This window comes from Apteryx rowi, unplaced genomic scaffold (genome assembly GCF_003343035.1).
Source record: "Apteryx rowi isolate R43461 unplaced genomic scaffold, aptRow1 scaffold_1364, whole genome shotgun sequence".
Classification (NCBI taxonomy): domain Eukaryota; kingdom Metazoa; phylum Chordata; class Aves; order Apterygiformes; family Apterygidae; genus Apteryx; species Apteryx rowi.
In genome coordinates, this window is record NW_020447602.1 from 6323 (window position 1) to 63125 (window position 56803).

The window sequence follows — 56803 nt, forward strand, 5'->3', positions numbered from 1 at the left end:
ACTTCTTGACACAGGTGGTGGAGGAGCCAACAAGGAGACGTGTGCTGCTAGACCTCGTACTAACAAACAAAGAAGGACTGGTKGRARATGTGAAGGYYRKGGRMAGCCTAGGCTGCAGTGACCATGAGATGGTGGAGTTCAGGATCCTGTGAGGAGACAGAAGGGCAGTAGGTAGGATCGCAACCCTGGACTTGAGGAGAGCAAACTTTGGCCTCTTCAGGGACYGACTTGGAGGAATCCCATGGGATAGGGCCCTAGAAGGAAGCGGGGTCCAAGAGAGCTGGTTAATATTCAAACATCACTTCCTCCAAGCTCAAGAGTGGTGCATCCCTGTGAGTAAGAAGTCAAGCAAAGGGAGCAGGAGACCTGCATGGATGAACAAGGAGCTCCAGGCAAAACTCAAACAGAAGAAGGAAGTATACCTTATGTGGAAAGGGGRACAGGCCACTTGGGAGGAATATAGGAACATTGTCAGAGTATGCAGGGATGGGGCTGGGAAGGCCAAGGCCCATCTGGAGTTGAATCTGGCAAGGGATGTCAAGGACACCAAGAAGGGCTTCTTTAAAAGCATCAGTAACAAAAGGAAAACTAGGGAAAATGGGGGCCCACTACTGAATGGGGCAGGGGCCCTGGCGACGAAGGGAACAGAGAAGGCAGAGATACTGAATGCCTTCTTTGCTTCAGTCCTTACTGCTAAGACCAGCCCTCAGGAATCCCAGGCCCCGGAGACCAGGGAGAAARTCTGGAGAAAGGAAGACTTTCCCTTGGTGGAGGAGGAGAAGAACTGGGCTAGGGATTACTGAAGGACTGGAAGAAAGCAAATCTGTCACCGCAGTCTTCAAAAAGGGCAAGAAGGAGGACCCAGGGAACTACAGGCCAGTCAGCCTCACCTCCATCCCTGGAAAGGTGATGGAGCAGCTCATGCTGGAGKCCATCTCTAAGCATGTGAAGGATAAGAAAGTGATCGGGAGTAGTCAGCATGGCTTCACCAAGGGGAAATCATGCTTAACCAACCTGATAGCCTTCTATGATGGAATGCCTGCTTGTGTAGATGAGGGGAGAGCAGTGGATGTTGTCTGCCTTGACTTCAGCAAGGCTTTTGACACTGTCTCCCATAACATCCTCATAGGCAAGCTGAGGAAGTGTGGGTTAGATGAGTGGACAGTGAGGTGGAYTGAGAACTGGCTGAATGGCAGAGCTCGGAGGGTTGTGATCAGCAGTGCAGTCTAGTTGGAGGCCTGTAGCTAGTGGTGTCCCCCAGGGGTCAGGACTGTGTCCAGTCTTGTTCAACTTCTTCATCAATGACCTGGATGAAGGCCCAGAGTGCACCCTCAGCAAGTTTGCAGATGATACAGAACTGGGAGGAGTGGCAGATACGCCAGAGGGCTGTGCTGCCATTCAGAGAGACCCGGACAGGCTGGAGAGGTGGGCAGAGAGGAACCTCATGAAGTTCAACAAAGGCAAGTCCAGAGTTCTGCACCTAGGGAGGCATAACCCCATGCACCAGTACAGGTTGGGGGTTGACCTGCTGGAAAGCAGCTCTGCGGAGAAGGACCTGGGAGTGCTGGTGGACACAAAGGTAAGCATGAGGCAGCAATGTGCCCTTGTGGCCAAGAAGGCCAATGGTATCCTGGGATGCATCAGGAAATGTTGCCAGCAGGTCGAGGGAGGTGATCCTCCCCCTCTACTCAGCCCTGGTGAGGCCCCATCTGGAGTACTGTGTCCAGTTCTGGGTTCCTCAATACAAGAGAGACATGGCACTACTGGAGCAAGTCCAGCGGAGGGCTACAAAGATGATTAGGGAACAGGAGCATCTCTCTTATGAGGAAAGGCTGAGAGAGCTGGGCCTGTTTAGCCTGGAGAAGAGAGGACTGAGAGGGGATCTTATTAATGTCTACAAGTATCTGAAGGGAGGGTGTCAAGAGGGTGGAGACAGACTCTTTTCAGTGGTGCCCAGCGACAGGACGCGAGGCAATGGGCACAAACTGAAACACAGGAAGTTCCATCTGAACATGAGGAAATACTTCTTCACTGTGAGGGTGACAGAGCACTGGAACAGGTTGCCCAGAGAAGTTGTGGAGTCTCCTTCTCTGGAGATATTCCAAACCTGCCTGGACGCGATCCTGTGCAACGTGCTCTAGGTGACCCTGCTTGAGCAGGGGGTTTGGACTTAAACGATCTCCCGAGGTCCCTTCCAACCTCAACCATTCTGTGATTCTGTGATTGTTCCAAGGACTGCTTGAACAATTCTCTATGGGCCATAAAGAAAACATGATGTTTAGGTGACCATAGAGACATCTTCATATTGGACATGAAAATTCAGATGAGATAACTCTAACACTGTAATACTGAGGTGATTAAAGTTCAGGGTGGGGAATTCATACAGCTATTAGACTAAAATGTTCATATTTAATGTTCATTTAGACACCTGCTACATATCATTAAAGGTTGATTTTTTTTTTCTTATTTTGAATTGAAAAAACATTTATTCATGCTATTTTTCTCCCAGGTACAACTGAGATCAGACTGGAGAAATCAGTCCTCAGTCTCTGAGTTTATCCTCCTGGGATTTGTGAAAAAGCTTGAACTCAGAATCTTCTCTTCCTGCTGTTCTTGATTATTTACTTTGCAACTGTCACTGGAAACATGCTAACTGTTGTGCTGGTGGTGGCTGATCAGCACCTCCRTAACCCTATGTACTTTTTCCTGGGCAACTTGTTCTGCTTGGAAACCTGCTACAGCATCACCATCCTTCCCAGAGTGCTCACTAGTCTCTTCACTGGGAAAAGAAGCATTTATGTTGGGGGCTGCTTCAAACTATTATTTCTTTGGTGTCTTGACAGCCATAGAATGCTGCCTTTTAGCTGTGGTGTCTTGTGATCAGTATTTAGCAATTTGTGAGACGCTCCAATATATCACCCTGATGAATAGCCAAGTGTGCGTGCACCTTGCTGCCTATTCATGGTCAGCAGGCTTTCTGGGCAGCACCCTTTAAATTATTTTAATTTCCAAGCGAAAACTTTGTAAGTCCAATCAAACTGACCATTTCTTCCGTGATTTAGCTCCAATTGTGAAACTCTCCTGTAGTGACACTCACCTTGTTTTCATACTCTCTAACATTGCACCACTGATCCCATTCATTTTAACACTGTCATCCTACATCTGCATCATCAGAAACATCCTGAGCATTCATTCTGCCACAAGAAGGCAGAACGCCTTCTCCACTTGCTCTTCCCACCTCATGCTGGTAATAGTATTCTATGAGACATGGCTCACCACATGCATGGTCCCATCTAACCACATTTCAAAAGAGTTACATAAAGTTTTCTTTCTGTTTTACACTATCTTGATTTCACTGGTCAACCCCCTCACCTGCAGCCTGAGGAACAGAGAAATCAAAGAGACCCTGAGAAAAGCTGTCAAAAATGTGATGGGTATTTCTGAGGCGTCTGTTAGGTAATGAAATGGTACTTTCTGTATCTAATAAGCTGCAAGAGATCTTGTTATTCAAAGAATGTTAAAAAAAAAATGCAGTCTCATACTTCACAAAATCAATGTTCAGTAGGACACCTGAACTTTGGGAGAACTCTTCTGTGCATCTGGACTGGGAAGGTTCTTATTCATCCCTCCTTCATTTCAGTGAGCTGTCAAAGTTTGTGTTATGGTGATCAAATCTTCCAGCATGATTCCTGGCCTTTGGTGTCAGATTCTTAATTACATTTATTTTACATAACCCTGCCTGCCTAAAGCTAAGGTGTCAAATCTAAACTGGTTAGCCTAGTACTAATATCTGGTACTTCCAGAGGGGAATTGGTTCCCTGATGAAATGAACCTGACGGTCAGCCCCTGGATTTGATGAGGAGTGATTCAATGAACAGAGAAGTCAATCTCTGTTGACAGAGGGAACCAGAAAATAAGATCCTTCTCATCCACCTTCAAGCATCTTTTTTTTTTTGAAGATCTCTACATGAGCAAATAATCTAGATACTGCTTATGAGCAATGGAGATAAAAAGGCATTTGTAGGACATCATTCGTGCCACGCTAAGCTGGATACCTTAATTAAATCAGAAGAAATGGTTTCTTGGATTTCCTACAATTATCTCTTAACCGAAAAAAGACAGAGATTTAGATTTCAGCTTAACTGAGAAAAATCCCACTTCTGGTAAGTAACTTACACTTGGACAACTGGGATGGAATTCAGTTGCTTAAACATGGATGTCCAATGACATTTATACAACATTGAGTATCCAGGACATCCACAAAGTGCTGGCAGATTTGACATGTACTTATGGGACCCTTCAACCTACTAGAGCAGCAGCTGGAGACCAGGCAGGACATCATAAAGCATCTAAAGTGCCACTGAATTATTCTACTGACTTTTAAATATTTATAGAAGGATTCACTTGACTTCCTAGAGTATTGAGACATCAACAGGGAACTGGCAGATACAACACAGGAATTATGGAAGACCCTTGCCCTTTTGGAGCTTAATGTGAGGTTGCTCAGGTTACTCCAGAGCATTTCAAAAAGAACTAGACACCAATATGAAAGGAACCAAATCAAGGAGGTTTTCATATGGACAGGTCACTGTGACATGTCTTGTAAGTGCTTTGAGGTACATAAGAAGTCAAATCTTATTTTGTGACATTTCAAGTCTTAGCTTCTTACAAAAATAGCCTGTATCCCAGATGTCACAAGAGCTACATCAAAAATATCTATAGCGTGTAGGCTGGCTAATAATATCTACAGCCTGCCTTTGCAAGTGCAGTGTATACTACTAAAAGGCTCAACACTGACTGCCTAAGAGGAGGGGGAAAAAAAGAAAGAAAGAAAAAAAGACCCCCCCCAACATTTAATGCAGTTATCATTGCTTCTATTTTTGCATGTCCTTTAAGGGATGCTGGTCTAGCTTTTTCTCAGAACTCTTCTTGTGTCATTCATTACATCAGTGCTATTTAATTTGGTTTATTATAGTTCTCTCCCTTCTCAAAATGACTTGTGATAATCTCCTTAGAAAGATCTTTTGTGGTCTTCTGGGAAATTATTATTTATCACAGAAATACCTTTTCCTTGGCTTAGTCAATTGACTGGACTTATGGTTCAGACAAAAAAGTCAAAATTTTAGACACCACTGGGAATGATTTATTTTATGTAACTTTGATATCTGCACTGGGGGTGGGGGGCTGATTCTGTTCCCTACGCATAGATACCTAATGATAATTTATATTTTAAGGTATTCAGGCTTCTGTTGCACTTACAAAAGGTTACAAGAATCTCAGCCAAAGTCCACAGATACATTCTATGTTACTTGTGTTGTCAACACCAACAGCTAGATGCTGAAATAAAACCCGCTAAGGACAAGATTCATCTCACTTGATGGTCTAAGTCCATGATAGTGGTTCAGGCACTGTTTTCAGTCAAGAGAGGAAGACTGGGCCCTCAAAAGGGTGATTCATCCCAATAATTTTAGTCATCAGTCTTAAGAAAACTAAACCACATTCCATATCCTTATTGGCCATTGGGCAAGCAACTGAAACTTAGAAGTGTAAGTCAGAGGCTACAAAAACGTAACAACATTTATGCCATCCTCGGAGTATTATTTCTTGGCTTCATATAAGTGTTGTGTTCTTTGGAAATGATGCTGACCCTTAATGCTCAGCCAATGGGTGATGGGTACATGAAGCACCTACATAAGCCATTGTAATTTGCAGAGGGTGATAATCAACTCCAGATATAGACACCTGGATTTAGTACTGGGCAGCTGTGTCCCTGTTAGGTGGGTGTCTCAACACGTGATATTGCCAATGCAGATCCACTCAGTAAAGTCAATTAAGCCAGTACAGAAATTAATCTGATCAAATGTAGATCTCCTTTAAAGTGACATAAAACACTCTCTTCTCCTCACTGGCTGTACTGACCCGTTCTGATTATGATCAGAACTCAGGCACTCAGCAAACACAGGAACAGCAACATGGAAGACATCAGAGGTAGGAGTAGTCAGTTGCCTGAATATTGACATCTAGTGACATTTTGAACACTCATGGATCCCACCTGCCCTCCAAATACTGCTTCAGAGTGTGAGAAGCTGAGACCATCCTGCAAGATGGGTCAGATCTTCTGTCCCATCTGAAAGTCTTGAATATCCTAGGGAATCTCAAATGCCATTAGACATTTCTGTTAAGGCAATTTAGTCCCACCTGTGGAGTGTGTCCTTGCTGCCAGTTTGGGTCACTCCCTTTTCACTGTAGAATTCTCTGACTCTCCACTTTGCTGGATAATTAGATGGTTCTCAGGATCCATTTTGCAGCAAAATACAAGGCAATTCTCAAGATGAAGTCTTGGAGTGTTTTAGTGGTTTGATTAGTCTCAATGACTGCTCAAAGAGAATGAATGGATGAAGCCATTCCAGGGTTGTTTTCTACATCCATTTAGAAAGTTCTTCAGCTGTCTCAAAGCCAAGGAAGGCCAAAGAGGACCCAGAGGAAAGCTAGACCAAGCCGATAGTGTCCCTCAAATTTTTCTAGTCTCAGAGAATTCATACCTTCAGAAAAGCCCTTGATCCTCCAGGCATGTGGAAGGGACCTTTACAGTGCATAATTATAGCATAGTGCTGAGCAGTGCCTTTGGATTTAAAAAAAAAATACTTTGGAGTAAACTATGTTAAGTCCCAAGATTGCCATGAGGTAACAGATGAGGAGAAATACCTGACCATGCATGTGATGACTGAAAGGTACATGAAGAAATACAAAGACCTGCAGGATTAGTACCAACCAGAGATTGCTAGAAGCACTGTACATATTTCATGTTACTAGACCTATCCAGTGGAGGGTATTCATGAGCAGATGGCTGAGAGAAGCAGTAAACATCTGAAACCACATCAAGGAATATTGTGCAGATGTAGCTTTAGGCTAGGGGAAAGCTTGGAGAGTTTGACCRTTCAATGTAAATGTGGAACTGCAGGGACTTGCTTCAGGTGGCTCAGGGTTTAGCCTAGTCTGGCCTTGAAAACCTCCAAGGACCTCTCTGGATAACTCATTCCAATGACTGATTGTTCTCAAGGTGAAAAAGGCTTCCCTTAAATATAGTCTTGTTTAAATTTATGCATGTTGTCTCCCATTCTCCCACCTTGTGCAACTATGAAGAGCCTCATTCCATCTTTTTGATAACATCCCTGTGGGTACTGCATGGCTGCTATTAGGTTTCTCTGAAGATTCCTTTTCTGCAGGATCAGTAAGCCCACCTCCCTCAGCCTCTCTTCACAAGACACATGCTAAAGCCTCCAACCATCTTGCTGCCCGCCCTGTGAACTTGCTCCCGTCTACTCATGTCTTTCCTAAATTGGGGGGGGGGGGGRAACTGGATTAAATAGTCTAGATGTGGCCTAAATAGTCTAGATGTGGCCTAATGAGCGCCAACTAGAGGGAGACAATCACTTCCCTTGATCTATTAGCTATGCTCCTGTTAGCAAAGCCCAGGATGCTCTTGGCATTTTTGCTGTTGAATTCCTTGCAGTTCCTGTTGGCCTGTTCCTCCTGCTTGTCCTTACCGGCAAACCTGCCTTTGAGCATATTGACTGGTCCCCTCAATTTGATTTAATTTGAAAAATTGACAAGAACATGCTCCATTGACTCTCCTTCAGTTCATAAAGATGTTTAAAAGGACATGTCCTAGCACAGGCCCCTGCAGCACTCCACCTATTATTGGCCTGCAGATAGAGTACAAATGATTAATCACTACCTTCTGAGCAAAGCCATCCAACCAGTTTTTACCCATATACTTGTCCACCCATCCAGACCATAGCATCTTAACTTGGATATAAGAATTTTGTGAGAGACAATGTTGAAAGTCTTTAAGGTAAATGACATCCAGTACTCTCTCCTGGTCCACAAATCCATTCATTTTATCATGGAAGGCAATCAAGTTGGTCAAGCATTATTACCCTTGGCAAATCCAGTCTGACTGTTCCAAATTACATTCTTTTCTTTCATGTGGCCATACATGTGTTCCAAGAGGACTCACTTCTTTATTTTCACAGGAATCTAGTGTCATTTGAGATGGCAAAGGGTATATGAGGAATCAATACAAGACTGGTAGCTACAGTGCAGGACCCAGAAGAAATAACCTTTTTGGAGTGGCAAGGTATGACATGCTGGGATACCTTGGAGCATTCCCAATTGCCATACACATCTCTGTGAACAAGAAAATTGAGATCCTAAAGCTAGGTAGGATGGATTACACGGTAAGTGTTCAGTATTGCACTTCCTTTATTCTTTTAGGACAATGTTGAAGTCCCAAACTTCATATTTCTTCAGCTGAAGAGTACTAAATACGACTTGTGAAGCAGGAATCAAGACACATTGAAAAGTTTACAGTAGTGTTCATATAGCTAAGGCTGCAGAGAGGTGAGTAGAGGACTGTGAGCTCATCTGGTGTATCCAAGTTGTATGACACACAAGTGCTTTTGAGATCCTGGCTAACACTTCTCATGGCCTTCTAGACCCTCAAAAGTCCCTGCACACACAGAGAATTGGGAATTCTTAGTGAGATCATCTGCCTGATTTACTTGAAAACGTCAAAGTAGAGCACATGAACATTTTCTGCTTTATATGTTATGAGTACAGTAGAATTTTGCTCTGAATCTCTGCTTGTGAGTAGTGCACAGTTCCAGAGAATGTTTTGAACTAAACCTTAGAAAGCAAGCCTCCCATTTCATGCCTGAAACCCAAGAAGCTGAACATACACTGTTCATTTAAAGAAAAATTCAGTCTGAATCTTACTCTTTCAGTTCAGACTGAAAAGGAAAAGTGGGGGATTTGAGCTATCTCCCTTGTCCTGTAGGCAGCACCGTGAGAAGAGAAAGGAAAGTCAGATCAACAGAAGACAGGAGCCATGAATACTGATGCTGGAGAACACAATACATGTGAAAGGAAGACAAGGGTGTAAAGACCAGCTCAGTAAGTTCCTTGTTTATTTAACTAAACCTATTTGAAGAACTTCCTGAAGAAGTTCAAAGGCAGACAGAACATGAGATGCAGAACTTCAGTGCTTCCAGTAATAAGGGCTGGAATACACATCCTCTTCCCACTGGGGTTGATGTCAACTGATCTAGCATTGAGTGAGCGTCTCAGGTTGTGCAAGATGAGCTCTGCAAGAAACATTTGAATGTTATTTTAAAATTGATCTCACCTGACTGCTGATATTTACTATGCCAGTGTCAAAATGTGACCCACTAACCCTTAAACTGTCTCCATTGTCAATGGTGAACAGCACTGGACTGTCCTTAGCACCTGTTTTTCTTTTTCTTTCTTTCTTTTTTTTTTTTGGTGCAGTTCATGTCTTTTGGATACTTCTGTTCTTTTGTGTTGCAATAAAAGGAGTTTAAGACAGTTGGCTCAGATCTGGACACCTGGCATTTTGAACCCTTTTGTAGGGATGAGGAGACCCTCCCAGAACCTTTGAACAGATAAGAATGACCAGAAAAAAATATATCCTCAAAAAATTGTACCTTTCGGAGTGAAGCTGTCCTAAACCACCTCCGTAATGAGAACAGCCACCCCATCTCAGAAATGCTGGAGCTTTTTCCCATGATCATAAGCCTTGGGTAGCTCGATCCATTTCCTCACTTAAGCACCAACTTTTTGGTAGGGTGCACGCTGCCTGTTAGCTCAGGACAGGATGTGGGTGGGGGAATAAGGGCAAAGAACGCAAAGTAGAAGACATGAAGGAAAGTGCTTCAGCCTCTTTCTTGGGTCAGTCCATTAGGGCATCTTTAGCTGGGCACAAAGAAACTAAACAAGTATATGCATAACTTAAAGTATGAAGCAATTATTTTGGTCTAGTGCACATAAAAGATAGCTAGGATGTAATAACTTGTTACTCTTGTGTGTTGTGTTTATGCCCCTGATAAGGCAATCCAAAAAGCCTGTGCTGGCCAAATAAGCATCAGTCAGAAGGAGCAGAATCAGCCTCCAAGGCTTCTTGGAATGGATTCTAAGGGCAGAGCAACAGAGATACACTCATGGCCCTTACACTTAGTGCTGCAGAGTTGTTGTCTGCCACCATCTCTATCAACAGTGATGACACTAATGACTGGACTGAATGAACTGATGATTCCTGACTAGCCCCTGACTAGCCTGACAAACCTCCCCGTTTATTTTCCTTTAAGATTTTGTACCTTTCATATTGTTTTCCCTCTTGAATCCTTGAGCTACCAATGATCCTATCTCAACAATCCCACTTCTGTCTGTAATCAGACAATCCCAACTTTCTTCTGTCTCTATAGACTTTCTCACAGCCATGGTTATGCAGCTGTGTCATAACAGACTGGAGTCTCGAATCTTTGAAACACTAGCAGCTGAATCCTGTGTAGGGTGGGAGCATACAGCCGAGTCTACAAACACAGGGTTACAGATCCCTCTCTTGATGGCCCAGTATCTTGGATCAATAATGCTATCACTTGTGTTTGTTATTAGAGTCTGGTATCAGGCTGAACCTCTTGTTACACCTTTACTTGGCAGGTTGCAGTGACCAGAAGACCTAAGCTCTTCTTAATGGTAGTGTTCATAAGTAAACCCTGTGTTACCCTTGCTCACATGATTCATTCATGATGTCATTCTGCTGTGTATCAAGGGCTTGAGCTGTGATATTTTAGCTTTATTAAACAAGCCAGCCATATTAGCAAACATTTGACAATATTATGAGGATTATTATTTTGATACATTAAAAATTAATTTGTGAGAAGCTATCTCTAGTATGCATACTATAAAACAGTGTATCATACAATAATTTTAATTACAGAAAAACACTGTTGCTAAATGCTTGGTCTTCAATGACAGTAACATTTGCATTTGCATATGCATATGATGTTCTAATACCTACATAAAATACATTTGTCATCTCTTGTTGCAAAACATCAGTGACCTGTACAAATATCAGTATTTTGTAATAATAATGTTATCAGGGTTTCTTTTCTATTTATTGAGTAGTTTGTCTTACTAAAAGTTATTTCATACAGCAAAGAAAACCTCTCATTCTATCTTTTTTGTTAGCTAATATTCCAGCAAATATCCTACAGCTTTCTGCAATCTTCTGTTCATTGCCACTTTGCTAACTATCCATTGGTTTCATCTTTTCTTTCTGTCAAATAAATAAACTTTATATTTAGCATAAATAAGCAATCATTACTCCTAAGGTAGCATTCTAATATAGCAGACATAGAATACTGAGTTCTAAAGCCACTATATTTTCTTGGCAAGAACAATCTTATTGCTGCGAATTGTTAATATTAGTTCTGTAATGCTTTGTTACAGCTCATAAGAAAATTTTGCTATTTGGGTGGTCAGTGCAATTTGTATGTTCATGGATATCTTTACCATTCTTGTTTTTAACTTAATGGAAATGCTGGTTTTAACACTAAACAATTTTACCAATTAAAATTGTGCATGCCTAGATTTTGGAAACATTACATGCTGTGGTTAAGCTCTTGTTGCTTGACAGTTGTAAATATCCTTCAATACTTATTTATACACCCTTCTATCAGTGTTTCCTAGTATCCTAGTTCAGTTATTTTATTATTCATTATTCACTTGTCCTATATTTCTTCTATACCTATAAACTTGCTCGAAAAGGGCATTATTGAAATCAACAGTATTACCACTAGGTCTACCTGTTTCTCCTAAAGTTACTTTTACTGAGTGGATCACCCAATAAAACAAACCAAAAAAGACTTACCAGGGCTATTGGGTAACTATAATTTTCACGCACTTGTACCAAAGTTTTAATCATAACCAACACAATCAGTTTTTCTGCATTCATATAATGTTTCACGATCAATCCACTGTTGTTAAGGCACCCTTTTTAAGTGCTCTTATTGTCTAAGTTGTTCTCACAGCCAGCCACTTCCTATGTGAGGAGGCAAACCCTGTACTGCAGGAACACAATATATAGATATGAGAATGTTTGGGATATTCAGGAGTCTGGGCATGAACTTGCTTCAGCTGTTGAAGTGCTCCTATCTGTTGTCATCTCCATTGCCATGATCTGTTCTTCTTGGGCAACTTAGTAGCTTAACCATTCTGAGGCAATTTTTGCTATGATTTTTAGATTCCTGACTGTGGGTCAGAGATTCTTCTCTGCTTTCTTTGGATTCTTATACTGCCTTTGTGCTGATGAATTTGGACATTTTATCAATACCTAAGCATGATTTTTTTGTACATTCTATTTTTCTTTTTCTTTTTTTTTGGAGGGGAAGCAGACCTTTGGGAAGTTCCAGATCCACTTATCTGGAGTCTCAAAATGCTGTTTAAGAGATGGCTTGATAGTAGCACATCAGTGTATTGCTGGATTTGTCTGCTCCTCTCCTGCACAGCCAGACTGATGCCAGATAAAACTCTGCTAAATCCAGAATCAAAACACTTTTAAAAATGAAATTCATGCCTAAAATACCCTTCTTCTATTCAGGACTCTCTTCCTGTTAAACAAAATATGTCTCAGCAGTTATCTGAGTACAAATCAATTCTAAAATCTTTGTTTCTTCTTTGTAGTCRATGTAAGAGACAAACTGTATTGTTTGGCGACTGTCTAGGGTCTTCTCTAGGAACCAAGAATCTTGCAGTACAGTAAGTGAGGCCCCTCCTAGTGAGAATTACAGAAGGAAATAGACTCTTCTAAGAGTCTGTAATAGTTTACTTCAATCATGTCCAGGGTTTGAACTTCACATTTGTGAGCTGATACAGAGATCCTAAGCATTGGCAGATGCTTCTCAAAGGAAGTGACAAGTGCTGTTAAATGACTCCTTTGTGCCTGTGTTGCAATACAGCACATGACCTTTCTTATGGGTGTAATCATAAAATCAAGTTTTTTGCTACAGTGGAAGCACTCTTCACTTAATACATGATTTCTTCAGTGACCTGTCTGGCCATCAGAAAATAGTGCCCACTGGGGGTCTTTTCATGACTCTTACACCTCCTCTTAAGACTTGAATGCTTTTGGGGAGGAGATACATGGACGGGTCAGTTGTGACCAATACATAATCTCTTTCCTTTCCTCTGCAGCCATTGTACAATGGATGGAGAAGGAAAATATTCAACTAAGCCACCTCAACTGAATTCCTCCTTCTGGGATTGTCACTCAGGAGTTGCAGGTAACACATTCCATTATTTCCTAATTGCATACCTGGAAGCTCTGATGGGAACCTTCTTGTCATCCTGGTTATAGGCTATAGTCACCATCTCAACACACTCAAATACTTCTTTCTGATGAATCTGTCTATTCTTGATATTGGCTCCATCTCAGTCACCATCCCAAAATTCATAGATAATTCCCTTCTGAACACTGCTTCCATTTCATATTTTGGTTGTATCACAAGTCTTTGTTTTCCGTGCTGCAGCCAACTTAGCCTTGCTCACCATAATGGCCTGTGACCACTATGTCACTATCTGCAAACCGCTGCACTCTGAGACAGTCATAAACAGGACAGCTTGCATGCAAATGGTTGTCAGTGCATGAATTACTGCTCTTTTCTACTCTGCACTGCACACCAGTAATACCTTTTGCTTACCCTTCTGCCAGTCCAGCTCTCTCAATCGATTCTGTGAAATCCCACAGCTCCTTAAGTTCACTTGCTCTGACTCCTACAACAGTGAAGTCTGGGTTCTCATAATTAGCATGTATTTTATTTTAGGGTGTGTAGCTTTCACCATTGCATTGTATGCTTTAATTTTTGCTATGGTGTTTCAGATTCCTTCTGAGGCAGGTCAGCATAAAGCCTTCTCCCCCTGCATCCTCATATCATTGTGATCTCCTTGTTCTTTAGAACTAGCATCTTTGCCTACATGAAACCCATATCCAGTTCTTCCTCAGCCCTTGATCTCTTGATAGCTATTCCATATGCCATAATGACTCCACTAATTAATCCAGTTATTTACAGTATGAGGAACAAGAAGATCAAAGCTGCATGGAGAAAACTGATCCAATAGACTCTGTTCACCAATAAAAAGACCTTTCCACATGATTTTGGTTGAACTGCACAGGCCTTTGCAAAAGCTGTTGATTAACCACATTCTCTGATCACTTCTTTCCCCACTCTGTGGTTATATAGTTCATCAGTTCTGTGTATACATCAGAACAGGTATATATTCATGTGTGGATTACAGCTCCATTGAAATCTTTATAGTTTCTATAAATTTATGCAACTGTAATGAAGRTTAAAATGTCTCTCTTGTCTCACAATATGTATGATTCTCAGTCTTCCCTAGATATTCTGTGAACCTTCCACAGAAAGAATATATAGCCTTTTCCAAAGTCTTATATTGAATATACAAGCTTCTTGCTCTTTTCTCTTCCAGTGACCTGGGAATCTGTTGGAGTTTTGCTTTCTATTGTAATTTTTCTTATGAATATGTTCATTCATTTCATGTGTGGAAATCATTTCATGACTTCAAGGATGCATTTCATTTGAAGCTGGGTTCTGTAATATTGATGTATCCATATGAGCTATGTCTCTAAGCTTCAATTATACTCACTGGAGAGCAACATAATGAAAGGACTTTAGAGAACCATTCAGATTAGCATGAGCACCTATATTTGATCAGCTGAATCACTTCTGTGGCTCAGTTGACTGTACTGAGAGTTTAGATGCCTGACTCACAGGTCAATACCAGGATTTGGGTGCCCGTATTCAGGTCTTTTAAGTTCTCCTCAGATCAGCTATGAGTCCACCCAGAACATCCATACAAGGTCAGATTGAAGTTTCATCTTGCTCAATAATCTTCTTCATAGAATAACCAAGAGTGTGCATGTTAGAAGTTGTGTGTGAAGACTTTGGGGAATGGTCTTCAGTTCTCAGATTAAGACATCAAAAAGTAGGTGTTGCCGTGGGTGTCTGAACTCCTGCCCAAGGTGCAATTCAGTTTCTGTCACATAAGAATCTTGTATCTTTCAAATGCTCTATAGTATCTTGTGTGGCATTCAGCTGCTGCTGTAGAATGTTGCAGGTTTTCCATAAATCCTGTATAACATTTGTTTGCTGCTTGCAGACGTGGTAGCTACCTAAGGGCACTTCTAATGGCTCAGACACCTGTATCTGGACTTGAGAGAATACAGTTGGTGGCTACACTAGATTCCTGCAACTGTATTGACTGGACCTCCAGGGATAATAATGAAGATTTAAATGCCTAACTTACATCTTCATTTAGATGTCTAAAATCAAGTATCTTCAGACTCACCTGAATCATGCCCATGCTGGCTGCAGAGCCGACTCACACTGTCCCCAGTGATGTCAAGTTCTCCATTGACAGTAATGGAACAGCACATATTGGAAAATGAGTCAAGTGCCAAAACTTCTAAAAAAAAAAAAAGAAATCTGTTGCCATTGGAGTTGCCTTGTGATATCACATTTGGCCCCTAGATGCTACTCCAGAACAACAAAAGTCTTCTCTCTGCTCCTACTGGTCCAGACCCATTGGGATGTGTCAGATACCCTAAGATATCTCAAAGGGTGCCAGGCACCTCTCTGTAGGAAACTGAAAACCTCATGTAGAGCCTAGACAGCTCACTCTGAAGTAGAAACCTACCTGCCAATCAGACAAATCATGCCTGAAACTCTGATGGCTATGTTGACTGGGTCTCCATTGACTATATGGACATCCAACTTACATGGAAATGTGTGTATAGATGTCTTAATGTAGATTTTTTTAATCTTGAGCTAAATCCTGCCCTTAGAGATCAGATGAATTCCATTCCTTCTGAACTTCAAAGAGTGCTGCAGGTCCCCAAATACAATCTGAACATTGCACCTGGCAAAGACATCAGTGTAGACCCTAGGAGACAAGCAAACATTTTCCATTGGGTCCAAAAGTAAATCAGAAACTGAACACAGAAAAATGTAAAAGGCAGTTTCCCTGTTTTTACCCACCAATGATAAGAGACACTTCAGCATAAAAGACAAGCAATTTATAAATATCTTGTCCCATATGTAGTTAGCCTTCATCATCTCAAGTGCACACTGCTGAGACATGTTCAACATCTGGTTCACCAGGCCACCAGCCTGTCCTGTGGAGTGGGGTTATTTTGTTCCCTGTGCAGAACTTTGCATTTGTCTTTGCTGAAGGTCATGATGTTCTGGCAGAACTTCACCCGTGCTAGTTCGTAGATAGATCCCAGACCTTCCACCACATGGAATGGACTCAGTCCTGGTTTACATTACATCAGGAAGAGGAGAATAGAGCCCATGACTTCATATGACTAACTATACTGAAATAACAATAGGCTCTTGTATGGCTAAAACACTCTAAAAAAGGCTTTTGGTGGATTTCAACTGAATCTCTTAAGTTCACCCAAAATAAACCCTCAAGTCCAAGCAGGCTGTATAGGGTCTCTCAAAAGTGAGTCTACTGAGAATAGCATGACTGGAGTCTTGTGCACCCTTCTTAGAAAGGTGATTGCATGCAATCCCAGGGTAAAGAGAGCTACTGTAGTTCATGACTGAAATGGGTACAGATACCCAAAACAAAATGTTATGAACACTTTAATAATAAAAGCAAGAAATAAGCAATAAACTTTAAAAGAAAATATGACTTCACCCCCCCCTTTTTTTTATTTTATCCACATATTTCTAACTTTAAAAAGTGTTGCTATTTACACCTTTCTATTTTTCTATTGTTTATTTCATGGTCATGTTTTTGTTTTGTTTTGGTGGTAATGGTTCTGAGCTTCCTTTTGGCTGTAAATGGGATATGAGTTTTAAATGAATAGTTCCAACAGTTGGTTTGACATTTCCAAAAAAACCCTCATTCCACTTTTATCAGCTGAATCCATTGTTCATGTCTGAAACTTTTTGTTACAATTTCTCAGTCTCTTATCCTGGAAATGTTGAAAAATGTTGTTAATTTTGGAGGAAAACATCCATCCCAAGTAAATACTCCTATACATAGCTGTATCGCATTAACTCTTTAATTCCTGAACTAGTCAAACAAGTTGATAGCCGATTGCCTTTTCCATTTGCTAAATTATCTCACAAGTCAATGATCTAGCTGGATATTTTCCTTCTATACAAACATTCAGTTTCTCTTAATCTAATTCTGTTCATTCTGTTGTTTAGGCATTTTTCAGACTAATTACCCCTGAAAATTTCTATTACCTATTCATGTCTCCATTGATCCAGCTGTTTTCAAGGTTCGTTTTCTGAGGAAACTGGACTTTGCTGGGACCAAAGTTAAAGACATGACATTATATTTTGTTATAATTAATATATGTCCTCCTTTCAGCAAAACAGGCCATGAGGTTTTTTTTGTTTGGTTTTTTTTTGGTAATTATGATAAATATTCCTGCTGCTTTTGTGCATAGTTAGTACAACATATAAAATCAGTGGTAATTAGAGCAGGTGAAGACTTTGCAAACTAACTGGGACACTTCTGTGCGGTGCAGTGGCAAGAGACTGGACTAAAAAGAACTATATCATTGGATCAAAGGGTGTCTCTGTCCACTCACTGCTTGATCATAAAGTTGCTCTTCTTCTCTTTCATTCCCACCAGAACATGAGCCAAACTAATTTCCTTTCAAAATATCTTTATTTCCATTCTTCCTGTAGTACCTAATTAAAACAAGTGACAAATGAAAATTACATTTTACATGTTCATTGAAACACATCTGAGAGCTCTCTAGTTCACTACACAACACACAACTCTATAGGGAGAGGCAAAACACCAAACACAGAGCTCATTATGGCTGCCAGCACTTTAATAAGTCTCCCGAGGAATCTGGTGCTGCCTCCCTGTTACTTTGCAACTGTGTCAAAATCTGGCAAGGCGCCTGAAGAAATGACTGGCAGAAGCAGAAAGAAAATTTACCTGGAGTTTTAATGGATCCCAGAGTAAGAAGCAAAACTGGAAGCTGAGTCAGACAACATGTTCCCATGGGGGCTCATTAGTGCAGAAACTCACAGGCTTTGATTACAGGCAGAGAACAGAAAGTTCTCCTGTAGCAAGCTTCCTCTCAGTATGTTCTGTCAAAAACCAGAAGTCAAACACTAATCTTCAGGTACTGGGAAAGGTGATCCTTTCAGTCATCCCCACATGCGAATGTGGAAAGGAAACTCCACAGATCTTCCTTTCCAAACCTGAGCTCTCATGAGACTGGTAGAGGCAGCTACCTGCTCTCTAGGCCTCTGATAACGATCAGGCAAGATACTGTAACTGAAACATGCTTCCTGACATGGTCATCAACCACAGCCCTGCTGACAGGCTCCGTCCTAGCTCACAGGTCCCTGCCGTCCACTCCAATCCAGGTCATTCCTGAATTTAAACACATATAGACTGAAATATTGCATGTCAACCCCGGTCCATTGTAACCCTAACCCTTGAATACCTCCAGCTCCGCTCAATGCAATCAAAACTATGGGATTAATGGTTTTTCTTGATGTCTATGTATCCCAATACTTCTTGCCAAAGCTCTGCTGGTGCCTCTCCCAGTTCTCACTTGCTGGTGTGAGTAGGAAACCCCAATACTCCACCTCAAGACTGATATAATGACATATTCCAACCATAAACAACTGATGCTCATTATCTTCTTGTTACAAAGGAGAAAAAAACAGACCCAACAAATGACCCCTTGGCACTGTCCCTCTGATTCCAAAGTTCTGCTCCCTGCCACTCCCTGAGCACACTCACACATGATTACCATCACTGAATCAGAGTTTATTCACTCTTTTGGAGAGAAAACTCAAGTTCAGCCCACAACAAAACCAGAATACAGGCTTGGACATAGTTTGAGATGCCCTGGAGTACCCCACCTGGTATCCAATCGTCTATCCAGAAGAGTGTGGGTTTCTTATAGGTCCTATATCATATTTACCAGCCTGATGAGAATGTCTAGGTACCCTATGGCACCTCAAATGGCACCAGATATATTTGGGAATCTGAAGTGAACTTTGTAAGCCTGCATTAGACAACACAAAGACAGGTGTAATGATTTTCACTCTTTGAATTCCAGGTGCTAAACACTGTTCATTCCATTCTGACGCTTGTAATAGTCACAACTAGATCAGGAGAATTGGCATAAGATATATCTTTTCCATCTACAGTATTACAAAGATGATATATGTCTAGAATAGTTATGCTGGCTCCAGCTMTAGTATTGGTGAGAGAGTGCCACCTCCAGAAGACAACTCATTCCACGTCTTTGAAAAAATCTGTTACCACTACACTAGAGCTGGACACCCTGTTCTCTACTACACTTCTAGATTTGTGGGACTGATATTATTCAGCTGCACTGAGGCTGACCTTTACTTGTCGCATTGCAGAGTTCCTCTAGATACAGTGGGTGCAACCACATGGTGAGGTAAATTATTTTTACTTCATTCTTGGATTCTAAATTCTGATTGTCCACAGTGAGTCAAAGTTCATTCGCTTCTGGACTTCAACAAACCCACAGATTCCCTCTGTGTTGTGGTGGGACTCTTGGGATTGCGTGTTCCAGGGACCATCGTTATAGGCAATAGGGACAAGACTGCCTCATTTGGCTCCCTCTAGTTATCCATCACTATCCCATCAAGTGTTGTAAATTCAGGTACCCCTGTTCACATATTGTAATGGCTGTAGCACAGACTCCTGTCATTATTGTACAAAAGTCTCACTCTAATGGACTGCAATACAATCCTCACATGTTTTCAGATAATTTTAACTTGGGGCAGGGGAATATCTTTGGGCCCTCTGGGCCAGACCAGGACAAAAGGTTGTGCAACATGAATGCCGCAAAACTCTCTGAAGCAGTCCAGCTGCAAGGAGTGTGAATACTTTGGCTTGGGGGCCACATCCTACATGTATGACATGTATGACTTCAGCAGGGACGCTACAGCTAGTATTCCTAGCACAATGAGCAGCACGTGAAGGCCTCCTTGCTGTCCCAGAACACAAGACATAGACCATGAATCTCAGGGAATAAGATCTGCTGGACTAGGCTGTTGGTAGAAGGGGTGGGATTCATCTCTACCTGTGGGAGAGCCCAGTGACCAAAGTGAGGCTCTGTCCTGTAGTTCCTCAGGTTGACTTTTGGGTTTTTTTGAAGTTGGGTGCAACATTTGCCTTTCTCCAGTCATCAAGGATCCCCCAGATTTCCACAGCCTTTCAAATATAAATGAGAGTAGCCTTGCAAGAATGCCAATCAGTTCTATCAGCACCCTTAGATGCAGCCTTCTGGGTCCCATGGACTTGCAGGGCCAAGTGCTCTCAAGCAATCCCTGACTGGATCCTTATGCACTGCTGATAGTTCTTGTCCTCCTTGAACTCCTTCATAGAGGCCTGGAAGACCCTGTTCATGAGGACAGAGACAAACAAGGCATTGAGTACCTCAGTCTTCTCTGTGCCCAGTGTCCCACCCACTCCATTTAGCAGTGGTCCCACATTTTCCATGTTTATCCTTTTACTACTAATGTTGTGGTAGATGCTCTTAGTGCTCCTAAGAGACTTGCAAATCTCAGCTTGAGGTAAGCTTTGGTTTTCCTGACACCATCCCTACATGCCCCGACAATGTTTCTAAATCTTTTTTTGTAGCCTGTTCCTGCTTCCACCACTTGTATGTTGCCTTTTTTTTGTACTGGAGCTCTGTCATGAATGCCTTGCCAGTCTCCTGATAAATCTCCTTGTTTTCCTGAGTATCAGGATGAACTAGTCTTGCACTTGGGGGATACTCTTCATAAAGAACTACCAGGTTTCCTGAACAGTGCCAGTATCAGCTACATGCTACATATCAGAATGGAGGTATCTCTGCCTGGAACAGCTCTGTGGAAAAATGACTAGTGCACTGAATATGAATATTTCTTCTCATTAAAAGCAGTGAGCTTAGGCAAAGCACTCAGGGAACCATTCAGAAGCCTRTACATAAGGGTCTAGTACCAACTTAGACACCCAAAAGTGTCTCAAGCATGTGTACAGGGCTTCCAGGCATGGTATAAGGCCTCCAGACACTTTCCACACCAGCAGCTGGAGGCCAGCTGGGAAAGACAAACTTGAAAGATGATAGACTCCTATGCTTAGGAACATGAATTGCTTCCCTAAACTTAAGTGAGATTATTTCAGCCTCAGGTGCTAAAACATGCCAAATCTCTTCAGCATTTTTCATTTGTTTGTTTGTTTAAGTAAATTCAGTGTCCCACATCCCATTTTCTGGTCCAGAGGCTGACTGACACAGTCTGGCAGCATCATTCTACCAAACTTTGTTAGTTCCCAAAAACGAGATGCCCACCAAAGTTGCCTCTTGAGAGTGGACTCTGACACATGCTAAATCCTGAATTGGGCCTGGCAGTTTTCCTGGCCTAAAGCCATGCCCAGAAGCACACTAACAGTTTAAGAGTATGGACCTTTGAGTGTCAGTGACTGGGAATGTGTAATTACTACCGTAGCAACAACTTCTGAGAAGAAACGTTTTTGACCCTGGTCCTAAGGCTATTACTAAGTCACTGTCTGAAAGAAGTCTATTTACCTAAGTGAAAATCAAGAGGAAAAAGCAGGGAATACCTGTAGTAGCCGGGAAATGCATTTGAATCGCTTTGGCCTTTAGATGGCAGCAAAGGATTAGAGATGAGGCAGAGGAAAACACAACGGAACACTGTATCATAGGGCCGGAGAAGGATGTGGCTTCAAAACAGGCAGACTGAGCAAAATAAGGATATCTGATGGGAATAATAAAAGAGATTGATTCACTTATTTGCCTTGTCTTTAAACAGGAGAGTCGTAGTAGTGAATTATCATCTTCATTGCTGTTGTTTCCAGCGCTTCTTCAAGAGGTTCTTGGTTGTTTCCTAAGACTCTAAAGTGTGCCCAGCTCTTCCTTTGAGATCTTTTGGTCCCGTCCCCCCCCCCCCCCAACTCTACATCTGTTTTCTCCAGAATAGATCAGCTAGTGTCAATATTGCTTTCTTAAAGTCAGTATTCTTTTGCAGACCAAAAAAAGTTCTGAGAGAACGACTGATACGCTTTTGTTACCAGCTGAGCTGTTCAACCTCTAAGCTGGGAGCAACACCAGTACCTCAAGAGAGTCATCTGATAACATTTTAATGCCTATGGCTGTCTCATTTGGCTTACAGCTACCACTCCAGAAGTGCATGTTTCCTCTAGAGCCAGTGTCATATCTGTCAGCCCCGTGCACATATCTTCTTTACCCTAAAATATCACTGAAGACCTATATTTCGAGACTGAAATGGCACTCTAGGTATGCATAATGCCATGTGTATTGGGTGCTTTAGTTACCTTCCTGGTCACTGGAGATCTAGCAAACACAGTCACTACTGTTGAGAGCTGCCCAGTCCTCCCTAAATCAGACAATGTCTGGACAGATGAACAGTTCTCTGGACTCCAGTGACTGCAGTGACTAGATCTCCACTGACTGTACTGGGAATTCAGACTCCATGGCTCCCACTGAGATTCTCTCAGGAAGTTGTGTGCATTTAGTGCTGTTCAGTGCTGAATGCTACCTAAGATACTGCAGTGTCTTTGTTGGAATGAGCCTTGGTGAGCAAATGTTCTTTAAATACAGTTGCTTAGGAGGTAGCAACCTCAAAGTGGAGGCTAGGAGTAAACAGCTTGCGATTATAAACTCTTGGACTGCTCCAGCTGGTTTCCAACGCTATTGCATGATTTTCCCAAAGAGAGAGAGAAAAAAAAAAAAAAAACAGGCAAACTGAGTCAAGTTACTGAAGGACTAGTATATCCCTTCTTTGCTGGCATATTTGTCTTGCTAACAGAAGAAGCAACGTCACAACATGTATAAAGCAAAAAACATTTGAATTTAGAGGCTTAAATTCACAGTTACACAGTGTTGATGCCACAACTGGGCAACAATTCAGTCATGGAAGGGCTACTCCAGTTCTCATGACTGCCTCAGGGAGCTAGAAAATGCCTTCAACATGCTCCCCTTCAAGGCTTGTTTGACCTGATTGTTCCTGAGTGAGTAGATGTATGGGTTAAGCATCTGAGTCACCACAGAAAAGAAGAAAGAAAGAACTTTGTCAGAATGCTGCCCACCTCRCTGTGCTGGGCGGATATACCTGTAAATGGAGGTACTGTAAAATATCATCACCACCATGAGGTGAGCTGAGCAAGTGGAAAATGCTTTCTTCCTACCTGTGGAAGATGGGATATGCAAGATGGTTACAATAATGCAGCCATAAGAAATGGCAGTTATTATTAAGGTACCAGGTATGATGATAATTATTACGATCAGCATCAGTTCTTCGATGAAACCTGTGTCTGTACAGGACAGCTGCAACAACAGGGAGGTATCACAGTAAAAGTGGTTCATGACATTGGGACCACAGAACGGCAACTGGACAATCATAATGGTGGGAGGAAACATCAAGAGGAAACTCACTGCCCAGCAAGCCAGGACCAGTTGGAGGCAAAACCTGCTGTTCATAATGGTTGTGTAATGCAAAGGGCGGCAAATAGCAACATATCGATCAAAGGACATTGCTGCCACATGGAAAAATGTGCAGGTGCCCAAGTAAAAGAAAAGCAGCATCTGAAGAAAACAACCAGGCAGGGAAATCGTCTTYCTCTCTGTCAGAAGGCTGTAGAGAGTATTTGGGATGAATGTGGAGGTGAAAGTGATTTCCAAAAGGGCAAAATTCCTGAGGAAGTAGTACATTGGGGTCTGAAGGCAGTGGTCCACCAGAGTGATGGTGATGACAGTGATGTTTCCAAGCAGGATCAAGAAGTAGGCAATCACAAGAAACATAAAGAGGAAAATCTCCAAACAGCGGCTGTTGGTCAGTCCCAGGAGGATGAATTCCACTACTCTTGTGTTGTTCATTGAGACTTTATGGCTAGCAGAAGAAGAAAAAAAACAAAAAAGCCTATTTTGAGAACCAGTGGAAAACAACATAAGAACAAAAGTCAGTCTGATTCTGCTGACATAAAAGGGGTATGCCAGTAATGAACCCCCCGTGAGAGACTGGAGCAGCCACAGGAACCACATTATTAACAGTCTTGTTCATGTAAATACAGTCCCAAGCTCAGAGTCCTCATCCCAGTTAAAATGATTCATACAGGTTCCACACTGGATTAGTTGAGAGAAGTGCATGTGCAAAAACTGTTTAGGACCTGAGGACGAATGAATCTTTGAATGGAATGACAGCATTCACCCTCCGTCAAATATAGAAAAGGCAAAATGCACACAGTGAGTACTTTGACTAAGTGCCCAAAGACCTACTAGTTGAAATTAATTCAAAAGCAATACTGCAGAGGAATGCAATCATACTGTAGACTGACACAGAAGAAGATTAGACAGAGCCGCTGATGGATACATTAGTACTGCAGAAGAGAAATTTACTGCAGTAAAATGGAGGGGTGGGAAGAGAGAGGGGAGGGGGAAAGAGAGAGAGTGAGAGACTCTATAGAGAAAGGGCTGGACAGAAGAAAAGTGATGCTGCAAAGTGAAGGATGGCTGGATACCACAGAAGGAAGCGAAATGCACAGAAAAAATGCATGGATATTACCCTAAGCAAGAGAGAATATAAGAGGGGGAAGGGGAAAAAGTATCAGAAAAAATTCTGTTTATTTGTTTTTTGTTTACCCTCAGCTCTACAGCTCCGCTGGATCAGCTCTGATGCTGATGGCAATTCTTTCTTCCCCGTGACACTTCTCTCCAAGTATTCCTCCACCCTACAACATCCTACCCCAAGCTCAGGCATGCTGTACACTGTTCAAGGCACCGTGCCTATTGCACTACCGTATGGTGCTACTACAACAGTCACCACTGCAATTGCCATTACCTTGTGGAAGTGAAAGGCAACCTGAAGACTCTGGCAGAAATAGCATCCAGCGACGCCCCTCAATTACACTCTTTTCTTTCAGGTTTACAAGGTCCGGTCTATGGTGTTTCAGCTGCATTTTCCTTCTCTCCTCTCTCCTCTCCCGGACGCCAGGCCTCCTTGCCCTGAAGAGAGACATACTTTGCACAGTTGTATTTGCACTCAGATCTCCCAGATTTTATCTACTGTGTCTTGATCTCTGAATCTGAAACCCTGACTCTGAAATCTGACCCTGAAACCCTGGATGCTATTTCTGCCCCACAATGCCACCAATAAGGATATTTCTAAATGAATGGGGGCTAGGGGGAAGGAGGGGTAGAAGGCCACTAGCACAATGAGTTTCCAGGGAAGACAAGCATACGTCTTACATAGCTCATAGCCTATACAAAACATGGCATTCTATTTTCCTTCTTCAAACCTATCTTGTTGACAGGCTCCTTACAATATGTTTAACAAAAGGCTACAGATGAACTAGGATGCTATTACCTTCCTTATCACACTATTCCCATCAACTCTTTCCCCTTCAGTGTTCTTTTTCCAGCAAACACAGGGACATATAGCATCATCTCACGGTTGTTTCTCATTTTACACCAAAACAAAACAAAACAAAAACAAAAACACAGAAACATAAAACTTAGAACATCCTTTTTTAATACCACAGACAACAGACATTTTTTGGAAGCCGAGACTGGTCCCTTAAAACAAGAAACTCTCTGAATAACATCTAAAAGCTTCTACTTTAGTTTGGAAACTAAACCATTCCGTTTTCCAAACCGTTATCCCTTTCGCCTTTCCTTGTCTCCCCAAAAAATCACACCCAAACTTTAAGGAATACTCCAAATATTTACTGATACATCCACAAAAGTCCAAGATGCTTCAAAAAGGGGTCTATGTCTGACCTTCCTCCTCCATTTAATTTGTCACTTGGCAAATAAATCTCCTCTCTTTTCAGCTCCTTTTTATAATGGTGGTAGCATATTACATTCTTGTACTTCCTCATTGACTCAAACCTCAGAGACCAATTAGGTACTGAGATCTGCCAAAGACCTTCTGGGGAAACACTTCTGAAATCTTAAGGAACGGCAAGAATATAATCAAACCAAAGGAAAAGCATGAGACTGGGAAGGACCGCTGGAGGTCCAAACCCCTGCTAAAAGCAGAGCTAATTTCAAAGCTGGACCAGGTTGCTCAGGACATTGTCCAAGGTAAGCTTGGATATCTCCAAGAATGGAGATTCCACAGCCTCTCTGGGCACCTCCCAGTGCTCCACCACTTTCATTGTAAAAAGTTATTCACTTGTGTCCAGCGGAGATTTCCTTGCTGCAGATCATGCCCCTTACCTCTTGTTCTTTCACTATGTGCTTCTGAGAAGTCTAGCTCTGACTCCTCCATTAGACTCACACAAGCTTGATGACATCTGTTTTTTCACTTGTGGGGTTTCATGCTGTACACATTTCTCCAGATGCAGTCTAACAAGTGCCAAGCAGCACGAAATTTTCCCTGCTCTTGAACTGCTGCATACACTCTTCCTAATGTGGCCCAGTACGCAGTGAACCTTCACTGTCACAAAGACACACTGATGACTTATGTTCAACATGCCATTCACCTGGACCCCACAGGTCTGTTTCTGCAGAATTGCTCCACAGCCGTTCAGTGGTCAGCCTACACCTACGTATACGGTTATTCCATCCCATGTGCAAGACAACTGGAGCAAGTCCACTCCACCTCACTTAGTACCTGAACTGATCAAGCTCCCTAGCTACTCAGTGTGGGTACTGCCAGGAGACACTAACAATAGAAAGGAACAAGGAATATTAAACTACCCTKTGGCACTATCTCCATCTTTCTATTACCACTATTAGGAGTAAAGTGACTAACATGGAATCCTAAAGCAGAGATCTAAAGCTAGTGGAGAAAACATGTCCTTGTAAGAACTTGTAAGACACATAAGTTTCTAAGTCAGCGAGATGCAGCTTCCCAAATCCTTACTTAAAGTAGGACTCACTCCTCTCAATCAGACAGTTTTGCAGCTGTGGAGACAAGCAATGGGCAAACTGACATTACATATGTGCATTACTGCAAATCTCAGTTCTGCAAAGATCACAGAATCACAGAATGGTTGAGGTTGGAAGGGACCTCGGGAGATCTTCCAGTCCAACTGCCCTGCTCAGGCAGGGTCACCTAGAGCACATTGCACAGGATCGCGTCCAGGCGGGTTTTGAATATCTCCAGAGAAGGAGACTCCACAGCTTCTCTGGGCAACCTGTTCCAGTGCTCTGTCACCCTCACAGTGAAGAAGTTTATCCTCGCATTCAGATGGAACTTCCTGTGTTCCAGTTTGTGCCCGTTGCCTTGCGTCCTGTCGCTGGGCACCACTGAAGAGAGTCTGGCTCCATCTTCTTGACACCCTCCCTTCAGATATTTGTACACATTAATAAGATCCCCTCTCAGCCTTCTCTTCTCCAGGCTAAACAGGCCCAGCTCTCTCAGCCTTTCCTCATAAGAGAGATGCTCCAGTCCCCTAATCATCTTTGTAGCTCTTCGCTGGACTTGCTCCTGTAGTGCCACATCCCTCTTGTGCTGGGGAGCCCAGAACTGGACACAGTACTCCAGATGTGGCCTCACTCAAAACTCAGTTTTGACTGTTAACACTTTCCCTCTTCCTGCAATTTATAATTTGGGTTGAAATCCTTTGCCAGGCACCAAGGGGAAATAAAGATGATGATCATTAACCATTCTGCATAGAAGGAGAGAGGGTGACTTCAAACTACAGACTGTTTATCTGTTTATTTGTAACATGTGTTTCTCTACTTCGATGATGTTACTGGAGTTAGTAACATATCAGCACCATAGGATGTTTTGCAATGAGGAAGTTCTGAACAATGGTGGGAAATCATCCACGATATCGTGGTATACCTTTCCAGCAGTTTCAGATACTGTTCTCCTGCCACTTGCTGGTCCATGGCCTGTACCAAGGCTCATCACATTCAGCTCTTGTTTGTGTTGTCCTGTCTGCTACTCAGCTCTTGATCAAGGCAAGGTTGTGATATTCCCTTTCCATTCCATGCTTTTGCCTTGCCTCCATCCGGCAAATACCCTAGTTTCAAACATACATGCACTCATACTTTCACTTGCATTATACATCATTAGCGAGCAAAGAGATTAAGCTTTCACGTGTGTATCCACTCATTGCACACAAAACAATTAGAATAAAAGCTAATATGGTGCAAGCCAATCAATCACCGTCAGGTCCTAGTAATCTTAACCCTTATGAAAGCAGCTTTTCTGTATTCACCTTGTACTAAGTTTTATGTACTATTTCTTCTGAGAAAGCTGGCCAGAGAGTCATTCAATATATAACTCAAACTTCATAGGATTTTGTCACTTCCTGTCCTTTGATCTATTACGGATGTTGTGGCCCATTGAGAGTGCAGTATTCACACCACAGATGCCCAGCGTCCATCAGTCCAAGGTTTATTGGAACTGTGGACTCTGGGAAGGCCATGCTATTGAGACATCTGCTCTTACCTCTCACTATTGGGGGCTAGTAGCAGCTCAGCATGAACATATAATCATTCCACCTCAGGTCCTCCACTTTTACAGAGTGCCTGTGTACCAGTGGCTCCCCCATCATCTCTGTCACTGTGGGTTTTATAGACAGATGTGGGCCCAGGTTGACAATCAAATCAGTCCACAAAGATATCATGGTATGCCTTTCCAGCAGTTACAGGTATTGTTCCTCTGTCACTTGTTGATCAATGACCTGTACCAAGGCCTGTGGGTCAATGTTTGCATTGTCCTGTTGGCCCTGGCTCATTGTACTTAAGTTTTTTAATTCGTGAAAGGCAAGGTGGTGATACTCCCATGACATACACCCAGACACACCTATGGTGAGGTGACTGTCACCCCGTGGCAGAATTCTAAAATGAGATAGACCACAAAAAAGAAGTGTCTGTTGTTGTTGTTGCCTGCAAAAGGCACATGTCTGTGCTGCTTGGGTGTGTTTCCTCATACTCCCTGCACAGAGGATAAGAGTTACAGCATCAAAAGTGCAGTAAAGGAAACACACTAATATTAGCAGAGAGGACAGGCAGGACTAAGGCTAGCATAGCTAGCTTTTGGGGTTTTGTTCATTTTTTTGTTTTGCTTTATTTTTTCCCAGCTGCTAAATTGATTGACTCAGTCATGGGGAATACAGAGTATATTTGATATTAAACCTCGAGTGTGCAGGATAAATGTTGATTCTAGAGAAGAGCATCACTGGACAGAGGCAAAAAACAGAGAGATACGTAAGGGGACCAGGAGAAAAAGGTGTTGCAGAAAAAAGGGCAAAGAATCTCTGTGGGACTTGCAAGGGGGTTAAAAGTATAAAAGATGAGAGTTACCTGGCTGCCTCATTATCTGTAGAATCATTAGATGATCATAAATCATAGAATAATATGGTTTAGAAGAGACCTCTGGAGATCTCTGGGCCAACTCCCACCTAAAGCAGAACCAGATCAGAGTAGGGTGCTCAAGGTCCTGTGCAGCTGAGTTCTGAAAATCTCCAAAATACTCAACAACATTTCAGGGGCCCTGTTCCAATATTTAACTACATTGTGGAAAATGTTTTCTGAATATCTAATTAAAATTTCCTTTGTTGTAGCTCGCGTCCATTGCTTCTCATCCTGTCTCTTGTGCACCTCCAAGAAGCTAGTTCTGCCTTCTACATACCCTCTCATAAGGTAGTTGAAAGCCGCAATAAGATCACACTTGAGCCTTTTCTTCTTAAGACTGAATAAACCCAACTGTCTCAGCCTCATCTCATGTGTTTTGTTCTGCATCACCCACCTCTGGCGGACTTGCTCTAGTATGAAAATGTTTGTCATGTTCTGGGGTGTACCAAACTGGACCCACTACTGCAGACAGGGATTCACAAGTGCTGAACAGAGGGGAAGAATCACTTCCCTCAACCTGCTGGCTACACTTTTAATAAGACAGCCCAGAGTATGGTTTATTCAGTGATTCCTCTTAACTTCTTATTCACAGAAGCCCCAAGCTGTCTTCTGCAAAGCTGCTTTCTAGCCAATCAGCCCCCAGCCTGTTCTGTTGCATGAAGTTATTCCACCTCAGGACCAGGGCTTTGCTCTAAACCTTACTGAACTTCATGGTGTTACTGTTGATCCATTTCTTAAACTTTCAAGGCCAATCTGAAAGCAGCCCTGCCTGTCAGTACAGCCACTGCTCCTCTCAATTTCGTATTGTCCACAAAATTGCTGAGAGTGCACTCTGTCCCATCGTAAAGACAATAAACTGTATAAAGACAATAAACTGGCCACCGTATCAATCCCTAAGGGACTCCACTAGTAACCAGCCACCAGTTGGACTTTGCATCACTGATCATCACCACCCTTTGAGCCTAGAGGTCTAGCTAATTTTCCACCACTTTATAATTCACATGTCCATTCTGTAGCTCTCCAATATTTTTGTTCAGTCTAGTTCTGGGGTAGTAATTGTTAACTCCCCACAAAGCATCCTTCTTCAGGGCTRTGGAGGGGACACAGAATGCAGGCATTCTCTGAGGAAAAGGAATGTCTTCCAGCCTGTTTTTCTTCACATATCAGCAAGGCAACTTATTACAGGTCTCAGCAATCCTGAGCACTATGAAGATGTTGGAGTGCCCCAGGACTGCAGCCATCATCTTTGCCCAAGTCATGGTGGCACAGAGCTGGCTGGGGTTGGGAGGGTGCAGACGAAACCTCTAGAGTTTCAGGTGCTTCATTCTGGGGGAATATGTGAATATGCAGGGGGACCTCCCCAAGAGCAACAGGTGCTGGCATTTGGATGAAGAAGCAGGGAACATGGCTGTGGGGCCATTCCCAGACACTCCTTTGCTGCTGTGCTGGACAAGAGAGGGGACCTAGGCAAACAAGTATTCCCAGAGAACCAAGAGATGTCCAGAGAATGGGCAAGTGACCAAAGCAAAAGGGTCCCAGGTTCCCTCCTGGGCTCTGCATAGAATCGCCAGGAGAACTTGCATGCTCAGGTCACACTCCCCTCTGGGACTGATGAACTCTCACCAGTGAGGGTACTGGAGGCTGCAGAAGGAAACAAGGTAATCCCCCAGACTATGTCCTAGCAAAATCATTCTGTCAATCCTTACCTCCCAGCAACAGAAACTGAGCTCAGAGATGTGGAGGATCTCCTGGGAGACCAGGACATCCAAGTTCAGCACCCAGAGGCCCCATCGCCCAGCTACTGAGAGCTGCACAGGCAGTAGAGGAAAGGAGACTTAGAGACAAAAACAGAGTATGAGACAAATCACTTCCCCCACAGCCCTTCAAGAAGTATTGGGGGCATGACCAGAGGATAGGGCACCTGCACACACCCCAGCTCAGCCCTAGCACTTACAAGCACACCCTTCAAAGGGGAAACACCCTGCATATCTTGAAATGAAAGAGGGGAATGTGTACCCACTTCCCCTGTCTACCCCACAGAGGGCTCCATTCTCCACCACATAAAAATATAAGCTGTTTTTTGGAGGAATTTCTATCCCCATCCCACAGACATACAAGCCCTTAGATAAGACATCCACAGGGGGCAAGTATGGGAGCTGGAAGGGAGCAGGGCTCCAAAGGGTCATGCTACAGGGTTGATGCCTTGATGTTGGTTGAGTGAGACACAAATATCACTTCAGTCAGAAGTGAGGGGATAAGAGATAGTCCCCACCCTACTTTTGTTTCAGGAACCTGTTAGGGAGTATCAGCTGTCTGCATCAAGAGCATTCCTAGTTTGAGAATGACAGGAAAGCTGGAATGATTTAAACAGAAGCAAGGTATAGGGTCTCTTGAAAAGTTTTTTTCTTTTATTTTCCCCTCAAACTGAAAGAAGGAGACACGTTTTGCTCTTCATCCTTGTTACAGCTCCTTTGGCCTTTCCAGGGGTATAATAAAAAATTAAAAATAAAAATAGTTTTTAATCAAAACTAAGGAAATCACTGGTTTGTCTTTCCCAGCTCTGAGAAGGGGGCCAGGCTTCCACTACTCTGCTGTAGGAATTTGGACAGTCTTTCCACCAAACAGTTGCCAAATACACACACACACACACACACACAGTCTCTCCCTTCCCACTCAGCTGGGGTCACCTGAGGTCAAAGCATCTCCCAGCAAGATATTCTGTTCCTGTCTATGATGTTTTTTCTCTAAACAGGCCATTTTTGGATAAGTCAACCTCACACACCTTGCCTGACCCTGTCTATAGGAAGGGACACAGTAGTAGGGTTTGAAAGAGCATGTGCTGGTGGGAGGCCAGGAGGATGTTTGCTGTGGCTTTGCCACTGCGCAGACTTTGCCTCCCCCAGATAGCACACATGCACCTCCAAGTGTATAAGCAGGCCATTAGTCACATTCCAGAGCTGTGAGACTGGCAAAAGCCCTTCCTCCTCCCCATCTCCAGATCCTGGGCCTTTTCAGCCTGTTACAATTCCTGCCGTCTGCATGAGACACCCCCAAAACCTGCCAAAAGTCATATATGGGACCCCATACACACAGGAGCAGCACTGGGATTGCAATGCTCCCCTCCCAAATGCAGCGCTGTCCCGAAACACCCAGATCCAGACTGCCCCCTCCATGGGGAGAATGGTCCCAGCTGCTCCTCGTGTTCCACTGAATGAGAATAGCGTGCCCCCAAACAAAGGCATTGGTGTCCCAAAAGCCTCTTGTAGAGCAGTAACTACCTCTAACGGGCAGCAAGACACCCCTGTCCCTCCAGATGATGGTGGCTGATGACTGTTGCTGGGCCACTGACCACCCATGGCATATGGGATTTATGACTGGATATTTAGCCTGCCTGCTGCTGGGAGGTCAGGTGTGCTTGCTTGTGGTCAGTAGCGTCTCAGGGGTGCAATTCTAGGAGGGAATGGGGTCCCCTGGATGAACGCATTACAGTTGTGCTGGTGCCTTTGCGTCGCAACACTGGTGTTCGCACTATAGCCACACGCCTGTGCTGCAGAACGGGCGCACCCGGAGCAGCCAGCGAGTTTCTCTATTCTTCCTAGCAACACCCGCCGCTTGGCTCTCATTGGTCTTGGAAAGCGCAGGGGGGTGTGGCGCAATAAAGCTTCGGCGCATGCGCTTGCTGAGATCCCCGTTTTGTCTCTCCCCTCCAGCACGTACTCGTGCGCATGCGTATAATCGTAGGCTGTGTCCCAGAGTTTCGCCCTTTTGCTGGCATAGGAAATACGCCTGCGCACTAGTAAATGAAGTAGAAGCGCAGTTACAGTTGCGCATGCGTACCAACTCTAGTATTATCGAGACCATGCGCTGTATAGTAGTGTCCCGGAAGTGCTTGTAAACGTCCTTTCCGTCCACCTCACCTTCTCTTACTGGCTCGGCGGAACCATGTCGGGCGCGGCGGGTTCTGGCTCCGGTTCCGGCGCGGGAGCCGCGGGCTCGGTCGGCTCGGTGGTGCGGCGGTTCCTGGTGGAGTACGGTAGCGGCACGCCGAGCCGTCTCAAAGTGCTGGACGCCTACCTGCTGTATGTGCTTCTCACCGGAGCGCTCCAGTTCGGCTACTGCCTCGGCGTCGGTACCTTCCCCTTCAACTCCTTCCTCAGCGGCTTCATCTCTGCCGTCGGCAGCTTCATCCTTGGCGGTCAGTGCGTCAGGCCAGTCGCCCTCTTACCYCCTCCCCCCGCGCGGCCCTTCTTGGTAACCACAAAATCTACTTAGCAATTGTGGACTCCCCTTAACGATGCTCGAACCTTCTGTAGCGACCTTGGAATCCCCGGCAATGCCCATATTGCCCTGGCGATCAAACTGTTCCCCTAGAAATAACCCAAATTTTCATGGTAACTGGGGAATACCCTTAGCAATGCCCAAGCCTTCCCTGGCAGCCATGGAATCCCCTCACTAACTGTGAAATGCCATTAGCGACCCCCAAACCTTCCTTGACAACCAGCGAATGCCTTTAGCTACCTGGGAAGAGCCTTAGTGGCCCTCAAACCTCCCCTGGCAGCTAGGRAATCTTTTTAGCAACTTTCAGAATTTCTTCTGGCAGCCAGGAAATCCTTTTAGTAACTGTGGATTCTAGCAATCCCAAACCTTTTCTGACAACAAGGGAGTTGCTATAGCAGCCATGAAATTCCTTTAACAAACAGAGGACCAGCTCTAGATATCTCTAGAGCTCATGGCTGTGTGTAGCAGCCTGGGATTCTCCTTGGTAACCTTAGAACATTGAGTTTTGCCTGCTGATCTCTGCATCCTAGCAACCTCAAAGGTTGTTCCCTAGCAACTGCTCAGTTTTTGGCAACTACAGAACATCCCCAAGCTGTGGCCCCCTAGCAAACATGAGGCACTGCCTAGCAGCTGTAGGAYAAATCATAGAAGCCTCAGACTGTTTCTTTGTAGGATGTTCCACAGATGCTGTGAACCTGCTGGGTGCTGCCCAAAACTCACCGCAAAACCTGCCCCCTTGTCACACCCCAGTTTTCTTAGCAACCCCAGAGTGTCCCTGCTTTTCTCTGGCAGTCAAGGAATCCTCCCAGTTAGCATCTTGTGTTGGTGCCGTTTCTTAACAATGATCCCATGGTGACCCCAGCCCTTGGCAATAACTGTTTCAGGATGCTGCTCTCCCATAATACACACAAAACTACCTTGTTCCTGCACTGCCCTACTTAACACACAGTTGTTTTCATGACAGTGCTATTTCATGGTAAGCCTGTTCTCCTCAGGACCTACTTGGCCACCCCTTATATTGTAGTGGTCTGGAAGAGCTGAGCCTGTATCAGCCCCGTGCATATCCTATGCCTGTGTCCTGCTCACCCTGTAACAAAGGTAGAGTCATCTTTTTTTGTAGTACCCTGGTGGAACAGTGACCCAGGCTGTGGTGGACTGCCCCAGCAAGGCCTTGCTTCCTGCCACAGCTTTCTTTTCTGATCCCTAACGTCTCATTCTCTCTCCCTGACATACAGTGTGCCTCCGGATCCAGATCAACCCCCAGAACAAAGGCGAATTCCAAGGCATTTCACCGGAGCGGGCATTTGCTGATTTCCTCTTTGCCAACACCATCCTGCATCTTGTCGTTATCAATTTTGTTGGCTGAGCTCTAGAAGATACTATGAGGTACTGACCCATGGGGCCGTGCAAGGGGCAGCTTCAGCTCACACAGCTTTAGTATTTTGGAGTAGAAAGACAGAGAATCCAGGAATCCTAGCTCCCGGTTCCCTCTTGGCCAAATGCGGTTAAGTCATTGTCCTCAGGTTGATTTAGGACTTGGACATAGGGCTCCTTGGTTTTGTATGTGTTTTTTTCAGGTTTTATCATTTACAGGACAGTTTAACCTGAAAGAAATCTACACATTTCTCTCTGAGAAGAGAAATTCCCCTTTTTCCTTTGAAAGAGGAGCTTTGGGAGCTGGGACTTCAGGGTTCTGTCCCTGAGGGTGGATCCTGTTTGGAGGCCATGGTAAGGCTAATGTCCAAACCTGAAGTTTCTCAGCAGATGAGCAAAGGAAATTTGGAACAGGGAGAGTTTGAAGCTAGAGAGTGGAGAGCGTACTCTAGTTACTGCTGCAAGGGACCACAAGATCATTGGAGATTGTTGGGTATTTCCTCTCCCTGTGCAGAAACTTTCTTCATGCTATCTTTCTCTCTTTCCAGGTCTTGAATTCCTCTAGTGCTTTGATGCCAAAGCCTCACACTGGGAAGTGCTCTTCCCCAGCAGACTCTTACCTACTTCCTTGGTGGGAGAAGGGGAAGCAGGAGTAAAGATTTTTCCACAGACTCTCCTATGGAGGAGGGGTCTTCTGTTTCATTCCAGTTACTGTAATCCTTTCCTTCAATAAAGCCCTTCATAATAGTGCTGTCTCTTCCCTGTTGATGACAGATACAGAGGTTCTTCTGACTCTCTAGGTCCTTTCAGCTACAACTCCCTGCTTTTACCCCCACCTCCTCTGCCGTTCTACCTAGCAGGCTTTTTTTTCAGTGTCCCAGTTTCAGGGGGAAGCAGGAAACAAGTTGCCATGGAAACTCATATGTCAGCCACACTTTTCATCTCCGTGTTTCCTGCCCCTTTATCTCATGGAAAACATCTTGCCAAAATGCCCCCAGGTTTCAAAGCTGTGGAAAACTCGTTTTAGACTGAGGTTAGCTGTCATGAATGGAAAGGAGCCAAGGGAGTCCTCTAGCACATCCCCAGCATTATCTGTCTTCCCCTCCCCCCAGGCCCTCCCATGTCCCTCAAAGGCATATGCCCCATTCTTGTCTTACAGCCTCACTMTGACCTGGTAGTGATACAGCCACCTTAGCACAGTGTTGGCTTTTCTGCAGCCTAAAGTGCTGATAAACGCAGGTGAAAAGAGCTGCCAAGCTGTGTCAGTGCCTTGGGCAGAGCTGCACTCAAGCTGTTCCAGCTCTGTGAAGAAGGCCACTCCTCAGAATAAACCTTCCTGAAAATCTTTCCTCTCTAAGGGATGATGAAATGCTTAAACTCAATGGCTCTGGCTCTTGGCCTTTGCCTTCTTAAGCCGAGGCTGACTTCTGCATTGAGGCCTACTGCACCTTTGCCCTGACAGGAAAGTTAGAGCCCTGTAAGGATCAGATTACGGGCACAGGTTGGGATATTATGTGCTGCTGGGGTAACTCCAGCAATAACCTCCCCAGCTTTGGCCACAGAGTTAACCTGTGTTACTTTAGGGTGTGGGGCTCAATCATTGTGCTGATCCTGCTTCACGCTTGTCTGGTTTGTTCTACAGTTGAAACACTGGATAGGTAAAATGTGTATTCAGCTTATGGTGCAAAGAAATCCTTATCTGCTGAGATGCAGAAAATAAAACATGGGGTCCAATAGCTTCAGCTTCTCAGCACTAGATTATGGCTCTTGTTTACCACCTTTCTTCCTTTTAGCACTTCTGGCTGTGCTGCAGCCATTAAGTCCATAAAAGCTTGAAACCTGGAGCTTCTAAGTCCCTTGCCTAATATAGACTCTGAAGAGTAAGGTTTGAGGGCACAGGGCTTTCCCTTTTCTTGACGGATGCTGTCCCGGTCTGTGCTGAGTACAGAGAACTTGTGCCAGCTCTTAGCTCCCTCAGGCCATTAAGCAGCATTTGTTCATGAAAGTATGAGCTCTAAACTGATGTTAGGGTGCTAGAGGGTAGCAGAGATGGGACTGGACAGCATGCAGAGATAGTAAATGAGCTACTGAGCTTTTTTTCCTCATAAGAAGAGCCCTCACTGAGCCAGACAGGTGACAGACAGAGCTAACTTGTTCACAGGAGGAGGAGGAACACACTCAGGGTCTCCCCTTTGCCATTCCTTCTGCTGCTGTTTCTAAGCTGCGAGTGCCTCCTTGTGGGTTTGTCTAGCTCAGTCTACCCTGTCCTTTTGTTTTAGAGAGAACCTTAGAGGCTAGGCCTCCATGTGGCCACTTGTAAGAACTGCACAGAAGCATGTGAAAAAAGAAGAATTGAGTATGTTCTGAATGTTTTTGGTTTTGTTTTTTCTGATTTTTACTGACTTTCAGTGCCTCTGGTTGCCATAACCTCAGCCCAAGATTTCAGGTCTTATTAGAGCTACTTCCACACCTGAATGAGCTTCACCAAATTTATAGGGATCTTCAGACTCTGCTCTTTAGGAATTCCATGTTAGGGTCCCTGTTCATCCTGTAAAGAGGCCAAGAGGTTGTTTCTTGGACAAAGTCGTGTTTAATAAGGGGTAGCAGAGGCAGGGAAGGGTGTTTTCTCCAACAAAGCCATTACAAAAGATGCAAATTCATCTCCAACCCATAGTTAGGGGGCCAGAACTGACATAGGGGACAGGTGGACAGGATGGACCATGGCAACATTTTCCCTGCCAATATGAGATGACTGCCTGGCATGCTGCTTTTTCCTCCTTTTTCTTTTGACTAGGGAGAAGTAGAAGGATTTTCCTGCATAGATTCATTGCCTATATAATGGGGTACAGAGACCTATCAGCAAATGCAGAAATCTTACATGCCACTAAATTCTTCTTCCCTGCCCCCCARCACTCTTTTCAATTTCTCTTCTACCCTCCTTTCCCCCACCTACACTGTACATGTCTCAGTCTTTCCTGTTCTGCCCACAACAACTCCCTCCACCCAAGATTAGGCTGTGGTGAGAGGGCAGGAAAGGAGGGTGTCTTAACCCCGTTCCACTTTGGCTTGTGGTCTAACGTCTGCTCTCTTCTCCCACATGTTTTTCTGCCTCCCTGCCATCTGCCATACCAGCCCTACTCCCTCTACCTTGTATTTTTGTGCTCCGCTTTCCGGAGGAAGCGGTTTTTGCGATAGGGCTGAGGGGAACAAGGTGACCCAGATCTCGGTTGTGTCGTCATGGAACTTGTTATGCATACTTTTCCCTTCACCGCCTGGGCCATGAGACCCATTCTGCTTCCTGTCCTACTTTGTTTTTTCCTGCCCTCATTTTCCACTGTGGTTTTGCTCTCTTATGAAATAAACAAGAAAGCACAAAGGGGCAATGGGGTCACAGATGATGGTGATGAGAGACTGAAACCCCAGTATCTGAAAGTATCTTCAAACTAGACCTACAAATTCAGTGTCTTGGAGATCACATGCTAACATTCATTTCAGTCAACACATTTAACTTCATGTATACGCTCATCCCCTCACTCAGCCAATCTTATAGTTGGGGTCATTTACCCTGGAGGAGAAAAGATTGAGATGTGTAAACAGAGGTAGGCAGCAAACAGTCCTTCTTGACCCTGTGGTCAGGAGTGGGTTTGAAGTGCAACAAAAAAGATTTAGCATGGATAATAAATAAAAAGATGTTGCAAAAGGTAAGGGAATGTGGAAACTGCTCTTGCACATCCCTGAAGTTTTGAAAGCAAGGTTAATCAGTTGGGAGTGTGTGAAAGTGGGACTGATATTGCCTTGTAATTCCAAAATGGTCTAGACAGCTGCATCAAGCTCTCTTTTTCCGTGTTGCAGTAGCCCTAATAACGAAAAAGTTGAAGCTTCAAGAGCATTTGCTGACTGGAATTTAGGAGTTTAAATACCCATGGGCTTTCTACAGCTAGGGAAAAATGAGACTGGCTCTTCTGCCAAGGAAGGGGTAGGAGAATGAATCCCTCAGCATCTGTGCTAAACTAATCCGAGTAATCTGTGCTAAGCTAATGAGAGCAATAGGCCTGGAAATTTTGAAGTTGTTGCTGGGCAGGAGGGGTTAGTGACTCTCTGTCATTCTGTGACAGGCCACCTACTCAGTGGTCAGGTGGCAACAGCATGATACATGATCAGGGAGATTTTGATGTTTTGCTGTTCRGCACTGTGGACTCATATCTTGTGGTAGGTAACTTGGCATGCGCTGTGCAATGGCTGCACACAGAGAAACTCTCCTGCATGAAGCACCAGGGCTTTTGATTAAAAGCATTTGAAGCATTAGCCTTTCCAAAATCAGAGACCCTTGCAATGACTGTGAATCCAGTAGGGTGAGAAATAGCCAGTGAAAGAGAAACATCCCTACCAGTCTGGTGAGTTTTTGCTGCCACTTAATTTGGGCGCTGGTGTGAAGGTACAAGTGAGTTTCGAGTCCTGGTGAGAGTGCATGTTTCCCTCAGAGCACCCTTCTCATCTCTCCCTCCGGAGAAATCTCTGGTGCTTCAGAAGAAGATAGAAACAGTTGTCACAAAAGAAGAAAATGCCTTTCTCATCTTCCCAATGACAGGCTGAACCTTAAGACACAGGCCAGTCAGTTTGGTATCATTAACACAAACCAGGCACCTTGTTCCCCAGTGAAGCTTGTGAATGGGGGACAGTTAGAAGCAGGATACTACAGGCTACTACATCCCCCATAGCACTAGACATCTGCCTTTAAGAACCTGGATCACTTCCTCATCCTCTCAGTGTGATCAAGCCATGTTTCATCCTTTCTTCCACATAGCACTGGTTCCACTCTTGGAGGAGACCTGCTTTCCTCCATTCTGCCTCCCTCCAGGCCAGCCAAGCTGTCCTTCCCCCCCCACCGAATACAGTCAGAAAATGTGTCTGATTTACGGAGAAAAGAAAGTTTGTAGCCATTCCCCCCACAGTGGAACAAGCTAGCCATCACAAACCACACCACCACAAACTGTGGGCAAGTCAGACTGAAGGAAAAGTTGTATTTTGTCCCTCCTGTTACCCCTTCCCTTCTTTATCCCAAAGGCTAAGATCACTTCCAAAGCTCATCTGAAGGGTAAAACAAGTTCCTCAAGCTAAATATACAAAAGACAAGCAAGTTTATTATTATTGATAAGAATTGTTTAACAGTTGCCAAAGGCTTGAAGAAAAGTCAGTACATCAGAGTGATTGGCAGTACAATTCAAGACTTAGCAGCATGCAAATTTCACATGAATGCATTATTTTTAAGGAGCACACACACAAAAAGAGATAAGTATTTCAGTATTGTTTTATATCATGGTTAAAAAAAAAGAAAAACTTATTAGGAAATCTAAGGTTGTTAGACCTAAACAAAAAGAACAGAAGTAGTTTGTATTTGTAGTAAACGCAAAGCCAAATATTAAGCTGGTGGAAATTCAGGAAATGTTAAGGAAGAACAGATTAAAAAAATATTAAAGAGCATTTTTTTTCTTCTATGATAATGAAGTGAGAATTTCACTAAGTTCAGTACTTCTGGAGATTTAGCAGCATATCTTTTAGGGAAAAAAAGATACCCTGCTCCTATCTAGCAAAAGACAGCAAGACACGATGCACAGCACCCTGAATGAGACTTCCTTTGTTTTTCAAAATTTTTCATTCGCAACTGAAATAGGGGTGGCGGGGCAGGGCAGGAAGTGTCCTCTCTAAGATATGCATATGTGAAAGCTGTCAAAATATGAAATATTCACACTCAAGAGATATTTAGCTTGCAGCTTTCAACAACGCTCCCCCAAGCAGAAATTGTACAGGTCATTTTAATGCAAGTAGGGATGTTTGACGATCTATAATTAATAGCAATCTGTGCTTCATGAAAAATTGACATGCTAAATGATTCAGGTATGTAGGAGAGCAGAATTCCGAGAGTTTAAGCTTATTTTTGAGTAGCTTTGTAATAATGCAAATAAAGCAACTTAGCATATAMTGGCTGGCATGATATACAGAAACAGCAAGTGTTATCTGTTGCAACAGAAATTCATTTGTTCCTTCTTGCACGTGATGCTACGGCAAAGCAATCTCAGCAAATTTTTTTGGTACTTCAAGTCTGTGCTCTCTGGTTACTTTCATTCCTGAAACAAAAAATAACAGTTTATTAAATCATGATTTGGGTTACAGTCACAGCTAAATAATCATAGACTGGGTGTGTCTTGGCAATAGAAAGAGGAGAAAGGGACACTGGGCCAAAACTAACATATTAGGTGTGAGGTCTTAAAGCCACTAAGCATCAAACTTTCCTGGCTGGAGATTGATCAGGGAATGAATCTGATGGATGAGGACAGACAAGGAAAGGAAGTAGGAATAGGAGAGATATATGCCTAGAAAGAAGAAAAAGTTAAATTTGCATGCAGATAAAGAGGGATAAATAGAAATATACTTGGAGGTGGGGAAAGAATTATATGGCCAAGTAAAGATCTGCAAAGGAGTGGAGGGACTGAATTAATGGTAGATAAATGGTCCATGGACAGACTGCATAAACAGCTATTACAGAGAGGAGGATCACTCATAGCTATTGCACTGATCCAAACATTTTCTGTCAGAGGCTTCACCACCCTCTGTGAACACTCACTTTTTTTTCCACATAAGCATTGTCATTAGTACATTAAAAATTATTCCTTTCATTAAAATTATTTTCAGGCCCAGTTGTGAGAATGACAGCAGGTTCAGCTTCTCATCTGTAAAAGAAATAATAGAGAATGAAAGTCACCAGAGAAGAGAGATATTCTAACTTCCAGGCAGACTTAATAGTGCTTTTAATGAAGCTTGTTCCACTGTGCATGATAGAATTAGCTATTAGAATAGCTAAAGAGACAGTGAGCAGAACTGTCTCAGTGGGAGACTTTCATTCCTTCCAGTTCATGTCTCAAAAGCCATGTTTTCATCCAATAACTATTTGATTTTCCAATAGGCAAGTATGCCAATCATCCAGCTATTGCTAGAAGCAGTGTGCTATGAAACCAGGTTGCTGGAAGAGTGCCTCCTCCCTTTCCCCATGTATTTCTTTAAGAGGGGCAGGGGGAAAGCAATGTAAATTTTATTCAGAAAACATAAAGTCTGTTTGGATGTTATGTTTGTCTTCATGACAAAGCCATTTTCACCCAAAAATACATTGATCTGTATTTGGGAAGTGGAAACTTGTTATCAAAAAAACGCTTTATATATGACTTTGAAAATCTCTCTCTGAAAAGATTGGTTGAGTCAGCGAAGTTTACTGATGAGTGTTTTTCTGAAGTGGTATTTTGGAAATATTTGGCTGTCTGGTTTCTTTTCAGCAGGCCTCAGGTTTGCAAAAGTACAGCTATTCTGCAAACAGGGCTAATGCACAGGCAGGCCCAGCTGCTTTGAACTAGCAGGAACAGCAATTGCTTGGGCTTCAGCACTGGCTAATATATGCCCACAGCCACAATGAGCTGAATTAGAGCCTGCTCAGATACACCTTGTCTTTATTGCAACATTGCTTCTGAACACACGCAGTAGAAACCATCTGCTTATCTTTTGGTTCATTGGGTGTTTGTGCACCCAAAAATAAAAACAGCTCTTTTGAAGTCTGAAATGCAGACATTCACTGARGCTGCCTTAAATCATTTTACAGAAGCTTGTAGGGTAGGGAATGGTTATTTGGTAAGACCCAGCTAGAATATATGTCCACTGACTACAGTGGTCACGTAAAATGACCAGCTCAGATCTGGAAGTCCACATTAAACCAAATGACTTCCAGGATTGATGTTTAAATCCTGTGGTACCCATTTGGAAATTCACAGTCTGAGCTTTTTCCTGCAACAGGAATTCTGCAAACAGGGAGGGCAAGAGAATATTAGCCAAAATAGGAAGGCTTTTAGTCTAATCAGGTCAAGCTTTACACTTAAAATGCTTTGTTCATACCTGTCCTGAAGTGTTGAGACACCCCTGTTACACAGACAGTGCTGGCACCTGCAGATAGTAAAAACAAAGTTAATTAATATTAGTAACGGACTTCGTCAGAAGTTCATAAAGATGTTTCTACTTAGAAGGGTTGGGTTAGAGTCTCCAGCCATTACCACCTCCCATAAACACTCACTTCTGCTATTTTCTGGGCAAGTCTAGGATAAGATCTAATCAAGCACTAGTGTTGCATCAAACAAAGCAACTTCAAGTTTTATATCCTCCACAATGTGATTTTGAGATCTCTCTCCTGTGACTGTACCAATCTACTGACCCTTAGTCTTGTTTCCACTGAGGAAGAGGGTAAAAGAAAACCTTTTAGAAGCAACAGGACAACGTTCCTCCTCCACGAGGGAATATAGTTCAGCATTGCCTGCAGGGTTTGTGGGACTTGTTCAAGTCTTGCTCATACTAATTGTGCAGAGAACAGATCATCCCTAGCCCCATGCACACATATCACAATGACATTACCACTTTCAGGATCGTCGCCTTCCAGCTCTCCAAACCCGTCGTGCTTTGCGCCACACTGCGTTTCATTTTTCTTGGTCCAGTAGGTTGACACGTAGCTTGCTTCCTGTTTGTTCTCAGATGTTACCACCTCCACAACAGCATCTGTCTTCRTTTTATTCATCTTAGATGTAAGGTTTCCAGGGGAGTAATCTGTGATAAGGCACATTTCCAAACTCTCATCATCTTTAGAGGTCAGCCTATAGACTGAAGGAGATGGAATAACATCTGGAAGGGGAGAAGAGCAGAGAGAGATGACAGTTCACAGTTGCAGTTCCTTGATTTACAGACACTTGAAGTATGGAGGTTCCTCCATGATCTCAGTGAGAAGTTGTTTGATCATAGGCATCTTGTGCTAAGACACTTTCAGAGATCAAAGGCTTTCAGAGTGGAGCAGCAGAGATTTGTGCTGGAACCACAGGTAATGGTGAGGCAGGATCCCTAGAGCATTTCTAATGACACTTAGTTGAGCATCCAAACACTAGATGTCCATGTGTGACTTATTCATTCCTCTCTGTAACAGCTCGTTCACCTCTACCATGCAACCTGGGATTGTTATTGGATCTTGACCTGAAAGAATTTAGGGTCCTAGATGACACAGGCAGAGAGAGCACACCATTCTTGCTTCACTGACTTGAGAAAACATGTGCCTAGAAAGGACTGAGCAGTGTGGGGCTACTGAAGAACACTGACATTACTCTTGACTTCCTCTCTTCCACAAATGTATTATTAAATCCATCACTGGCATTCAAATTCCCACTACCTCCAATACTGAAGGACAATGGATTAACTAAGAAGTCTTAAAGTTGTCCACATTTACTACCAGTCTAGCTAACTCTGTTCCTATAAGAAAAAGCAAGGAAAGCTATTACACAGTAGCAACATGTGCTTCCTTTTAGGGAAAGAAAGATTAAACAAATAAAGCTTTCACTATATTCTGACACCTTAGAGTGTAGTATATGTGGCAGGGCTGGGGGGGGAGGGAAACTGCTAAATTTTGCCCTGTGAAAGAAGGTTTTTGTTACTAAAGGCTGCAAATCTAAGACACCTGGTTTTGATTTCTGTTTTCTGGCTTCAAATTCTGCTTGCAAGTCAGTTAGACTAGGATTTTCCACACATCTYAAAACACTACCTGTGGTTAAACTTTTTGCACATTCAATTTGGTAAACATGTACCCCAGGCATGCATTTCTTCTTGTCCAACTCTCAAAATCTTCTGATTCTTCAAGAAGGTGTTTTSCCAAAGTTTTGTTCATGCACAATGATAAAATGTTATCTGTATTGCAATACTCTAATCGTGAATAGATAAAACATGATTAAAGACATACTGCAGCCAACATGTATATTTGAGGCTCTGAGCAACCCCTGGCTGCATTTTTCAGTTGCACTCCTCAATCACAGGTTTGAACCTGAGCTTCAGTTCACATCTATAAACTTACAAAGGATTATTGTGTAGGTTTCAGAGCTTAGATTAATGTTTGCTTAGGTCCTGCTCACACACAAAGCTGATAAGTATTATTATAGAAACAGCAAAGGTAGTTCAGCTCCCAGAYTAAGAAGTTTTCAGTTCTCGCTGGGAAAGTTTGTATGGCTTTTAGAAACTGTCTCAAAATCTTATTGAAGCATAGGTTCCTAGTTCCATCACTGAGGGAAATGTTTCTCGTCTATTCAATTACCGACTGTCAACACCTTAGAGAAATATCCATGATTTACTGGTGTCAACTCAAAAGGACATCATCTACAAAGCCAAGTGGTCCTTTTTCTGGCCTTTCTCACGAATTACAGTTCATCTATCCCAGGTTGCTCTGGCTTTGAAAAACCTAATAAGGCTGCCACTTTCCTGACCATGAAGAATTTGGTCTAATGTTGTATATCCTGCCTTCTCCCCACTCCACCCCACCCCCATTCCTACTTATTGTTTTGGAATTCTGTGGTAATTTATTAGGGAAAGGAAGACAAGAACAGATGAAAAGTTGGATAGTGGATCCATGCATAAAATACAGATGACAGAAGATGTCATTGTTAGTTAATTAGGGATACTAAAGAGAAGAGGATGAATTGATAGAGCTACTTTGCTTCCCTCTTACAGTGAATGCTCAGCTACATGTCCACCTCTCTCCAAATTAGGGTGTTTTGTTTCCTTTCAAACTGTGCAATGCTTTTATCTTGAGCAGATACAAATTAATGCCTGTTTTTGCAGGCAGCTTCGGCAGCAACTGCTTTGCAACATACTTGTTTCTCATTCTTGCTCAGGGTGACTGCTGGCTTTGTTTCAACACCAGAGGCTGTTTTCTGATAAGTTCCTTTGCAGATTTTCACATTGCTATTAAAATTTGCAGAGAGCGGTCTTGATAAATATCAGCTATTATAACCACMGTGCTGTGACCCATGTTTCCTGTTATTCTGTCTTAATGAATTGGTGGGTGTGCTGGAGATGCTGTATTGATATCTATGATCTTCTTAATTTACAGGAAAGTTTGAGGAGTAGATGCTCAGTGATCTGAGCCATCCACCTGCCTAATTTCATCGTTACTGAAGGACATCTTCCAGGTAGAAGAAGAGGAGATATTTGAATGCTATTCCTGGCTAGTCAACAGAAAAAGCCAACTTCAGAGGGTGATTTCAGGGAGAGAGCAACAGAAGCCTGTTTCAACATCAGACCAAGACCTGTACCTTTTTTTCCAAAGCAGGTGCAGTAGAAATCTTAAACTGACTTAACACACAACTTGGATTATGTATTGATCCATCTCGGTCTCCATTGCCTCCAAAGTAAAATTTCTCAATCTCTGGTCAGACTGGAATCAGTGGGATATAATTTGATCCTCTATACCATTCCTCAASCGAAGCCATGTGGTATTCCACAAGCTAGAGTCAACCTGGAGTTATCCCCCAACTCAGAGGAAAGATACGCCCCGACACACACTCATAGGTTAATGTTGACCCTGAAGGAGTAATTCCTATGACTGAACATTCACATCTAGTGATGTTTGCTGGCTGGCCTCCAATGGAGGTTCCAAAAAGTCCCCTGCAGGTCCTATGTGATATCTGCCAGCCCTGCATGGATGCTTAGATGTCTACAGCAGCACTAGAAGTCTGTATTTAGGTACTTGATTCCCACCTTAGACTCCCAGTGCACTGGATTTGAAGATGTTCAGATAAAAGATGCTAGGTCCTAGTTCAGCCCCAGCCAAGTCACCCAAAGAATAAGGTACCTGTGCCAAGATTCAGTACTTGCACAAGTGAATATGTGGTTTAACTTGCTGGGTTCAGTCATAACTCTGGTCCTCCTCCCAAAAATGAGATTGCCATTGCCTCTGAAATTACACTCAGGGATGTCAAATTACCAAAACCATTCAAGATGTTACTCACAAACCTTTGAAAGGGAAGATTTCTCCCTGAAGCAAAACCTAAGCTGGGTTAGTAGAGGAAGATATCGATTATCCTAGGAGAAATCAAGTGTTCAATGGACTAAATTGTTCTCTAACACCAGACAGTATGAATCCTGGCCTTACACTTGAGTTCCCGCTAAGAAGAAGTTGGGATGAAGTTTCCCAGATTTCTTAGTGGCAGTGTCCTACTTGTGTTCATGTGTGGATTTATTCATGCATTACCTAAACTGTGTGAGAGATTTACTATGATCTCCTGTACTGTTCCTTTTGAAGATGCCAAGGAAAGTTTCTGGGGGACCAGAAGGAGCAATTCTACTTATCTAATCCAGTCTTTAAAGCTCATGTGTGAATGGGATGAAATTCTATGGCTTATCACAACTGCCTTAGGAAACAACAACAACAACATAGCTTGGAGTGGTTTTTCATTAGCTTCCTCTGCTAACCTCTGTCATTTTTGCAAAATATTTTTTACATGGCTTTTTTTGTTTTTTTTCAAAACCAGAGTGGGCTTCTGTTGCCAGAACCAGTTTTCAATTTTATTTGCCAGAGATTTAGTTTCCAGAAAAAAAATCAGATAATTTCAATTCAGAAAAAAAGAAACTTTCTGAATTAAAGATTAATTATTCATTTAGTATCAGTAAATAAGTTCTCATTTGTTTAATGAGAAAGAACAAATAGCAACCAAAAGAATCAGTCCAAATTCCCTGTCTAAAAGCAGGTGGTAGATCTTTCTTGTGTTATATGAAAGCATCAGAAGAACTTTCAATCTTACATTTATAGGATTGCCTCAGATATAGTTGCCTGTTTTGCACCAAAAGCATATCCTTTCCTGTTCTGAGTCTATTTAATGGTTACTTTTAATTCAACAACTTACTTGGGATTTCAGATAGCCTTGTGCCATTTCCAAAAATTAGTCTTCTAGTTGTAGCGTCCCACACACCCCAGTTTGAATCATTGCAAATATCATGGTCTGAGTTATCTGGGAAATTTCTTCTTGATGCAATATGAAACTATGACTTAAACATGAACCCCAAGGTGTCTCCGAAACTTCTCCCCTCAGCCTAAAGCAAAAATRCAGACACTGGTGTCTGTATAATGAAGTTAGTCCTGCCAAGGCTAATATTTTGCTTCTCATATTTATTGCACGCACATTTTTACTGTCTGACAAGCCTCAGCAGTGGCTAAGGTCAATGATATGGCATGGTCATTAACCTATGAAATTGTTGATGTTGTCTCATTTCCTAATATCTCCAGGCTTCCTGCTTCATCTTCGCTAGCATCYTGTAGAGCAATAGTCCTGAGTTCATTTTCTTTCAGCCTCCCTTCCTCCCTCCTCATCCAGAGTTTATGTTCATTCTTCATGAAGGTAGACCTATTTGGAAACACAAGTCAGAGGACACTGCTCCCCTCTTCACAGCCTRTCCTCCAGATCTTACTCACCTAGGTTGACTTCAAATCTACTCTGTCTTCCAAACATGAGTTTACTGTGTCTTCCAATTTCCCACCTCACAAGAGGCCTTTGCAATAACTTCCTACCTACCATATTGCATATGCCTATTGTAATATGCCTGTTGTATATTCCAATAACTCCTCATCCCAAATATGTGGGAAAGCTGTCTACCAAAGGATAAAACACGAAGTTATTTGAAAATTCATTCCATCTTTTCAGTTTCTGATCCTTGCTGAAGTAGGTTTAATGCTACTAGTTTTCAAAAAAAGACAATGTTCCACTAGTTTCCTTCTACAGTCACATTGTCCTTTTACTTTCAATCAAAAGCCAAAGTTTGGAGAGGCCTTTCTGCTTCCTTTTCAATGAGAAATTAACTTTAGACTAGTATTCAGATTCTTTCCAGAAAGATTCCTAAAGCATTTTGAAATATAACTGAGGGAAGGAAAGAGACTTACCAGGGATCGCTGTAAGTTTGAATCCCCTTCCAAATTCAGCTTTTCTAATCCCTGACTGTTCACACTGTAATATTAACTTATACAAATATGGAAGGGGGCTTCACTTTTGGATTTTAAAACCAAAACATCATAACATTTGCTCTTAGGCTGAGAGATGGAAAATCCATTCTTTGAGCCATTAGCCAAAATAACCCACAGGCATTTCATAATTATCATTTAAAGATGCAAACGTGAAGTCTGGAAACTTTAATAGCCCAGAGCTCTATAAAAGTCTTAGATTTGTTTTGTAGCATTCAGCAGTGTGTGAACTGCTTGCAGCATGTATGCATGACTGCAACATGTTGTGACTGTTAAACTTATGTAAACTSTTTATCAAGAGAAACCCATAAGAAACCTGACCATCTTGTCTAGCTGTCTTTTCTGCTGTGGATCACTGTCACACCATACCCAAGCAGTCCTTGTATGCTAAGACTATTCCAAATGATTTTTGTGAAGAGAAGCCTAAAAGAAGTTGGGAATCTGCTTCCATGAAAGTCTCTAGTCCACCTACTCTGTGTTCAAATGATTACTGATCCTGGTGTTGATGTAGTACAGAAAGATCAAACTCACTTGGGGTAACAATAAACTGGGTCCCAGAGCTGAACGTGAGTTTCACAAACCCGTGGCAGCACACTGATGTCAACCTTTAAAAAAAAAATGTCATCCTGACAACCAGATCGACAGATGTTCCAGACTAGGGCATAGCTTAAAGGAACATTGAGGAAACACACTGACTTAAGTGACTCTCAAAGTACTAGAGAAATCTACCAGAAAATAAGCAGGGTCAGGAACAGGGAGTTCAAATGAACTAATGTTCATTCACTGGTTACAATTGCATATTGCACCTTTTGGGGCAGCACTAGAGAAATCTTTGCATTTTTTCCTCTGTAACATCACCTAGAATTCCTGTTAAATGCACCACATAGTTAGGATCACTGCCTTCCAGTCTGTGTTTTCTCTTAAAGATTTCCTCATTTATTACCCACCTAGCTTGACCACCAGGAAATTTTATTTTCCTAATGTGAGCTTGTATTCTCCATCCCCATAATTCACACAACCTAGGAAAACTTTACAAGAACCACTTTGACTTGATTAGTTATGTTCTTCAAGGCTTCCATTGCACAATGTAACCTTACCTAGATATCAGACCTTCATGGGGAATTACGAAGGCATTTGAGCCTTCAAACTTCAGGATTCATAAATCCTCACTTACTCATATATATGGTAGCTGAAGTAGGTATGGTTGTGTAGCTGTGACAGCTCTGCAAATCAGTATTCAAGCCCCAATCATGTACAGAACCCACTTGCAGCATTTGTGCATAATACAGAATGTACAGATCAGACTACCCAGGCTAAAAAGCATGTCAATTCCTATTCCAACACTAATATTAAAAAAAGTTATGGGTACACTCTTCCTTTGTGGGATTCTGCTGCAAGTAAAGATGAGATAAAATGGTGACAGTCACCATAAATGGATGTTTTCTAAACACTATGGCTGTTCTTGTACTTCAATGTATCTTCAGCTGACTTATATCAACCATGACTTTGCCTGAGGTCAAGGGTAGTGACATGTATTTACCCTTAGGATAGAACAAATGCACATGACTTACTTGAGAGAGAAGCAAGAGTGGGGTTTTGTCTTAGCTTATTACAGGAATACAACTGACCGAAGAACCTCAAAAGCAAAAGTCTACTTTCACTTGCCTCAAGGAACACTGCTTGGACAGCTGCCTTGGAATTAATTCCCCTGGTTAGAATGAAACCACAGTCTACTAAAATTTTGACAGCTGCAAATCTTAGTGTGTGTTTACAACAAACTTGCAAATTAGGCAAAATTCAGGAAAAACCAACCTGGTGAAACTGCAAGTCTTGTCCCAGACCCAAATGTGAGTTTGTAACTACTTCCATAGTCACACAATGGTACAGGTCTCTACAATATCCAGAGGTCTTTGGATGGAACTTTCAACTGTGAAATACTCCATGAAAGGAAATTCTATTTAGATCCATAATTAGATTGATCGGTCTATCTAGGCCTTTTCTTCTATCTAACCTTTTTTTTTTTACATTCCTTTTATCAAACAGTATGCTGTATGATGTCTTTCAAACATTCCATTTGTCATCAGCTCTCACACAACTCTTTCTTAATATTTCTCTCCATCAAAACACAACTGGGCATGGTTCTGGGCAACCTGCTCTAGCTGACCCTGCTTGAGCAGAGGATTTGGATCAGATGATCTCCAGAGGTCCCTTCTGTGATTCTGCGATATTTATCTCATTGCTTCCAGAAAGTCACCTGCAAAATAAATTCTGTTCTTCACCATCATTCCTTACTTACTTGGTCTCACTGTTAGCCAATTTCCCCTCCCCAAAATTAGTTTATCTACTGTTACTTCATAGCTCACCTCATGGTGAGTGGTTTAGTACAAACTCCATTATCCTATTTGCTTGAATTTGCCAGCTGAATTAGTCAAGGGTGACCCCAGAGCAAGTCTGCCATTTAGCCTATAAGTAGAAAACATACTTTTTGGTATGCATTTCTCTGTGTTGTTGTCTCAGGATCTAACTTTCTTTCTTTCCTTTCCCAAAGAGTTTCAAACAAAAGAAGAGTTCTTATTTTTTCAGATATTTCCAGAAACAGTGAAAAGGGGGTGGAGAGAGAGGGGGATGGAGGGATGAAAGAAACATACATCATATGTTTGGGAAATGAAACCTACTCACAGAAGCCAGGAGCTTGGTCCCTCATCCAAACACAATTTTATCCTAGGCAGTATTACACAGTACACAGCCCTCAAAATATGGTGCATAGTTTGAAGAGACTCTCTAAGGTACACAAAAATATCTGATCAACAAAGCTGGGAGAGAAAGATGTTGGAGACCTAGTTTTCTTGGACTACTGGATTTGTTTATCCATTTTTCCAACTGCAGAAGTTGCCTGTCATTGTTTTTTTTCTGCTATGAATTATGAATTTTGATGTGCGGGTGCCTCCAAGCTGTCAGCACAGGGCAACCAGGGAAGTATTGCCCAACCTTGTTACAAGTTATTTGAGGAAGAATATAAGAAACAGGTCACACATGGGAGAGCAGGCTCTGCTGTTCCCTACAGTCTCTCTCAATAAGTGGTTTGGGGATTTTGAGCTGAAGGGTTTCATGAACCATGAACTTACCCTTCATGAGTTTATTGCAAACATTTGTTTAAACTGACATTGTGTGACCATCTTGTGGCAGCAACACCCACAGCATTATTTTTTCAATCTTTTTTGTCTAGACAAAATTATTTTTTGGTCAAGATCACCTCTCCGACTGTTCACAAAAGCCATTCAAAAATGAACCTCTTTCCTCTCTGCCTGAGCATCTGTTCCATCCCTAGCTTTTCAAACTTGTCGCACTGCTCTCCAGCAGTTCAGGCTTCACTTCTTATGTGCTCCAAACTTCATGTGGATGTCGAAGGCCCAGATAATTCTCCAGTACTGAGCACTTACTGTCTGTGATTACGAGCTTGGTGTCATTCCCAAGGATGAACTTGTATCCTGAGCTTCCAGTATTTATATAGCACTTCACAATAAGACAGAAACTCGTCTCCCATTTATAACAATTTACTCAAGATCGTGAACGCAAAAGCTAAATACATATTCATAATTTACATCAACACAGAACGAGAAGCCTCATTATCTTAAGGTATTAACATCTGCATGCTAGCAAAGGCCCTGTTAGTTCAACCTTATGAGGCAGTTCTCATCACTCTTCATTTTGCTAGCCCATGCTGGTTTTCACCATTTCCCTTTGCCTCTTCTCCAAAGATTTTTGCTAGTCTGGGAAGGATTTAGGAGCCCACCTGCTGTTGACTTTCCAAGAAAATTCTTGCATATGCAAAACCTGCTTTGACCAGCTCATCAGCAGGAGTAACGAAGGGAAAAAATATATATGCTGTCATGGAAGTCGCTTGCTTTTACACCAGATCAAAATTTATAATCCTGTTCTTAATATATTGTGGAGAGACTGGACACACAAAATACCTTGTAAAGCAACAAAAGTACTTTCAAGAAGAGCCACCTCTGAGAAATCAGACGTACCTGGAGAAACCATAAGTTTGGTTCCAGCTCCAAATGCAATTTTGCCATAACTCCCAGTATTACACTGTGACACACTGCTTTGCAAAAAGGTATGCACGTAACAGTCTATGCTGAATTAAGATTTATAAACATGGGACTGCAAGATGCCTAATGGAATAATTTAATCAAGGCAAGTTTTTGGACACCTCCTCACTATATACGGTGAAATAAACACTCCCTTCAGCCACATTCAGCCTGCTTAGTCATTCCTGACACTCACTAATCTAGCTATTGTCCACCATCTAGTCATGTTTATTCTTTCATCTGTCTCTACACCCTAGCAGCATATGTTTGTCAATCTGTGCACGCATATACAACTTTTCSGATAGCATCTAGAAGCCTTCCAGCTGTTGCCATTGAGTCTGACCAGTCTGTGTTATCTTTCTGTTTCACTCCCCTTGTTTAATAAAATGCCCACCCTCCTTTGCAGGCCTCCTTTAAAAACTGCCTACTTTATTTTCTGATTAGCTTTAGTATTATTTTATTTTATATCTCCAAATCTCAGCAGCTACCAGGAAATCTCTGCTTGATTACAGTCAGGGAACAAATTTCTTACACATAATTTTATTCTGAATGAAAGGGAGAAACAGACTAAAGTGTTTTTAGTGAGTATTTTTCAAACCCTATATTTTCCTAACTTGGCAAGTTCACATATCTGGGTTAAAAAAAGCTTGGTTCCTACTCCAAATGTGAGTTTACTAAGATTTCTGTAAGAAACACCATGACACAAAGCTTACTTCAAAATATTGCAAGTGCGAAACTATTGATACTGGGAAAATAAGTTGCATGTATCTATAACAGCTGCTAGATTTAAGTTTTCTCTCATAGGAAAGCTCCACAGTTCATGAAATTTAAATAATTGCACTGAAGGCCATCTTCTATGATATCCATCAGATACTATAGTAACAAAGAGATTACTGTCATTACTTTTAGGCAGTAACCTACCTCTGAACTACATTTTGCTATTGTCTTAGCAAATATTTCCTTTATTACAATTTTAAGTGGATTGGATTTTTCCACTGTGCAACTTAAAGCCCCAAATCTCAGAAATCTTACTCAATTTTACCACAAGCCAGGTTCAATGGACAAAGGTAATTTGGTAGGTATTCACAGACATGCTGTATTGTTTGCTATAACAAAACCTACTTTATACAATCCTATCAACTCCAGTCATCCTAAATAACTTCCCCACTGCCCTGGTTTCTTCATTATACTATACTGGGCTCAGTTTCTCTGCCAGATCTGTGAATTGTAAGGAAGTGCCTTGGAAATAGTGGCATTATCTTGAACCAGATTCTTCTCCCATGTTTCACAGACTACCGTGCTTCATGTGTGTCATGACTTCTACTAAATCCAAGGAAGATAAATTTCTATACAATGAATGATAATGTAGTCCATTTACAGTTGTGTATCCACCCCAACTTGGCTTCTCAACAAGTTTTGAACCAGTAGCAAGGATTATAAGCACTTTTCCTTATATTCTTTCCATTTCTGCACCCATACACTTGCAGTGCATTGTGTCTTACCTCTATGTCCATTAGTTATTCTTCCTCCTCCCCACTCTGTAGTATCATTAATACCACAAGGATGATCCGCAAATCAATTCCCTTCCCACATCCATCCTTGACAAAATCATACCTTCACTGCTCAATAAAGATTATTACATTTTTTTTCACATCTGTGTTCTTGTATTTCACTTACTTTGTTTCACTTTCAGCTTGGTTCCGTCCCCAAGATAGACCCATTCTTAGGGCACAGTGGTAAATAGAAAGACCTYCACTTTCTGGGGGAAAGTAAAACCACCCGAATTGCTCTACAGAGCAACTACCACTGTTATTTTTAAAGCTAGATTCTAGTTTCATCTGTATCTAGTCCATCTTGACTCAGAAAAGACACTGCTTACCTAGGGTAATGAGAAGTTTGGTTCCACTCCCCCATGTGAGTTTTTCCCATCTGCCAGAACTAGCACTGTGTGACAGGTCTCTGCAAAATGTGCCTCTTCATTCAACGTGGTGGGTCTTGGAAGGCAAGTGATGGGGAAGAGGCATGGGATAATACTGTCAGCCATGTGTCTGTCTCTGAGAGAAGCTGCTAACACCTATAAACATTTCCACAGATTTTCTCTAGMCTTTAATTGCCAAATAGTTTTTCCCACATTCAAACTCCTGGGAATAACTAGATACCACTACAGTCACCTCAGATATCAGAGATGGGAAGTACCTACTCCTTAAAATGAGTTAGCAGGGAACTCTCTATATAGCTTGCTTTGATATATCCAAAGTATGATCCCTGCACTTAATCATTGCAGTATGTTTCCCAACATGAGGCTCTTCCCAGTGAACATCCTTTAATTTCTTATTGTCCTTTGTCCTTTGCGATTTGTTTCTCATTGTTTCCTTTGCACCTGAACAGCAGTCAGTGGGTTTAGTACACTATGATGATTATTTATCTAGCTGTTAACCAGAGCTGAGGCAACCAAACCCCAGTTAAAACAGCCAGGAGCTCTACCAGATCACTGAACACCAGCAGAGTATTCAGATGAGTTACGAAAATATACCAYTAAAAGCAAGGGTTTTTTTAGTAAATAATCCCATATTATAATGCTAGAAATGATCTCAGTTCCTCAGGTCCCTCTTTAATAATTTTTTTATTACATGACCTAAATACGGGGTTTTATTGAGAGTTTCTAACTTTACTAGCATGCTAAGATACAATGTACAGAGTCTCCCACCACTCTTCAGCGTAACTCAGCAGAATACCTAATGCCATAATGAGGAGGACAGCAGAACCTCAGCCTTGCCTTTGTCATGGGAAATGCATATTGGTGTTAAGAGGTCCCTGGCTTCGGAAAGAATTGGGTTTGGGACTCCCAAGCTTTTGAAATTACCATTTGCATCTCTAAGCACCGTTGGGAGTGCCTTGGAAGATCTCCTCTAGACTAACAGCCTTTAGAGTAAGCGGTGACACACCTCAATCCCCCCAAAAGCTTCTTCTGGAGGGGGAGAGAAAAAGCTTGGTGTGCATGGGATGGTAAGACGCCTATAAAACTGCCTGCATCCCTACCCTTGAATTCAGTAGTGCATTCTGTCCTTCGGGCTCCTTTAAGTCCCTTTTCCCCAGCAGAACGGAGCAGGGGGTCGCACGGAAAATCTTGTTCCAGTCCCAGAGACGACCTTTCTTCCCGCGTCCTGCACGCGGTGCAACACACCCTGTCAAAACCTCACTCGGCACAGACGCAGCTGTCCTCTGGGCTACTACTGGGATTCATCCACAGAGTGGGAGGAATGATGCCCAACTGTCCCAGGTCAACTGGGCCCCTGATAAAATTATTTTACCCCTGAGGAGCTCCTGCTTGCCCCTTCAGGTCCAAGCATGCTGCGTCATCTGCCTTCAGCTCTTTCCTACACCAGCGCCAAGGCTATAGCTCAGAAAAAGTGTCTCAGAGAAAGCTGTCCAGCAGCTGAATCATCGGACGCTGAGGGTGCCTACCAACCAAAGGACTTGGTGCCTGCTCCGCACAGGTGCTTTATAGGCTCTTATTGTGCTGTGGTGGAACTGGGGCCCTTGGACACTTGCAAATCCTTCAGAGTTCTCAGGCATGCTGGTCCAAGCCGCCTCTTTGAAAGCACGTAAGAAGTTCAACAGCAGCCTGTTGTGACATTCTCAGTCAGCCTCAGTGAGGTTAGGACTCACAACAGTGTGCCTCAAACTTGAGCACTCTCCCCAGTTCAGATCTGCCAAGGCTGATGACCAATCACACTTTTTCCCAGCTGTGCCACACTACTCACCCGGTCTCACAGTTAAAACCGTTCCCCGGCCAAACGTCAGCTTGCCCCCACCAACACTCACACAGTGATCTAGGAGCCAGCAAAAACTAGCAGCACTTCCCCCCGGTTCCAGTAACTTGCTGGGCCCTTGCAAAGGGGCCAGCGTGTTGGCCCTCCCTGGAACACGAAGGGTCAGAACTTCTCACGTATTTATCCGGAGGGA

The 56803-nt window shown here is 42.8% G+C and overlaps 2 protein-coding genes, 1 pseudogene and 1 gene segment (V, D, J or C); 2 read left to right on the forward strand and 2 right to left on the reverse strand.

Moving 5' to 3' along the window:
• The first annotated feature begins 2509 nt into the window (after positions 1-2509).
• On the forward strand, positions 2510-3460 carry LOC112961686 (annotated as a pseudogene).
• Positions 3461-22793: 19333 nt separating this feature from the next.
• LOC112961689 (olfactory receptor 49-like) lies at positions 22794-24791 on the reverse strand. The gene is made up of 2 exons (XM_026057098.1): positions 24765-24791; positions 22794-23816 (listed from the first exon to the last, which is right to left on the reverse strand). The coding sequence occupies exon 2, from the start codon at positions 23801-23803 to the stop codon at positions 22862-22864; it is 942 nt and encodes a 313-aa protein (XP_025912883.1). The 5' UTR covers positions 23804-23816; positions 24765-24791; the 3' UTR covers positions 22794-22861.
• Positions 24792-33130: 8339 nt separating this feature from the next.
• Positions 33131-46164, forward strand: DAD1 (defender against cell death 1). Its single transcript, XM_026057096.1, has 3 exons — positions 33131-33434; positions 34753-34903; positions 45843-46164. The coding sequence occupies exons 1-2, from the start codon at positions 33182-33184 to the stop codon at positions 34881-34883; spliced, it is 384 nt and encodes a 127-aa protein (XP_025912881.1). The 5' UTR covers positions 33131-33181; the 3' UTR covers positions 34884-34903; positions 45843-46164.
• LOC112961687 lies at positions 40013-48252 on the reverse strand. The segment is given in 5 exon segments: positions 40013-41016; positions 41514-41619; positions 42827-42874; positions 43337-43600; positions 48201-48252. Coding segments are annotated over 5 exon segments (486 nt in total).
• Between the last annotated feature and the right edge of the window lie 8551 nt (positions 48253-56803).

Excerpts from the sequence above, each read along its gene's own strand:
- DAD1 (XM_026057096.1), top strand. The coding sequence starts at position 33,182 with ATGTCGGGCGCGGCGGGTTCTGGCTCCGGTTCCGGCGCGGGAGCCGCG. Across the intron at positions 33,435-34,752 it reads CGGCAGCTTCATCCTTGGCG|TGTGCCTCCGGATCCAGATC; the intron begins GTCAGTGCGTCA and ends CCTGACATACAG.